Consider the following 72,089-nt stretch of genomic DNA (forward strand, 5'->3'; position numbering starts at 1 on the left):
CACCAATATTTTCAGATTAATCTCCCTTTGAACTTAGAATTTTCCATAAAAAATATTATTTTTTACTGTTACTTATTTATTTCTAAAGGGATCAACTTTATACTTCAAATATATTTACGTTATCATCATCCACATCTTATGTGACAAGGTTCATAACTCTAGCACCAATATTGCAAAAATTATCTCCCCATAAACTTAGATTTTTTTACTAGAAAAATGTTATTTTTTATTTTAACTTTTTTATTTTTAAAGGTATCTACCTCAAACTTCAAATACTTATTCCTTATCATCAATTACATTTTATGTGACAATGTTCATACCTCTTGAAGCAATATTTACAGATTTATCTCTCTTTGAACTTAGGATTTTCTTTAAGAAATATAATAACTTCTTTTCTTTTTAAGGTATCTACTTAAAACTTCAAATATATATTTCTTGTCATTACACAAATGTTGTGTGGCAAGGTCCATAACTCTAGCATGACTATTTCTAGAATTATTCCCCTTGATCTTGGAATATATGTTAACAAATGTTATTTTTGTACTATAACTTAATACATAATTATACATAACTGATTTTTCTTTCATCGTTTTGTCCTCCTTACTGCGTCCAGTATTTTATTAGTCGAGCTTCGCTGTCTCCTGTGACAGCTCTTGTTGGTATTTAATATAGTGTTAAAGGATAAAAATTCCTATTGGTATAGATGTTACATAAATGAAACAAGCTAGCTTTGTGTTTTCATTCAGGAATTTCTATTTAATTGGCAACTAAAGATTAATAAGTTGTTAAAATCATGCTGCTTACATTAATTAAAAGCCATCCATTTTTAATGATTTCTTATTTGAAAAACATATGTTTTTCCAATTGGAATAAACAAAGGCAGTTTTAAAATAAATTTCGGAAATTAGTTATATCCACGCATAATAGTACCTTCACATGAGTTACACAGATTCACTCTTAAAAGCATAGTTGATTTACGTGCATTTCTTTTTTTTATTTAATTTACTTTTATATTTTAGTATTTTTACATCAGTCCATAAATATGCTTCTAGCTGAATGGTTTATATATTCTGGCTCCAATTTCATAAGACTGATAAAGATCCATTAAAAAACTTTCAATTTTCATTTATTTGTGTTCCTTGTAAATATGTTATTGAAGTTCCTTTAGCCTCAGGTCGCATTGCTTGTTATCGAACCGTCTGCTAACAGGATTCATTCTTTAGAAAAGACCCATGAGATATGAATATATGATAGCACTCTGAACCATTGTTTGGCAAGATACATGTTTTCTGGAACAAGTATGTTATTAAGACCTAAGTTTGTAATATAAATCAAATGATATACGCTTGCCAGATATAGGCTTTTTCCAGATATTTACCTTGGTTAAGCCAATAATTTTTGTGCAAATATTTGTACATGAAATCCATTGTTGACTTAATTACGGTCATCTTGTCCCCTATTTTCATGATGACAGTAGATCAATGTGAAAATAAAGGTATTTGATATGCTTTTGAATTGAAAGGAGTTGGTTATCGTACTTTAAAATGTCAAATAATTTCTTGATATGCTCTTGTAATTGTAAGACTTAAAAAATGAAGCAGTACAATGTCAGGTTGTACATTATTACATTTATTACCGTCCTTTTAAAATCAACCATTTAATTTATTCTTTTCAAAGGGTTTATTTATGGAAACAATCTCATTGATGGTCCAAAATAATGATGCGCATAATCAGATGTCTACTTAAATACTTAGGTCTATTTTCCGTAAATGAGACTATAAGTATGCACTGTGCCCTTTGGCATTTGTTCTCTTTTTGTTTAAAATCTGTTTGGGTATATATTACAATGAGCAGTAAAGAATAAAAAAGTATCATTTTGTTCAATGGACTGGTGTCATTGTTTTTAGCTCACCTGAGCTTGCTCAGGGTGAGCTTTTAGGATCGGTGAATGTCCGTCGTCCGTCGTCCGTCGTCCGTCCGGCCGTCCACAATTGCTTGTGAACACTCTAGCGGTCGCATTTTTGCCTCAATCATTATCAAATTTGGTCAGGATGCTTATCTAGTTGAAAGCTCGGATGAGTTCGAACATGGGTCATCTCGGATGAAAAACTAGGTCACAAGAGCTAAAAATAGAAAAACCTTGTGAACACTCTAGAGGTCACATTTTTGACCCAATCATCATCAAACTTGGTCAGGATGTTTGTCTAGGTGATAGCTTGGATGAGTTCGAACATGGGTCATCTCGGATGAAAAAGTAGGTCACAGGAGCTATAAATAGAAAAACCTTGTGAACACTCTAGTGGTCACATTTTTGAACCAATCATCATCAAACTTGGTCAGAATGCTTGTCTAGTCAATTGCTTGGATGAGTTCGAACATGGGTCATCTCTGATGAAAAACTAGGTCACAGGAGCTAAAAATAGAAAAAACCTTGTGAACACTCTAGTGGTCACATTTTTGACCCAATCATAATCAAACTTTGTCAGGATGCTTGTTTAGATAATAGCTCGGATGAGTTCGAATATGGGTCATCTCGGATGAAAAACTAGGTCACCGGAGCTATAAAATAGAAAAACCTTGTGAACACTCTAGTGGTCACATTTTTGCATCAATCATCATCAAACTTGGTCAGGATGCTTATCTAGTTGATAGCTTGGATGAGTTCGAACATGGTCATCTCGGATGAAAAAGTAGGTCACCAGAGCTAAAAATAGAAAAACCTTGTTAACACTTTAGCGGTCACATTTTTGCATCAATCATCATCAAACTTGATCAAGATGCTTGTCTAGGTGATAGCTCGGAAATGAGTTCGAACATGGGTCATCTCGGATGAAAAACTAGGTCACAGGAGCTAAAAAATAGAAAAACTTGTTAACACTGCTAGTGGTCACAATTTTGACTCAATTGTCATCAAAAACTTGGTCAGGAAAACTTGTCTAGGTCATTGCTGGGAATAAATCGAATACATGGGACATCTCGGATGAAAAACTAGGTCACAGACTAAAAAATAGAAAAATCTTGTTAACACTCTAGTGGCTACTGTTGTGATCCAAATATTCTGTTAATTGGTCTGAAAAGTTGTTTTGATGATTTCTAAGTCAAGATCGAACATGGGTCATCTTGGATGAAAAACTTAGGTCAACCGCCCAAATATGGAAAAACCTTGTTAACATTCTAGTGGTCACATTTTCGACTCAATTTATCATCAAAAACTTGGTCAGGATGCTTGTCTAGGTAATTGCTTGGATGAGTTCGAAATCGCATGTGAAACTAGGTCACCGAGAGCTAAAAATAGAAAAATCTTGTTAACATCTAGTTGCTACTGTTTTTGATCCAAGTATCCTGGAAATTGGTCTGAAAGTTTGTTTTGATGATTTCTAGGTCAAGTTTGAATATGTGTCACCTGGGTAAAAAACTAGGTCGCACTGCTCAAAATATGGATAATCCTTGTTAACACTGTAGTGGTCACATTTTTGACTCACCTGTCATGAGACTTGGTCAGAATGCTTGTCTAGGTAATTGTTTGGATGAGTTTGATAATTCAGGTGAGCGATCTAGGGCCATCATGGCCCTCTTGTCTTATATTACCTACACTTCTGCATATCCCAATTAGCATTTAATAAGTAAATGGACATTATATGTATGTTGATAAACGAGGTAAATATTTAGATGTAAATTACATTTCACTGTTTACTTAAAGTAATTTGATTAATATAAGATATGAACATCCAAAATAAATTTTATAAAACGCCACTTTAAATACGGATTGCAAAGTTGTTTGTTTTGATTACTTGTTTGGATTACTTAATCGAATCTCACTGTTTGATATTTGTTTTTATTGGTTAGCTGAACACTTTAATTCGTGATCTTTGTACTGCAGATGGTCTCAACTCTGCGTATCTTTCTCTTTAATATTTCTGTTTGTTCTCATCAAGTCAGACCGACTTTAATGACCTTATATTACTGAAGACTAAAATTGTTATATTTAAATGTTGTAGCTAATTCCATAGAGTTGTATCCTTTGCAAAAAGATTAACCACAAACTGTTTATATTAAATGTTTGATCACTGTGTAATTTATCCAAATACTTTTAAGTGTAAATTGTTCTACTTGACCAATTTTGACTATCTGATAACTGAAATTATCTTACCTATCTTCTCTAGTAGAGCTGGAAAATAGCATCATGACCTTAATTGTGCCAGTGTGACTTAAACTAAACAGATAAATAAAAACACACACAAAAAACAACAACAACAAAAAAATAAAAAATGAATGTTTTATCATTTTTATCAAAAGTTTCTACTGTACTTTACTTTACTAAGGCATATAGTACTCTTCATGGCCTATTTATGAACAGTTTAAGATCAGATTTAGAAGAAATCTGCTTGGGAAAATTGTTATTATTCGTTGAATTTTGTCCCATAATGTAAAACCTTCGTAGAGTATCTGTTTATGGACGAAAATAACTTTTAATTTCCATCTTTGTTATTTTATTCAGTCATGTGATAAATAAAACTTGACATTTCTTTGGCGTAAAATTTAGTACTGTGCTTAATCCTGTCGTAAAAATAGATAAGAAGTAAAAGTTCAATGAACTAATGACTTTACGATTTATGTAGTTCGATCAACTCCATTTTATAATCATATGCATGTATATATTATTGCACATGTATAATTTAATAAATAAATAGTTTCTTTAAGAATATCCATTTAATTTTACCAGAAACTTCCATTTAACAAAAATGGTGGGGTAGTCTTTTTATATTTTAGGCATATTAATTTTTTATCCAAAACATTTTCCAATTTTTAATGTTGGTAAATTACCATTATGACAGTCAATCCTTTAAAATATATAATTTATTCAGCTCAACTTGACAATGAAGAAATGTGCATTAAGTTATCTAAATGTCTTTTCTTTTGTACATTGCCATTGCTGTGAATGAACGTCTTATGAAATAAACGAAAGGGACCATTACCGATTTCAAATATCCGGTCGATACCAAATACCAAATAATAAGAAATTAAAAAAGAGCCAACCTAATGAATAAAAATCATGACAAAGTATATTTATATTTTGTAGAGAAAATTATTTTTACGAATGTTAAATCAGACAGTGCACAAAAATATTGACTTCCCATTTGCTGTGTATTTTATAGAGGATTGGTGTATAATTGCACATCCTCCATATCTGATTTCAGATATTAATAATGAAATGTATCATTTGGTCATTCTTACAATATGAAAATGTTCTGAGTGTTCTGGGTGAGTTTTTGTGAACAATTATATGCGCGATGTAATATTTTATTATAGAACATTTTTTTATCTTCTATATATAGTTATGTAAAATGTCAAATAATTCCATAATATCTATTTTAGCTAACTTAGGACAATGTCCTCAAGGTGAGTTCTGTAATGGCCCATTGTCTGTCGTACATCGTCAATGCGTGCGTACGTGCGTCCGAGCGTCAACAATTTCTTTAAACAACTTCTCCTTCTTAACTCATTGTCAAAATTTGTTGCAACTTTGAAGGGATGTTCCTTGCATGAAGCTCTACCAAAGTTTTTCAAAGAAGCAAATTCCATAAAGAACTATGGTTGCAACGGCAACAGAAATAAAAAAATTTACAAACAATCTTAAAAAATCTGCTTGTAAACATCAAAAGGAGGTAGAGCTAAGGTATTTGGCATAAAATATCTTCAAGTAGATGTATGTCATGTTTATAAATAAAACCTTTAGGATCAAAATTGCCCCGCCTCAGGGGGGTCATCGATTTTCCTTATATGTATATATAGTAAAAACTTAAAACAAAATCTTCTTGTGACAATCCAAAAGCACAATAGATAAGATATTTGGCATGAGACATCTTCTAGTGGATGTTTTCCAAGTTTGTTCAAATAAATGCCCTAGGGTCAAAATTGGCCCGGCCCCAAGGACCATTGATTTTCGTTATATGTATACAGTTAAAAAATCAAAAATAATCTTCTTGTGAAAATCCAAAAGAGATAGAGTTTAGATATTTGGCATGAAACATCTTATCAACTGGATTTCTATCAAGTTTGTTATTAAAAGCCCTAGGGTCAAAATTGGCATCGCCCCATGGGGTCATTGATTTTCCTTAAATGCACATGTATATAGTAGAAACTTAAAAAAATCTTCTTGTGAAATTCCAAAAGAGCTAGAGTTTAAATATTTGGCATACAACATCTTCTTGTAGATATCTACCAAGTTTATTAAAATAAAAGCCCTACGGCCAATTGTTTTTTCTTATATGTATTAAGTAAAAACTTAAAAAATGTGGTCGTGAAAATCAAAAAGAGGTAAAGCTTAAAAAATTGGAATGGACCATCTTCTAATGTCTGTGAACCATGTTGTTGAAATAAAACCCTAGGATCAAAGTTGGCCCCGCCCAAGGGCATCGAGTTCGACAGTTCAATCCCCCAGGTCAAATGTTTGTTTTCCTTCTCTTTTCCTGTCAACTTTTAATTAGCTCACCTCTCACTTAGTGACTGACTGAACTGTTAAATAAATGGCTGTCAGAACTTTAATTAAAAAACAACAACGTCAAAACAACATCATAACTACTGGCTCAATTTATAAATTGACTTTACACAAAACTTTCCTTGGTGACAGTGTACACAAATTGTTCATATTAACCTGTCCCTTGCAAATGGTACTTCTGGGGTGAAAAGCGGCTCCACTTTGACATTTTGGCTTATTTACCAGGTGAGCGATCCAGGGCCCTCTTGTTATTATGTGTGATTCATTAAACTTTCATATACGTATATAATTTTATGGTATAACAAACAATTCATTTTCGACGAATTCTCATTTAGTATTTATTATACTAAAATTGCTTATTATCTACGTAGACCTACGTAGACATACGTCCTATTTTATTAATCAATGACGTAAATGATATACATGTAGATAGCTGACATTAAAAAGAAATATTTTTGTTATGATTGTATGTCTTATGGTGCACAAACAGGATATTTTTGTTGCCGGCATTTGTGTTCCAATACTATTTGATAAAATAAACGTTCTGTCAGTTATTGACTAATGCAAACATTTATCAGTACTGAAGCTGTCAACGTTTAGTTCTCTTTAAGAAGACTTTGTAGAGATATCCAATGAATAAAGAAAATCTTCTAAAATGCTCATGACGGAAAATTAGTTTCAACGATTTTGGCATTATCATTTTCAAAATCATGGTCATTCAATGTTGTTGACTACAATACGTTTCTTTCTCAAAATTGAATGCATTATTTTTTAGTAAAGGCCCTAAAATGCTATCATTGTTATTTCTCTAAAACTTATTATATTTCTGTATCTTGTAACAGTTTTCAAAAGATACTCAATTGCCATTTACATGAACTATCTTCTGCTGATTTTGTTATTTAGGCTGTTGGTATATTTATAGTAGTGAGTTAGTATTTTGTATGGAAGTCAAAATACTTCTTTGTTCATATTTAGCTACTTTTACAACACATAACTGCACCTTCAGCCTTACGTTTTAGTTGTTAAACATCTTACATTCTCTAAATCCTTTATGAAAGCTTATTATACAATGTTGAATTTTTAAAAAATTTAAAAACCCAAATAGGGATTTCAAAAATTCACTTTAAAACTGCCCGCAAATTTTTGAAAACCCTTTATTGGAATTAAAATTTTGGTTAATTTCTAAAATTCTTTAAATTTTTAAAATAAGTCGTTACACTATTTGTTTAGCTTTAAAAATTTTTAATTTCAAGAACTTTTTTTATTAATGTTTTTCAAAAAAATTTTTATTTAACCGTTTTTTGGTTGTTTTGTGGGGGGGTTTTGATTTGTGTGTGTTTTTTTCTCTTTTATTTTATTCCTTTAGGAATATTTAATAGATTTTTAATCTTTAAAGTGTGCTATTCCTTCATTTTTTTACAGAAATAAGACATGTGTGCAAGATGTATAATAATATAGGGAATGACTATCTAAAAATATCAGTTTAAAAGGAAAGTGGATTTATTTTCAAACAAGGCAGATCTTCTCAGTAGAATATGTAATCTATTTCAGTCGTTATTATTCAAGAAATTTCTAATTATTGAATTATAATTACCGCCAAATGTGTCCTACAAATGTCCTACAATGTCAAAGAAACCCGTCTACCGTCTTTCATTATGGCCTTTTATTTCTTTGGATGTCTCAGCGAAAACAATTTATCGGGCTCTTATTTTGAAATCAAAAAATGAGTTTAAATTGGACTTATATTTACAAATTGATTTTTACTTAAAACAAATTAAAAACACAAAACCAAAAGAGATTGCACAAAAGCATGTTAAAGACTTTGTATTAACGGAAGACCTCAGTGGCTTGCCTTTTAGGAAATGTCGATCGTACTTTTATATATAAAATGACATTAACTTAAAGTTCGACTTGATAACATGTTACAATAATCAAAATAGTTTTTGTTAAAAATTAAGTTATTAGTATTATATTGATAGAAAATACATGTAAATAGATGGTAATTAAATGCATGTGATTTCTAAAATAATTTGATTAATGGCATGTCACTTTTCGGATATTGATATTTCTTTCAAAGATTTAGTTCCAGACATATATTACATTTATATGTGTATTATGTACGTTATCTTACTTGTAATCTATATCTGCTCTTGGCAGACAAGAGTGCATAAAGTGTTCTATAGATATTTCCATTTAATCAACAATATTATCCGTTTTGTAAGTTCAATGTCGAGTTCAAAAAGATTTTGTAAAATGTCAGAAAATTGCCTGGTTAAGCCCATTTGTAATGTTGAGAAATCGACATTAATTCGATAACAGCAGGTGATTTATAAAACTTGCTATAATCACTGTTTACTCTTATGTAAAAACTCATCAGAAATTACGCAGATTTCAAATACATCACACGAACAACGCATGAACACTCAACTACTTTCTGTTGGTGACAAACAGTTTTTTTTTCTCAGATTTTCTGACATATCACTATGCCTAACAAATGCTTGTTATCACCTCCTGTTATTTTAGCGAGGTCAAAATGTAAATTTTTACCTTATATGAGTATCTTGCGCAGAATACAATAGTTGTTAAAAATAAATATTCACTTTGGTTTCTGTTTGTTTTTAAAGATCAAATTCTAATTTTTTTTGGCTTATATGTTGAATGTGAGAATGTATTTGATTATATATATATATATATATATATATATTATATATATAATTTACACCAACTCAAAATCCCGACTGCATCGAATTCTCCACATTAAAAAGAAACTGACTAAAGAGTTGTTTTTAATGTTTAGATATATTATGTCTCGGGGTCGCCGGTTTGGAAGAGATTTCTCGGTGTTAGCATTGAGTTTTATAGTCTTTTTTTCTCTCCTCGCTGATTTAGAAATCATATTTGATTGTATTGTGTTACTTGGGAGAGAAATTGGTAATTACTAGTTAGATATCCAGGGATAGCCGGTATAAGTATCATTCGACCGCCCCATATATGTCCAAAAATGTGTCTAATCTTCGAGACAAAATCTTGGGCTTACGGCTTGATTTTGTGTTCTTTATTTTCAAATAATTGTAACCCAAAATGGCAATTTAAGTTTGGGTATATTCTCTTCCTGATTTAAATATATGATATTAATCATTAGGGTTCAGATTGACTTTGTTTGTTTACGTTTGGGTTAACACAAACACTGTTATATAACAATAATATGATATATAAACGTTAAATGTTTGGAGTCATATAGAGGTTTTTACCCCTAAATGTTTCAACTTCAAATTGTAAATGTAAATATTTTGGGCGAGTTCTCAATATCCACATAATTTAATTGAAACCACTGCATACATTGCGATATCTGACCACTTTAAAAGTTATTTATATCTATTTAAGTAAACGTGGTAACTATTGTAAAAAATACAAAATTAGCAATTAGTTTCTTGATATGTTTAAGAGAATTTTTTCAAATGATAAAAAAAGGACTTTGAAAAAAGAGTGAAGAGTCCATGCTTGTGTAATAATTTTTTTTCCTTCTTGAAATACAAATTTACATTCACTCTAATCTATAAGCGGGGTAAATGGTGTTTTTTGCGATTAAAATATTTAATCGTTTTGACTTTACAAAAACAGAAAGCCAATATATAGAAAAGAAAAAAGACAACTTTATCGAGAAAATCTGTAATTCTAAAAATTTTAAATTTTTGCGGGCCAACAAAGCAAATGTTACTAGTGTAGCTATTCTTATTATTTGCGGATGGCTCGAATGCAATACGTGCCATAACAGCAAAATGATGTGAAGTGAAAGATCCATAGCGTATTTCAATCACTACTATAACATATAGAGATGAAATTATATTTTGTATCATTAGCTTTATTTGAAACATTTGAAAATAATGTCTGTTTTTATGTAGCAGAAAAAAAAATCATTCATGAGATAATTAAATCAGGACAGATTGTATTAAATATTGAAAAATTGCCCTCTTTCTTTTGCAGGATAGTGACAATTTTTAACTTGGTTGAATGTAGAGAGCTGCCCTTGCGGTGAAAACATCTGTATCGTCCCTTCCTAATTGGTAAATATTGTTATCATATTCTTAAACATTTTTGCAGATTTAAAAGTCTTATTAATTCTTTAAAAACAAAACAAAATATTGAAATTATGTTTATATTAGGTCAAGAATCTGTAAAAAATACGTATTTTTAACGTGAGAATTTAGAGAAAACGTTTTTGTTTACTATTCTTTAGAATTAAAATTGTTTTTTATAAGGGGGAATTTAGTTTCGTCTTATAGAAAATTAACATGTTTTTTGTCTGCCGCTAGATAAAAGATCTATTCTGCGGAAATTAGCTGTCAGTTTATGTATAGAACAGAAGAGGTACAATGCGTTGTCAAATTTCATTATTAGTTACATTAGGAAAAAATCACGTTAGTGATTCACAGAAGTAATAATATCATAGTGTCAAATGGCACATTTGTAGAAACAGAAATGTCTCAAATTATTATACACAATTAAATATTGCATTCGATTTAAGACATTTAATCACGCCAGCAATTTTTTCGCAAGTTAAATTCTTGGAAGCCAAACGGAAAATTTGACAAAATTTCTTATAAAGCTTAAGAGTTTAAAAACCACCTTGCTCTTGTGTCGGTTTCCATCTTACCGGCTTTGTAACTAAAAACCATAAGGCAACAAATTGCTCTGCCCAAGGGACCGGAGTACCAATCTCAAGTTTTATGAATCATATTTCAGTGGTAAAAAGACCATAAGGCGACCATTTAGACCTCAAGGTCACCATATCAATTGCTACCCCGGAAATTCAAACCAAACTTCCCCTGATCATTAACCATGCGCACTGCTTATTGAGCTAAGATGTTAGGTGAAAGCGTATAATCAATTTTCGTTCTTTGTTCATTTAACAATTACAAATTTTCGGTTTTTAATTACTGCCATTCTTTTGGGTTTATAATTTTTTACATTAAATGGCTTTAAGGCCACTAGGGTAAATTCAATTTAAGTTTTAAAACGAAAAACTGTCTAAGTCATCTTTCCATTTATATTTGTATTTGATATAATTGGGACAGATTATTAACTTACAATTAAATAGTTTAATCTGATTGTTAACTTATAATCTTATTTCAATTTGCTTCCAAAGCAAATTATTTATCATAATCATTGTTTTTATTATATTTCTATTTGTAATTACTAGATTGTGTATTAATGTATAACATGTGTGTAAATCTATTTGAAAAATAAATATTGTTTAAACCAAACTATTTATCACAAATACAGTAAATGCAAAGACGGAAATAGTGATAATGTCTTTGGTGAAACTGAATGTATTCACGCCAATTGATATAAAATTTGAATGATAGATTTGAAGAGCAATTCTAAATTTCAATGATAGTTTTGAATAAAAATTCTAGTATACTTTGAAATAATTATAAACCAACATTCATTTTACATTTTTGTTGTATAGATCTTTAGATGTAAAATATTTGAAGCATTCCAATGTTCCTGACATCCTAAAATGTCGGACAAGGAAGCCATTGTTACACGCGAAATGTATTTACACGGAATTCCACCCCAGTAAATATAATTTCAACCATCGCTTTTATATTATGGTTTCCTTTCATTTAGTATACAAACCTTAATTACTTCATGTTTGCCTAATGAATTGTAATTACTAGATACGGTACGGATAAATTATGAAACTGCCCGAAAAGACACTAGATTCAAACCATACCACCATTATCAGATTTTTGTTGAATTTTTCCAGATTTCTGAAACATTGAAGTTGGCTTGAAGTTGAGTTTTATTACATTACAGCCATGCAAGTCATTTATTTACATCTTTGCATCTTTGCAGCAAATATAAATATATAATAATGTGTTGATTGTTATATACGACACGGCCTTCTGCAATCCTAATGATATCTTTACGGTACCTTTCGATGAGGTATACATTGAAAATATATATATCAGTGTAATTTATTTTGATTCTTCTGTTTCGCATTTAGATTTGATGAAGAAAGTATATGTATTTTCCGATCATCCCTCATACTTATTGCAATGAAAATACGTCTTTACCACGTTTATGTAAGCATATGAAAATATACTAACACATACTAAATGTGATAACATTACAAATTATGTACATTATTTTATTTTATAAGCATTTATTTTGAATTTTATTTTCATTATATCACTTGCAAGTCAGTAATGTTCGCAGAATAGGTGGATGAATTATTCATTGTATTGAACTGTTACAATGTGTTTACATTTTCATAAAACACTTATTGCATCGGAAATGATTAACATTAAGCAAATTAATGCAAGTCACACTGACAAAAATATTAATTTATTCATTATAAAGAACTTCTTGCAGCTTTCCTTCCATCTATTTCTAATATTTACATAATTATTTCATCAATTCAAAATGCCATTCTCACCTGACACATCAAATGTGTAAATATTAGTCCTTGAAATCAAGGTCTAATTATTATATCAGTTGAGCGGGTTATTATATATTATACATGTACTAGTGTAACTTACATCTAATGAAAATGTTTTGATAATAGTATAACTATTTTCGCTTAATACGTCAGAAAAGGCTTAATCTTATTGAAAGTTGACCGAACAACAGCTCTCTCATTTTTAGATGTCATTCTTATTTTCTATTTGAAAAAAAAAGTCAAGTATTCAGTATATATTTCACCAAATTAATTGAAATACAAATATATATTTTAAGTGAATTTATTATTATGGATAATCTGTAATACCATAATTAATTATTTTGAAATTATAAAGTATCAAACATTACAAAATTGCGAAATATAATGACGTTGTTGGTAAATGTAGGATACATGATCCAATATGATATATCTTAATATAGCAGATATTTTATTGTTATTTCCAGGAAAAAGATATTTTTTTCTTCTTAAAAATTTCCATAATAAATCACATAAAACTGTATCAGCATTGTTTTTCCCAAAGATTATGTATAAGAATATTCAAAGATGCATTTGTTTTTGTTTTTATCAACATTTGAAAAATTAATCTAAATTATCTGCCAATTGTAGACCAATCCACTTTAAAAGAAGAGTGATATATATTACATAAATACAATTTTTATTGAGATATTACATCATTTAAAAAAATAACATTGTAAAACATTGTCATATTTTACCTGGAGTATTAACAACGTTATAAAAATTTATTCTTTTATTAAGATAACATTGATGAAAGTCATTTTTCAATATAAGATTTAAATAAATAAACACACACGGGGCTGGGGTGGGGGTAAAAAGATAATAATATGTCGAAACTAAATCAAAATTTAACATTTTTTCAATGTTATAATGCTCATGATGTTATATCTAGTGTAGCAAGATAAAAACAGAAATTGTTATAACACAAAATTGTTGTTCTTTCAAAACATATAATAAACTATAGTTTGTCGTATAATAATTGAAAACATTTCATTCACAATATTGAACATTCTTATGTTCATATCATATGGTCAACGAAGATTGTATACAAAGAAACCTCTATCAGTCAAGTCAAATATTTCTTCTGATTCGATACATTTACAGCTTGACACTTACCACTTGGATATTGAAAGGAAATCACGAATGTAACAATGTTATAGGAAAAGACAGGAAAGACTTCATATTCAATTTGGATTAAAAAGTTTTTTTTAAATACAATTGAATATTAAAATTTTGCTTTTGATCAATGACAGTGCAAAATGTAGGATTTATTCTTAAGAACAAACATTAAAATAAAACATAAGGTACTACTTTAACGGGTTTTTTTATATTTGCAATAATGACACGGCGTTATGATTTGTTGTGTCAAAATGTAATAAAACACGTTATTCGGAGAAAAAAACGAAAGATTTCGAAATATATGATACATTTTCTGAATTAAACGTGTTCAGGTATGTTATGTAATTTAAATGATAGATAAGTACTATATTTTAGTTAAATAATGACAGAAAACAAAACAAAACTTACACATACCGACACTGTTCATTGGTACTTATAAGCCATCAGAACTATTTTAAAGTTGAATGATTTAAATATTTCAATTAATTTCAATAAAGATAATAGGTTTTTGAAGTCTTTTCATACTTCATGTAAAATCTTTCCATAGTGTTAACATAATATTCTTTGTTTTGATTATCTATGTCTTCGTCTAAATCACAGGGTTAAATGATTAAAGAAGTATGAAGTATTTTGAGCAAATTATATTTTTCAAGCTTGAAAAAACAAACCCCAATGATCTATGTAAGTAAACGACGTCTTTAAAAGAAGCAAAATCAACAAGATTCATCCACACCTATTCAAGTCTGATCGAATAGTTTTCTTATACATGACAATTAATGAAAATAAAATGTTGTTGTGCCGGAAAAAAGAGAATTTATTTTACAAGAATGTCATTTGTGCATAATTACGCTAATTACGATATGTTGGGACGTGTTGGTCCACGTTTACTGCCTAACACATGTGTGAATTCATCATTTTATTTTACATTATTATGTTAGGATAACCTATATAAAATATGTCCAAATGTAGCAAATACAGGAATAACTTGATCAAATTAATGTGATTATGAGTTCAAACTAAGCTTACTATTTTATTGAACCTCTGATCATTAATAATTCAAAGGCTTTGAACATATTTTAGATGTCTTTTGTATCCAAACGCCAAATGTATTGTAAAACAAACGATGATGTTAAGCAATACATGGACAACACAGTGTCTAACTTGCTTCTTATTAAGTGCCATATTTTCTGTTATTAACCACTCATGAATGATATTTAAAAGAAAGACATTGTTTTCCTTTCAAACTCGAATTAGATGATACGTTACTAGTTCATCAACCGCCACACGAAAAATAATAAATTTGAATGTTCAGTTTTGCTTTTACGATAACATCGATGGTTTGACAATTACAGAAATTTTAAGGTAATTTCCTGTAATTGATAAGCCAAATATTAGAATATTACAATTTAATTGTTCACACATTTTTGATACTTTTTTTACTTTAAATGTTTATGTGAAAAGTAACTTTATGTGATGTTCATGTGTTTAATGTAGTACGTAGGATTTGTGAAAAATCATAAGGGACAAATTGAGGATGTCAAATATTAACAGTGGATAAAACAATACCATTTTTGGAATTATTTCAATAATGATCATCTTTGTGATTTTTAATTGACATTTACAACGTCATAAATACAGTCCCCGGTATAATATTAACATTAATCCAAGCGCTAGACGAAATCTGACATTCCCTGAAACTCATTCAATATATTTTTCTCCATGCCTTGTTCCATTTTAGTTTATATGAAATAATGGTTGATGACATATGATATTCAATTATTTGATTTTTGTTTTACGTGGAGCTGAGACTACAAGCCAGTTATGGATTGCTGTCAATTAATGTACTTTGGTTAGAATCTAGTTAAATGAACGACTTTTTGTTCTCTAATGTTTTAAACTCACATAAACTACCAATAGTGGCAGACATATGTCATGGAATTGATTACGCCATTATTCCTTTCATTGATAGAGAAATAATAAGTGAGTGTTAGCCTAGAGATTTAGTACCTGAGCTCCAAGGATATCATGTTTTATACATTGAATATCTATATTTGAAAGCTATCAACTATATAGTGAAATTCATTAAATAAAAAAAAGGTAAAAGACAATCATCGGATCAATTACTTGTAAGTTACCAACGATACTAAAAGAATATAATTATGAGAATAAAGGGCAGACCGACCTTTAATTGGGAATTGCGACAGGATAGTTGTATTGATTGCAGTATAACAAATCGGTCTTTTAATTGAAACAGCTTCACGTACCTTTTTAGCTATTCAAAGATTTTGAATGGCAGGACAAGTTATCTCTATATTCTGATACATAGATATTTATGTGTACCAAATTTATGGAAATGACTATGGGCAAATTAAATAGATTAAAAAGATAATGTCTGTGTTTATGGATTTTACTTTTGGATATGTTTTTTTTCAGGCTAACACCTTCTGTGTACAAAGATTGTGAAGGTTTCGCTGTTCTTTGGTAAAGACGTTCTTAACCACACTCTTCCGTTTTCTCTTGGTAAGTAAAGTATCAAAAAAGTTATGCATGAGTTACACCTATCTCATTATTTTGCAATCGTATATTAAATGTAAATGTATTACTTGTGATTTTTTAAAAGAAATAGATACGCAATTGGCGTCATAAAATAAGCATCATATGTATATTTGATCAACATTGATACTTTTTTTTTCTAAAAACTTCTCTTGGTACAGACGTCAAGTGAATGAATGAAACAAGCTATATATTTTCTGTGCAAGTTCATGTGTTCTACTTGATTCGCAAATAAAGTTTTAGTTAATAGTTGCTAAAATCAGAATGATACTATAAGAAATTAAAAGCCATCCATTTTAAATGACCTTTTTATTTGAAAAAGAAATTTAATTTGCAAACTGGATTAAAAAGGGAATTTTTTAATGAATTTCTGACCTTTTTTCCCTGCATGCAACCTTGCTTTGTGTTAACAGATTCACGCTTCAAGAAGCATTGCCGATTCACGTGGATTCCAAACGAATATAATTGTGAATTAAAAAATCAATCACTTTCAGACTATTTCTTTGAAGAGTTATTGTTTTGTTTTATTGTCTTTTGGAAAAAAGATATAAATATATAGTAGCACTCTGAAACATTGTTTGGTAAGAGACGTTTATCAGGATAAAGTATGTTTGTTTATTCAACGTATTTCAGACTAACTGTAATATTAATCAAATGATATACGCTTATCAGATATAGGCTTTTTCCAGATATTTACCCTTTGAAATTGGTTTAGCCAATAACTCTTGTGTAAATATTTGTACATGGTATCCATTGTTGACTTAATTACGGTCACCTTGCCCCATATTTTCATGATAACATGTGATAGTAGATCAATGTGAAAATACATGTATTTGATATGCTTTTGAATTTAAAGGAGTGGGTTATCGTACTTAAAAATATCAAACTGACATAGTATAAGTGTAATATTGGTCTAATTTGATATCAACTGAATAATGACAAATATCTGTAGGTCATAAGTTACTTGAAATTCAGGTAAATGCATCGAAATACCGTTTTTCATTAGTTACTGGGTTTAAAATAAATCCTTTGAATGCACATCCTATTTCCAAAATAGCTACAGAATGACTCTACTATATCATTATGTGTTGCAGTGATGTGAATTGTGGTTTTAAGAAATCCATTAGTTTAATGAAGAATCCGATTTCCATTTTGTTACTCAATCGCGTACATTATTGATTGCCGGTGGACATTTAGTAATAATACTTACTTAGTTCATGTAAGACTGCTTTCTCTCTCTCAAATACCCCCCAAATTCGCTAGTCTTTTATTTTATTTTATTTTACTGAACATGTAGTAATCAGTTGAAAAAGCTGTCCGTTTACTATTTTCTTTACGCCACTTGTACTGTTTGAGAATGACATTTGTACATTTACCCATCATAGTTTATATATTTGTAATTACTTTTTTGTTGTTCTTTCATATAATAACAATATTTAGGTCAACTCTTTTACATATTGTTGGAGATCCTAATGGCGCATTTGTTCATTATTTTAGAATATGTGTGGAGGCGGTAATTGTTTCGAATGTTTCAAAACTGTTTAAACAAAATATAGAATGCAATAATTTTACAGTAATATCCTATTCAAGTTATTTGGTTTTTCCTAGAATTTATCTAAAGATTATTCCTTTCATTTCGGAAAATGCAAATCATTCTTTGATTGATAAGTCAAATGATGAGATATCAAACCATGTCTTTGATTCAATAATGTATCGACTTTTTTTCTAGTTAGTAAGTTGTGATTTGACATGCTACTGCATGATTTCAAAACACAATTTCAATTAGTAAGATTCATCTGCATTTGTATTAATTTGTACATTGATATGACCTGGGACAGAATGATACACAATTAGTCCCAGTTATAACATCAAACCGGAGAACTTTACATTTATTATCAATTTGTTTGTGTACAATGTTTTATGGCATAATGTCAAAAAGAGACAAACTATGTAGGTGAAAAGGCATTACACTAAATTGATTGCACATGTCCTTATTTGTTTTTGTATCTGTTATTTAAAAATGTTAAACTATTTGTATAAAATAATTGTACAATGAGTACCTTTTAACCTGTCAACTCAACTCTGACGTAATACCAGAAACAAAGGTATACTTAGCTGTAATAAACTTTTGCAATATATGTTAAAACATTTAAGTGAATGAGAATTCATAATTGTATACACAATAAGTGCTTTTAAAGACATCTTAAGCTGGTGTAATATAAGGGTTACAATTTCTGAAAAGGTATTTACAGCTAGCTATTATGCACTATAATCATGAACACTGACGCTATTAAAAGTTTGTTATAAAGCGTTTAATGAAATGAGAATTAACTCTCTCTTATAAACAAAGTATAATTTCACTTTGTTAAGTTCGTGTAGAAAGATTCCAAGAGTGTTTAAAGTACCAGCACGTTGGTTACTCATCATATAAGCTATGTAAATACAAAAGTCAATATTTGGTTTTAGTTCATAACAATCTGAGTAAAGATACATCAAAACGTTATCACTGCTGTCATATATAATAACTATATATTTCCAGTATTTACAAAATATAAGTAATAGGATGATCCATTACTTTTGATAATTAGAATGGTTCGATATAGAATTTGTAGATCAGATACGGAAATTACAGAACTTAAATATAAATGTCGTATAAGGATTAGTTCCGCTCGAAGTCATGCTCGAAGCGTTATTCACTTTGTTCTGATTTCAAAAAGCATTTCTTCATGCAAAAGGCGCTCAAAATAAGTTTTTTAAACGTGACAGGACTGTAAATATTTGTCGAGATTCATGTACAGTTTGCTATATGGCTCATGCCTGTATCCGTTTTTCAAAATTATGATTTTAATTATGGAAAAAAAACTCCCCCATCTTCGAAAAAAGAAGAAGTCGAGTTTTAATTCATAAACTAGCTTGAGTTTGGACAAGGATATCGCAAAAATACAAATTTCATTTTAATTCAAGGTATGTTTATTTATTCTTTTCATTTTATATATTTCCCAACTCGATCTATGTAAGAGAGTCTTTGTATGAAATTCACGCTTTGTTTCTAAGCTTACAGACACAGAAAAGTTTCTATAATATGTAGAATTTAGCGCAAAAAATAGATTTTAAAATATTTTGTCTTCTTTGCTTAAAGTATACCAGCAGAGTCATTCCGTGCATATTCATATACTTTGAACACTTTTGAAACCTTTAAGTAGAATTTAACAACTAGGGAACTTTCTGTAACTTGTGCGTTCTGTCATTTAGGCATCTTTCTTATGGAAATGTTCTGTCAATTAGTATAGAAAAGAAGAGGATGTGTTTCAGGGATGGTAGACATTAAGTCATTTATTCTAGTTAACTTAGATCTTTCTATCTATTTATAATGAGGAGTAGTTTAAGTTTTTGTGTGAAATCATCAAAATACAGACATAGCGATGTCTTGGAATACACTTTTGTCGACTTTCATTTTTTCATTTATAAGAATAATGGGCGAGCAATTACATTGTCGGAGGAGAGATTATGTCTGGTCTGAAAATAGTAGCAAATGGTTGTAACAGATTAAGGGATAAACGAAATCTTTGATATGTATTTAAATAAAAAGTTGACAGAAGAAATATTATACTGTTTAAGAAAATATCACAGCACAATTGTGCTGAATCTCACTTTGCTATATATCCAAAAGAAAAAGCCAACTAAAAAAGAAAACTAAAATCGAAATTAAAACAATATAACTTTTCTATACTTTATGTGGCATTTTGTAAACAACATTTCGGCATAGTAATATATTTATAATATTTAGTGTACATGTTCATACATAATTTTATACATGTAGACATACATAATCTAAAATATTTGATTATGTTCCTAAAGAAAACATGTATATTGTTCAGCCTATTAAAGTATTTGTATGAAATGATATTCTTGTAGAATATTTCTATGAGGAAAATACTTTGAAGCATTGCCTATAAATGGAAGGGATGCATCAAACAATAAAGCCATACACATTAGCCAAATATCTATATCAATACTTCAGTTCTACATAAATCAAATATACTTCCATGCTTGATTTAAAGTACATTTCATTTATGCAGTTATGCACATTACATATTCTAAGGTCAAAATTCACAGGGACTAACAATTAAAAAGTAGATGTTATTATGTTCAATGAATTAAATTATTTTTGACATCCTTAATACATGTTGTTTTTGGTTGGAAATGTCTACTGAAAAGTAAATTCATGTTATTTTTATCAAGTTTCGTGTTTTTGTAAGAATTGATAACTGCAAACTTCACAACCTTACATTATAGTTACAACCTTATTAAGTTTAAATATCATAAAAGGAATTTTATACATTTGCATTTTTGACAAAGGCAAATCGTTGCGCTATTTAAGGTAAGTGACTATTTTAAAGCAACATCATAGTTTTAAGTAACGGCTAATGTTTGGGAATACATTTACCTTTCCATGTTGATCATTGTGTGTATGCGTTAAGGAACAAATTAAGGAAGTAAACGGAAAAAACGAAGAACAATTGATACAATAAATGTTGACTGAAGTTCTTCAATAATTGTATGGTGCCTATTATGACAAAAATAATCCACGTTGCAAAATTATAATTTAGCCAAGTGATAGACAGATCTTAGCAAAAGCTGTAGACACATTCCGTAATTGTCTTCTTGCATTTGTCCATTAGAATTAATGTAAAATAATAGTTGATGAGATGTGATATACATATGGATCTTATTTTTCGTTTACATAGTGCTGAAACAACAAGCCGTGTATTGATTACATTCAATTAATGTATTTCAGTAAGAAACGATTTGAATGAACATTTGGTCATTTTAACTGCATATTGCTATGGAATAAAAAATGTGTTTCTTCATATTATTCATTTAATGATTTTTGATATGATGAGTGCGTTAGTATGAGATTTTCTGTCTAAGCTCAAAGTATATTATGAATCATACATTGATATGAAAGATACATTTATATAAGAATCAAATAAAACAAAATCAAGAAACGTTTCTTTGAAAAGTACATGTAAGCACTAATGTTACTAGTATTTAAGGAAGAAAATCAGACAGACTGACCTTTTATTAAGATTTGAGACCGGACAATTGTATTGATTGTAGGATAACAAAGTGGTCTTTAGTACGTAATTTTATATATATACAAAGACTAGAATGTTCCGACGAGTCATTCCCATATTCTGGTACAAAAATACGTATATATGTGTTCAAAATGTATGAATATGCTCGTTAGCAAATACAGAAGATTACTAACAATCAAATATTTTTACGGGTCTAACGTTTGGATATAATTTTCTTATTTCAGGTTATGACAGTCTGTGTACAAAGATTGTAAAAAGATTTGGTGTTATGTGATTTATAATTCTTTACATCTATCTTCCGTTTTCTCTTGGTAGGTATTGTGAGATAATATGCTTTGTGACATCTTTATCCTTCTTACGACAATTTAATACCACAAGAAGGGGCATATTTTTTAAACACTTTTTATACTTATATATTTCCACTTAAAGCAATAATTTTAACATCTAAAAATCATTTAAAGACTTGAACAAAGGCAGTTCCGCATTACACACTATTTCAGTTTTGCATCGTGTTCTATGTATTCTCTACATTAACAATTAAAATGACAATTTAATTGTTGATAACTGCGAAATAGGTATATCCGATATGCAAGCATTGCAGTAAACAAACTCATTTTAACTCAGTTTGCGTATGCATGATGCGAATTCAAATATCTACCCTCTGCAAAATCTACTAAAACAATACTCTTCTCTAAAATATGAATGTATTAAATGTGGTTTTTTAAGATTAATAGAATCAATATGCATATTTGGCGCCATATGTAAAAACGACGTCGATTATTTTCATATTATATATATTTTCATTTAAAAGATACAAACTGCTTGGTGTATATGTAAATTAATAACACATGCTAGTTTTTCTGTGTTAATTCTTATTGATTGGAAAATAGAGATTAATATGTTGTACTGCAATAAGAAGTTAAAAGCCATACATTTTGAATGACATTTTATTTGAACAAAAATATTTATATTGCAATTTGGATTAATCAAGGGAAGTTTTAAATAAAATAAATTTCGGAATCTAATTTTGAGGAGCATTGCCGGTTTACGTGGATTCCAAATGAATCAAATTGTTTGTTAAAAAGATTACTCGACATTTTCTTTGAAGAGTGATTAATTTTTTAATTGTCGTTTGGAAATATTTTGATATGTAAGCTCATGCCATTCTAAAGAATATTTTACTATCAACTGTCGCAGTACCTTTTTTTTTCAATGTATGAAAAGGTGAATTTAGAATTAATTTTATTTCCTTTAATATTTAAAATCAATATTGTTTGATATGCTTATAGTTGACTGATATTCATAGACTGAAAAAAAACTAAAAACAAAAACCATAATAATTATAATGATTTAAATTTCATCAGACAGATCAAATGATTATCAGGCTAAAGTTTGTTGGTTTAATTTTAGTCTGTAATATAAATCAAATGATATTGGCTTACCTTTGGAATTAGTTAAGCCAATAACCCTTGTGCAAATATTTGTGCTTGGTATCCTTTGACTTAACTACGGTCATCTTGCCCGATAAGTTCATGAATTTCATTCAAATATTATTAATAGATAATTATGAGAACGCAGGTATTTGATGTGCCTTTGAAGAATTTGGTTTACATACTCTATAATGTTTATGTACATTGTCTATGCATTTATTAATTTTATTTTCATATTTTCGCAAATGCTCGAATCATCGTCTGTTTATCGCAATTATGTTGTCATGCCTACGATTGTTTTCGTTCATTATTTTGTTCCTTTACCAATTTCTTTTATTTTCTCGTGTGTTTCATAAATCCAGCTAGCAAGTGTGTTTTGACGAAAAGGATCAAATATGAGTTTCAAATGATGAATTTTATGTGCAATCGTTAGTTTGTGTTTGTTTTCAATATCACAGTAATCAAAGCGTCTTAACGTGATAAGTTACATAGACTTAGATAAACGCATCTACATATCTTCGCTTACAAACCCTATTACATGTAGAGAAACTTGTGTTCTTTGCATTAATGTTCGACGGCTAGAGTCATTCCGTGCATATTCATTTAGAATAATTTCAAAAGATTTAGTAGAATTTAAAATCTAAAAACCCTTCTGTAAATTGTGCGTCATTTAAACATCTTTCTTGTTGAACGTTTTCTGTCAAGAAGAGGATGTGTTTCAGAGATGGTAGTCATTAAGTCAATAATGCAAGTTAAATAAGATCTTTCTATCACATTAATAAAGACGAATATTTATAGTCTGTGTTGCAGACATAGCGATTTCTTGGAATGTACTTTGTCGACTATCTTATTTTAGAATTAGTCGAATAAAAAAATAAGGTCATAAGAAATCATTTTCTAGTGCATTGTATCGCTAGAGCACTTTCTTGTAAAATAAAAGTATCATAGCACATGTCTTCTAAAGGTTAAGTAAAGTACTAAAACATTTATAACTGATTGAAAAGAAAAATGTAATGCATAATTGTATTTTGTTTCGAGGACTTGTCAAAGCTTTTGCTTTTCTATATACAGTTTGCTTTCATTTCTACAATGCTTTGAATGTTTTTTTCTTTTCCTCAATATTGTCATAATTGTTGTATAATTATTAAATGTTATACAATTCATTAAAAACAGTATTACATACATAATTGCTGATTTCTATTGAAATATGTCAGGCATACAAAGTCTCATAGTTTTTATTTTGTACCTTAATTAAGAATAAACATGATATTATTGTTGTTCAGATTACTCAATATTTGTATTGAAATAAACATTTGGTCATATATCTGCAGACGGAAAATGTTTGTAGCTTGACTTATAAATGGAAGAGATATCTCAAAAATAAAGCCATACACATTGGCTTAATGTCTTTTTTCATATTTCAGCTCTACATAAAGCACCTTTCAGTGGTTTCTTTCAAATTATATACTTCCTTGTTTAAAATGCACTGTCTTTTTGTATGAAGTGAATGCACCCTGTTTACACATGCTAAGGTCAAATATTTCAAAATTCAACTAAATCTATCTAAAGTCCATCCCTAAGAAATGCTATGAAATGACTTATTTCTCAATGAATAATCTGATTTTATGATAATAATCCGGTAATGTAAGCAATTTTATTAGATAGGTTGATAGCTATAGCTTTATGTTTTGAGCAAAATTTAAATATCAGTTAATGAAATCAGTTGACATAGATAGATACTCAAAGACACTTTCATCTATATGAAGAATCAGGTGAATTTGGTATATCATATTTAAATATTTTAAATGATTATGAATTTTCATACATTTATGATAATTGTGACAATATAGACAATGTTTTGTTTTTATTTGAATATAAATGCCGTCGTTTTGATTTTTCCAAACAAGAATGGTTCCGTAGTCTTGAAAAGTCATGTTTTACATATACAAATGTATATAGAAATGTTCAACCTTGTTTTGAATATGAATGGTATTTAAATATAATACCTAGGTGTTTAAAATTTTATATTTTTAGATTAGATTAGATTGTCTTCCTCTAAGAATTCAAACGTGAAGATTCAGATCTAGTAGAAATATGATTCTTCGTATTGTTTGTTTTGCAATGATTTAGATATTGAAGACGAATACCATTTAATTTGTATATGTAATGCTATGATGTATAAGTTATGAAATAATCTCTGCTATGTTCTGTTCTGATGTGTAAGAAAACAACACTTAAAAACTTCCTTATAGAAATCCATCAGTTTACAAATTTACTCAACTGTTAAACTCAAAAATAAAGATCTTATACATTTATTACAAATTGTTAAAGAAGCTGTTTCCATTAGGTATGCACTTTCAACTGCACTGTCTTAAATTGAAATCAATGTTCATGCTCCAAATGTTTTGTTTCGATTCCAAAGATATCCATAATTTATCCTATTTATTTACCAAACTATACAGTAAATGCACAGTTTACCATAACTACATGTTTGTTTGCTTGTATATTTGTTTGTATGTTTGTTTGTTGTCATGAAACTACTGTATACGTAAAATATGATGTCCTTATTTTGTTTGCTAAATACCAATCAGCTTTTACATATATGTGAATGTAATGTATTGTAGATGGTGAACTTTGTACAAGTCTTTATAAAATTTCTGTTCTATTCTGTACTGTATGAAAAAAAGAGTTATTAATGGAATATTTGATATGAAAATATGTTGTCTATATTCTGTCTATATTCAGAAAACTTAAGTTTAACTATTCATAATTGCGTTTTAACACATTCAGTAAGTATTTTATTGATCAGTCAAAAAACTTACAAAAAAAATCAAAGAAGTTAAGTGAACAAATGAATAACGTTACCAATACATAATTAACAAAAATTAAAAAAGGTAAGTGAAAAAAATGCTGCAAAATACTTTAATAAAAACACGAAGTTATGTTTCCTATTTATACCTTGAATGTTTTTCTAAATGTGATTGGTCGCATTGTGAAATTGAATTACAATATTTCGTATACAATATTTTGACCTTATAGAGATTGTCACAATTTAACAAGATATTATAGTACGTCGTTTATATGTAAACATTTTATGCTTGTTCAGCCGTTTAACAATCATGTATCAAGTTAAGCTCATCCCAATATATTTACATATTGACCGTTTCAACTTCAAAATTTAAAAACAAAATAATTATAGATAGAAAGCGCAGGCATTTATTTTTAAATAGAAACTATTTGACTGTCATAACAAGTGAAGGATTATGAAAATAGAGTCCTGATTCATTTTGGTAAGTTTTATACAGATCGATTTTTTTGTGTGTGTATTTTTCAACATTTGTTCACTGATAGTTAAAGAATATTAAAAAATGATTTTTAAGAAGAACATGCCTCGAGATTATAAAACTTTTTTTTTCTGAGTTATGTTTCAAATATTGTTATTTTCGTTGGTCAGTGGAAGTTTTTCTGTAGATTCTGACCAATCAAATACCTAATATATGAGTTTGAGTATGTCTTTATAACTTTTGACCCTGATTTCATACAAACTGTATACTTTTTCTTTCATTTGTTTTGTATTTTCATGAACTATTCTTTTTTCATTTTTGACACTACATTATTCACAAAAACGTTTGATTGTCTTAAAATTTCTGTTATTTATATTAAATAAAAGCAATGACATTATAGAAAAATGAAAATATGTGATTGTTGCAACTTTGAAGAATATTCTATATGATAAACTTATTGATTGAGAGACTGTATTTGTTTGGTACAAGATACATGTTTGTTTCGGTGTGACTTCATTTTCTTGCGAAGCAATGCGTGATTTCTGACATGTTATAATGAACGAGTTCTCCCTGAATAAAACGACCTTTTTTGTTGTTGTGTTATATTAAACTGCATTAAAATGAGAATTAACGAAAAGTCTATTTTCGTTTATTGTTTACAAAAGAATAAACTGGTAATGTAGTTTTCCATGAGTGCATTTTGTAAAATATTACTTTGTTCATTTTTACCATCCACCAATGTTGTGATTTGAGTAATGTCAATATAATGTTGTTAACACAATGAGGGTGGTTAAAATACTGCACGTGGAGATAAAATTATAAATAAGAAAGATAATTGCATTTTTCATTTCTTGCTCATTAAGCAACATCTGCCAATCTATCTAAAATTCTATCAGACTTGTCTTTACATATGGTTTGGAATTATAACAGAGCAAGAGTCACTCAGCACAAATGCTATGAATTACAAACTTTAAGGACATTCATTTTTACCTAATATATTACCATTATAAGTTTACAATTTTCTTCTTTGGAATTATAACAGAGCAAGAATCACTCAACACAAATGCTATGAATTACAAACTTTAAGGACATTCAATTTTAACTTATATTTTACCGTTATTAGTTTACAGTTTTCTTCGCAACGCATTTCTATAACAAAAGCAAAACATAATATTTATCTTGAAATACCGTAGATATAAACTTCACTAGATATTGTGATTTAGCAACACTATTAGCTGCTGAAAACTAGATCATGCGTAAAGCTTTTGAAAGATTTTTATCATCCATATAAGAAAAGAACGGAGATAATGATAACAGATATGATAGTGAAATATTTAAAGATATTTACTATTTTGTTTATCTTTATGCTAAAATATTCATTCAACTGATTTGGAACTTTTAGTGTTTGAAATATCAATATTATAAACATTTTTTGTTTTTTCTTCTTGGAAGTACATAATATATTATATTTGTATGTTCTGTTAAAATAGTTCACAGACAGAAAGTTCATTGAGAGAGAGTTTAAATTGCCACAATGTATAATTGAATAGAAATACAATAAAATATTCAATATATTTTAATAAGGCATGTATGTGTATTATAAATATATATTATTTATTCCATTTTTACTAAATGTTATATAACCCCCTCCGTAGTCGAGTGGTTAGAGTCGATGACTTCTAATCCAGTTACCTCTCTGGCGTGGGTTCGATCCCAGGGAGATGCTTTGGTAGTTTAGCGCGGAGGAAGGTTGTCAAGTACTGGTGTAACTCTCCAGGAACGATGGTTAGGAAACTACCCGCCTATATGACTGAAATACTGTTGGAAAAAGGCGTAAAATGACACAAACAAACAAACAACTAGAAATGTGTCCATAGGACACGGATGCCCCCACACGCCACTGTTCTGTCAATCTTATGACTCTAGGTCAAATATTTTTTGGACTACATGTGCCACAAGTTGAAAACTAAAAATCAACAAAGGGCCATAATTCTGTAAAATTTGGTCCCAGCAAAAAATACTTCCTTTACTACCATCTACACATTAAGGTTGTTAATCCCTGGAAGTTTAAGCAAAATCTGCCATCCGGTTTAAGACGAGTTGCATTCACAAAATTTCAACATAGTATATAATGAAAAAATCAAAAAAGGGCCATAATTCTGTCAAATTTGGTTGCAGCAAAAATTCCTTTCTTTATAACCATCTACACATAAAGGTTGTTCATTCCTGGAAGTTTAAGCAAAATCTGCTATCCGGTTTAAGAGGAGTTGCATTCACAAAATTTCTACATAGTATATAGTGAAAAAATCAACAAAGGGCCATAAATCTGTAAAATCTGTAAAATATGGTCGCAGCGAAAATTCCTTCCTTTACTACCATTTAAACCTGAAGGTTGTTCATCCCTGTAAGTTTAAGCAAAATCTGCCATCCGGTTTAAGAGGAGTTACGTTCACAAAATTTCTACATAGTATTTAGTGAAAAAATCAACAAAGGGCCATAATTCTGTTAAATTTGGTCGCAGCAAAAAATCCTTCCTTTACTACCATCTACACATAAAGGTTGTTCATCCCTGTAAGTTTAAGCAAATTCTGCCATCCAGTTTAAGAGGAGTTGCGTTCACAAAATTTCTACATAATATCTGGTGAAAAAATGAACAAAGGGCCATAATTCTGTTAAATTTGGTCGCAGCAAAAATTCCTTCCTTTACTACCATCTACACATTAAGGTTGTTCATCCCTGTAAGTTTAAGCAAAATCTGCCATCCTGTTTAAGAGGAGTTACGTTCACAAAATTTCTACATAGTATTTAGTGAAAAAATCAACAAAGGGCCATAATTCTCTTAAATTTGGTCGCAGCAAAAAATCCTTCCTTTACTACCATCTACACATGAAGGTTGTTCATCCCTGTAAGTTTAAGCAAATTCTGCCATCCAGTTTAAGAAGAGTTGCGTTCACAAAATTTCTACATAGTATCTGGTGAAAAAATGAACTAAGGGCCATAATTCTGTTAAATTTGGTCGCAGCAAAAATTCCTTCCTTTACTACCATCTACACATTAAGGTTGTTCATCCCTGTAAGTTTAAGCAAAATCTGCCATCCGGTTTAAGAGGAGTTGCGTTCACAAGATTTCGGGACGTACGGACGGACTGACGGACGGACTGACGTATTGACGGACTGACGGACGGACGGACAAGTGAACGCTATATGCTCCCACATTGTGGGGGCATAAAAACTAAATGTTATAACTGTCTGATGAGAGTTTATCGAAATTATTCTAAAAATGATTAAATCATAAATGTTCCTAAATAGAAATAACCTTAAAATAATAATGTTGTTTTTGTAAGATATGTTTCTCTGTAAGTCTGTAACTTTGTATGCATATGGTAAGTCACAGAGTGGTTTTACTTAACTCATATTATCAAATCACGGCCATTCAGATGAATGACCAAAACAAAACAAGCTGATTAGTATGTTTGTGTTAACATTTTACGCTCGTTTAGTTGTTTAACAACCATCATGTAACAAGTTCAGCTTGACATAATACTATCAAATACTGACCTTTACAACTTGAAAATTTCAAACCAAAATAATTAAGGTAGATTGTGTGGGAATATTTCAAGGTGAAAATATTTGACGATCATAGCATTTTAAGGATGTTAAAGTGAAAGTCACAATTATTCAATTTTGATTTCAATTTGGTAGGCTACCAACATTTTGAAATAAATGAATTATTTTCAACGGATTGTTGAGGATTAGTTATAGCTTGAGTTGAAACAGCAGGTTATATGTAAGTGTATTTGTTCGTTTTGTTTAAACATTTGTCCGAGAGATGAGCGCATATTTCCAGTTTGTTTAAAAATGTAATATTTCTTAATTTTATGACGTCGTTCATGTAATTATTAATAAGCGAAAAAAAATGTATGCTCGATGTATGTTACCGTTGAAAAAAAATACACAGGTATTTTCTTTGAATATACTTTTTAAATATTATTTCTTTGTTTTTTATTGTTATCATTATCCATATTGTTAAATTAAAGCATCAATATCAATATAGTAAATTCTCCAGGATTGCAGAAATTAGGGGGGGGGGGCATGTTGAGAAAAAAAAAACATGCATGAAATAATATGAGCTGCGTCATGACAAAACCAACACAATGGGTTTGCGACCAGCATGGATCCAGACCATCCGCGCAGTCTGATCAGGATCCATGCTGTCCATACCAGTTTCTTTACTTGTTACACGGTTTGTAAGCAAACACCATGGATCCTGATCAGACTGCGCGGATTTGCGCAGGCTGGTCTGGATCCATGCTAGTCGCAAACGCGCTATGTTGGTTTTGTCGTGACGCGGCTCATAAATTATATAGTTGGAAAACGTAAGAAAGAAAGCTTCATGTTAAGTATTTTGCTTGCATTTTTCTACTTTGTTTATTTTGGTTTTAAGATTATTCCTTTTATTTCGTGTCATGCTTCCTTCAAATGACCATATTTATCTGATTCGTGTCAGGTCATTTGAATTAATATGCCTCATCTTAAATTAGTATCTTAAGACAACACATTGTCAGATACATTGTTTTTTACTCTTCATTTTGCACACACAAAAGTTATCATCATGAAGATATATGAGTTTTCATTTCAGTTATTGGAAAATTGTCTGATGTTACATTGATGCTTAAATACTCATCTGTTGCAACAGATTTTCTAACGACTGTCTAATTAACGTCACTCGTCTAGAGAGGGAAAACATGAACTTTTGGAATGAAACCATTTTCTTACTAGTGTGAATACCATAACATGATAACATCTTTGGTGTTGTTGATTTTTTGTAGGAACTGATGCAATGGATTGCGAGGAATTTTATAACTATACGAAATATTCAAAGGAACTTGGGAATGTAAGTACGTGTATCTTGATGTATGCACTTAAATTGGAAAGGAAGATTTGACTTTTTATACTTAACAAATATTATGATTTCAATTTTGTACGTTTGACATAAGATGATCACGTATTAAAAGGAGTATTATAGAATTATATAATTTAATCATATTATTGAATTATATTAACACCTTCATTGCATTATTATTTAAGGCAAAACTTGAAACAGTTTAAACAACATTTCATCAATTAATTAATTAATTAATTAATTTTCATGTTTTATTTTCTTTCTGGAGCCCCATGTCCATAAAGAACATGTGTGCATTGTAAGAAAAATAATAATGAAGCGTTTTGAATATTGATATACTATTTACACGTTTGATATCTAGGACGTTGCATACCTTGAAAGTAAACAGCAAAGGTTTCTTCTGGCATTAAAAGAGAAAGAATGCAGGTGCCGGATGCAGTCAGATCCTGTTACGCTGACAGGTAAGAAAATGTATTACTAATATTTTGATAATAGGACTGAACGCTAATATACATGTGCATATATAAGCCTTAGAAAGTCATTTAGCTTACGGAACGTCGGTGGTTCTACTCAGGTTCCCGTTCGTGCCTGAAATTATGTACGGAAAGGCACCTAAGGTCTTCCTCCAAGAGTAGAGCCGGAACGTCGCCATATGACCTATTATGTAAAGGTGTGACGTAAAACCTATTAAACAAATCATAGAAAGTCCTTTGCTTGCAACTATTTGTGTTTGTTGTTGTTGTTTTTAACTACAACGTAGATTATATATTAAAAGACGCATTTAGCTCAGTCAAAACGACATAAATTCATCTACATAATTTCTTGTGGTTTCTGTTATTGTCAAAGTGAATAATCATATATCAAAGCAGAACTGAATCTTTTAAAATGATACTGCTAGATAAAGCAAAATAACAACTTTATTTTTAATTAGTTATTCATTATTATTACAATTATTGTTCTTATTATTCTTCTTCTCCTTTTTGTTCTTCTTATTCTTCTTCTTCTGCTTCTTCTTCTTTTTTTTCTTCTTCTTCTTCTTCTTCTTCTTCTTCTTCTTCTTCTTCTTATTATTATAATTATTATTATTATCATTATTATTATTACTATTATTATAGGAACATATTGTAATCGTACGTGGGACAATGTTATGTGTTGGGGAGATACACCCGCGGGAACAACCGTCAGTCAGCCGTGTCCGGCCTACATTAACTACTTTCAAAAATACAGTAAGTACAGCTACAGTCTCACTTACATCCCAGCAGAGCCCGGGTAGACGTCCGGGGTGATCAGGGATCGACCGGGGTACGACCGGAACCAACCGGGGTACATCCGTAAATCTGCTAGCAACGTCCGGGATGATCCGGGAAAATCCGGCATTCGACCCCGGATGGAATAAAATATTTAATATCACCGGGGTGGTCCGGGATGATCCGGGAAGGTAAAGCTTTGCCGGCTTCATCCTTAGCTCTGCCGGGAACGACCGGGGTTATACCGGGGAAGCACCGTAGCTCTGCCGGTACAAACCGGGGATGATCCGGGGTATGATATAGCCGGTAGAGCTATGGTAGAGCCCCGGTAACTACATGCAGATCCTCGGAGGATAAAGGTAGAGCTACGGCTGATCCCGGCAGAGCCCTGGAAAAGCCTGGATCATTTCAAAAGAAAAACGACAATTTGCGATGATTGCACTTGTTTGTATTAAAACCCTTCCGATTTCCCTTCTATCCAGTATGGCATAAGGATTTTTCAGAAAATCGTCATGAATAACTAACTATTCTGGAACAATAGATATCATATTAGATAAAAATTATGTATCAATGTTATCATTTTCGGGCGTTTTCAATCCACCGGGGTTCTACCGGGGCTCTGCCTGGATCGTCCTGTGCTCTGCCGGGGCTTTGCCTGGATCGACCGGGGCTCTTCCGGCATCATCCAGGAACGACCGGGGAAGCACCGGCATGAACCGTAGCTTCACCTGGGTTCTGCCTGGATGATCACGCATCCTGGGTGGTTAGTTGGGAACTACCGTAGTGCTGCCGGGGTAAGTGTGACCGCAACAATAATTTCACCCCGGATCGTCCCGGATCATCCCGGTAACTAACCGGGATGGTCCTGGGCTCTCCCGGGGGGAAGTGAGGCCGCAGCTTAAGAGTCATCCGTATTCATTCTTGAAGTATTCTTTGATTTTTAGCATGTTCTTAAATGTTTTTAATTGTACTTTTTAAATAAAAGTATCTGCAGATACTCTAGAAATAATCACAATAGAAAACGTATAGGTCGTGGAACAAGACAAACTGTCTGAGGATCAGTTCGATTATACCAGGCCCGGAGTGTGACCATATGACATCATTTTCATTTGTTATAACATCAAACACTGTTCGTTTAGAGAAGCAGATTAAGGAATGTTTCAAAATTGTTTCACATGCTATGTATGCCGGAATAAGTATATTTAAACCAACTTTATTGCGAGTAATAGATTAAAATATGCAATGTAGAGAATTCGTACATCGTCCTAGTTAATAACTGTAGAAGTAAATATATTCAGCTCCCTTCTAAAGAAGTCTGTTATAGATAAAGTATCTGCTCGTCGATATGGTCCATTCCGGTGGCGAGGGATAAATAACCAAATACATACACACATACATGATCTTAATATACAAATGTACAGTAAAAAACAAAGACATTAAAATTTAAGGCTTTTAAAGTTCATTGTGATAATTTACCCTGATTATTGCAAAATAAAATATTGAATAATACTTTTATTTCAGACTACGCTACAAGAATATGTTTAGAGAACGGAACATGGTTTTCATTGCCACGGTCTGACGGAAGTGTTAACAATAAAGGTTGGACTAATTTCACGGAATGCCCAAATAACATAACGGAAAGTAAAGAGGAAATTACCAACGATGTTCCGCATATTTTCTCGGTGAATATTAGTATATCTTTAATCTTCATCGCGCTAATTATCTTAGATGGAGTCGTGCATCCTTCAAATTGAATGTTTTATCCTTCAAATTAAATGTGTAAAAATTTCATCATTAATGAGAAAGTTTTTAAGATATATGCTCCCTGAATGGTGCACAATGTAGACCATGATTAGACGTAACGGAGGTGCCTTTACTGGTCACATGGGAGTATACAGCTGCCACCAGCAGTCCAAGGGTTTGTGCATCTCATTGACTTTTTATCGAAATATAAAAGGCACATTATTCACCAGAAATCCTTATGCTTTTATTCTTTAGAAATACCTTACATGTGTTAAATAATGATTTAGTAATGGATTAAGAGCTTGTAAGATATTCAACAACTGAAAAAGTAGCGCTAAACATGCAGAGATGTATTGTAGAGGTAGCAAAATGTAAACAAAGTACATTGTAGTATTTAGACCTCCAAAAATCTTAACTATACCATTTGTCAAATGAGCAAAACAAAAGCAAACGATAGTTTATGTATATGACAAACATATTGTTGGAAACTGTGACAAGATAGAAACATTAACGTTTTTGAGAAATGGAAATTATATCATTTCGAAGGCATAATGGCCCTTTAAAATTGCTGTTTCTAGTACTCGCTAGCTTTGGCACTTACAATCCACAAAATAATAGCACTTATAATTAATGTGTCAAAGTAAACAGAAAAACTGTCTCGTCATAATTAACAATTGCAAGTAGCAGATTCAATCAGTGTTTACGGTATGCAGAGTATAATATAATTTTATGATAAAATACATCTATGCATTTCTGAAATGGCATTTTTTTTTTAATTTGACTTTTGACAGTACATGTATGTTCTTCTTCTAAAGGCACTAAGTGTTAGTTTTTCCACTTATTGTATATGTATTCATTGTTTTAAAACTGGATTAGAGTAGTACAAACTTTTCGCAACTACTTTATTTGACAGTTTCTCTTTCTGGTCGTATTTTTTACCGTATTTATTCCCAGATATACAATCACAATATATGTAATGATAACTCTTATTGTGATAGACCAATACTGGTTTAAATACTTTCACGAAATATGTAACGAAATGAGAAAACAGAATACAACAGAATAGAACTTTATTAAGTGAATAAGCAACTGTCTGATTTAAGTAGATGGTAAACGTTTCAGGCCAGTTCAGTTTACGGCATATGTATGATTGACAATTTCTATCGACTTTATATGTGGGCTGCTCTAAACGATCTGAGCATGCTAGCGGTGACATAATCTATCCATACGACCAGTGTAAGACAAGGATCGGTCTTCTTATCATGGGTGTAATGTTCGCTTTTCAGTTAGATTAATACAGAGTTTGAAAATTTCTCTAAAATGATGAAGGGTTTTGTCGAAATGTCTATTTGAGATAATAAGCATGTTATGAGTCAGATAAAGAGAATGGTGTCCTTGTATGGAAGACAAAACTTAGGAGACAATTGTTTAAACTCGTGACATAATAAAAGACATGTTGACCCACATACAGATAGTTCAAGAAACTGTCTTGATTTAATAACACTTTTGGTGCCAGAAATTTTAAGTTTGACAAAAAATAGTGGATAATGAATTATTCATTATTCTCTAACAATATTTAAAAAGTGCTATAAAAATATAATTAAATGTTTGATTTAATTTTTTGTCATTTGAATAATGTAATTCCTCAAACAATTTTGTGCAGTCTTTTCGTCTCACTATGACATTATTAACGTGATTTTTACAGAAATAATCAGGATATCAGACATAAATTGAGCTCTGATAATTGAGGTCTTAAATTCAGGAGATGATAATTTTTTGTAATTTTCAAGGCCCATTATGCCTCAGAAATGCTTTTAATTTTATTTCATAAAAGCTTTTATTTTTTATGGCGCGTAATATTTTAACCAAAAAGTAAATCATTAGCCAATAACCGCGCAGTCTGATCAGGATCCATGCTGTTCGCTTACCAACTCAATTACAAGTAGAGAAACTGATAGCGAACTGCATAGATCCTGACCAGACAGCGCGGATGCGCAGGCTGGTCTGGATCCATGTTGGTCGCAGACCCACTATGTTAGTTTTGTCGTGACGCGGCTCATATTATGCTAGTTTTATTATTCTTTTTCAGAAACATGTGTCAGATATGAGGGTTATGTACAATGTAGGATATGCCGTGTCTCTGGTGTCACTTTTAGTAGCCTTTACCATCATGGTTTATTTCAAGTAAGTCTTTATGTTTCTCTTGTCTCTTTTGCTCTTAAAACCGTCATTAAGTGCAAAATAAAGTACAGACAGTGTACCATTCTTGCTCTTTCAGTTTGCCGTACTCTATATGTAAAAAATAAAAAAAATTGTAAAAGAGTAGGTGTTTTAATTACATGTATATAGTTTGTAGAAGTATATTGTTCTCTTGCATTAAGGGGAGTAAAGTATTAACCAGAAGTTTATTTTTAAACAAATATGTCGCTTTGTAAAACGCATAGATTTATGTTATTATTATGTTTTCTTTATTTAGTTTAGTTCAGCTTCCTACTCATATGTTTCTGCTCTATATGTAGTCAATCATTTACATTTTTTTCTCGTTTCAGAAAGTTGCGTTGCTCTAGAAACAGTATACATTTGAATTTATTCGCATCATTCATGCTTCGTGCATCAATCAGTCTGATCAGAGAAAATTGTATGGTGGGAGGTCTAGGCTTTCCTAAAGATGTTACATACAATGAGACTGGTGGAATAATTGTATTCAAAGAAGGCCCGGTAATATTCTGCTTTAATTATTGCAAGAGACACTGCATCATTTTTGTTCCGTGCTGGCAATTTCCATGCTAATGTTTCCATGTTATAATGAAAATTCTACTAGTTTACTATAACACTATATGTCAGTAGAAATACATTAAAAAAAATAGATAAAATAAATACTGGGGTCTGCCGTAATTGTATAACTTGCATATATTAAGTTTAATTTTATAGAGCGAAGGATCCGATGGCCGTCCTCGTTTCGTAATATACCGATACATGTACCCGTTTAAAAAAGTTGCTGTCACAGGGTGATAAAATATACAGCCTAACCTCTGGAGTCGAACCAAGGACCCTGAGAACGCCGTTGTTCTGCGGCCCAACCGACTAAGCTTGTAATGCCTCTTCTCCCCAATGCATGATATATACCTTCATTCATCGATAATAATATATTTTTGCGGCTTATACGTTAGACTTATATCACTTTTATTACATAAATAATTTAAAAAGAAACACTTAAGCAACGGTAAATGATTCGTTTAATCTTGTTTATTCGGGATATCTTTATCAAATTAAATGTTTATATTCCAGCATTGGGAGTGCAGATTGTTCTTTAGCATATTCCAGTACGCCGTCGCATCCAGCTATATTTGGATATTCGTCGAGGCAGTATACTTACATATGTACATCTTCATCTCATTGTTCAGTGATAAAATCAAAGCCCGATGGTTTATCTTGTTTGGATGGTGTAAGTAATCTATATCTTTCTTTAAGACGATTTTCGACTGATCATCTGATTGGTCTAGTCGGTGCTAGGGAGCGTGAGAGCTATATGGCTTCAGATATGTTATACCATTTTCATGTTTTTCGTTGTCTTTTATTGACTCCGATATATGCGTATGATTTGAATGTATTCTTAACTGAGTCCCTTTTTGCAACATATGAATATTATTGTGATATGATTTTACTTTTGAATCTGGAGGCTTCAGGACAATGAGTCTTGTAATACGTCACATCTGCCAAGTTAACATTTCAAACTGTTCAAGTTAAGACATTGATTACGTTGGTGATGACATTTACTCGTTTTACAAGACCTTTAAGTGATAATGACAATTGTTGTAGCATCGGTTATTGTGTACGTTCATCGTTTTTTTTTTTTTGTTTTTTTTTTGGTATTTTAAGTTTACTGTTAAAGTACAATCGTTCTCTACTGAAAGAATTCAAAGATCCCGATCCGTATTAAATATCCTGTATTCATCGACTTGTTTGTGTCATATAATTGTGTCAAAATATTGACGTGTGACTTTAGTGTGTTTTCGTGTTCAATAAACTTCATATAACCCCACAATAATATGTTCAATATTTTCACAATTTCAGTTTAAGCGACTGTTTTAAATTATGCAAGTGTCTGAAATGATGCAGAAAGGGGCACCCGAGGTTTTCCTCCACCAGTTAAGCGGGAAAGTGGCCATATGACCTGTACTAGACGAGAATCCTTTCTGTCCTCCGTTAATGTATACCTCCGTGCCTATAGTTTGTATGCAAGATTGACTTTTGTTATGAATACATGCAATGATGTAAATGTATATTCATGTCAGTAAAAGTGAAAAATTATGGACTATTCCATGTATGGGCTTATCAGAGTGGTTGTATCTTCCGAATTGACTGTGTAATGATGTATTTACATGACACGGAGAACAATTGTAGACCTACAATCAACGAAAGAGATAAATGCTCCAAGTACCACACTGATCTAATTTTCCTTTTACTATATCATTATATGAGCCGTGCCATGACAAAACCAACATAGTGCGTTTGCGACCAGCATGGATCCAGACCAGCCTGCGCATCCGCGCAGTCTGATCAGGATCCATGCTGTTCGCTATCAGTTTTGCTACTTGTTATATGGTTGGTAAGCGAGCAGCATGGATCCTGATCAGACTGCGCGGACGCGCAGGCTGGTCTGGATCCATGCTGGTCGCAAACGCACAATGTTGGTTTTGTCGTGACGCGCCTCATAAACTTTCTGTACAATGCATAAAGAAACTCTGAACAAAACAGAATGAATTATGTTTTTCATCCAGAACAGGCGTATGAATAAAACGTTAACGAAAATGCATTTATACTCTTTCGTGACTTCACCACACGGTATCAAAATGTATGTTTGAGATCAGACATATTTCAGAAAAGATATAATTACATGGTACCTTTGAAAACCTTCGGCTGCAGACGATATGTCATTACTTTGAAAGATTTGACTGTCATTTCCAGAAAGTAATTCTCATATCAATTTCAACGTCGCACAGTGATAATCAGTGTCAGGAAAAATGTTTAATTACTATTTGGTTTCAATATTCTATTTTAAAATGATATTGTCTAAGAGGCAGACGACAATTTTCAACATGGCAATTTTCTAAATCTTAAATGACAGATACAGGCGGTCAATAATATCTGTCTAAATCGTAATGCTCATTAAGATACACTCGTGATGGTAAACCCAGACTACATACAAAGTTTATTTACCAACGACTGTTCCGGATACACACTCCAAGTATTGTCAAGTGAACACGCCTCCAACATGTACATAGATATATAAAAATGACAATAATACAACTTCTGATACTCGCAACTACAAATATATAATCACACGTTACGTATGCTCGATAATTATCTATTTCCTTAAAGTTAATTATTGTATGAAATAATAACTAATAAGAAATTCCAAATGCTAACAGGTCATTAACACAACTTACACCTTGATTTATGAAGTTTATTTATTTCCTTTTAATATCAGTTCTATTGACTTTCAGCCCCCTCGTACAAATCGGATAGCCTCGTGTTAAGATGCTCTCTCTATATAGATAAAGTTTAACATCTATTGATTTCACTATTAAGTTTTTCTGTATTCTTTCTTATTTTGATAGTTTTTTCTGTATTATTTATTATCTTGCATATACGATCAATGGATTTCAATTCGAACTATTCTTTTCTGTATGCGTTCTTACTTTTCAGGTTTTCCAGGGATTATAATCGTATGTCTGTGTATAGCAAGATACCATCTGGATAACTCTTTGTAAGTGCCGTCCATGTATCTTTTTACCTTTAGCATGTTGGTGGTACCTATGTGACCAATACAGACCAAGATCAATGGTTTTGTCCACATAGAAATATGGACCGGCCCTTTTAAGATGATAAAACTTTTATGGGCTAAAATGTAGGTTGATATGGAGAAAAACGTGGTACTTTGTCTTTCCTACAAAATACAAAGTCACTATAACTTTACTGATGTCAAAAATGCAAAATATAGTTCAGATATATTGCTAATGCGTAACGTTTCGTAAACTGAAACGGAACACAAAAATAAAAAGTTACAGAGGACATAAAAGGGATTTCTGTAGCTTAACCGGCATTTTAAATGTTGGGTTTTAAAAAATGACTTAAAGAAGTTTTATGCGTTACATTTTAAGCTGGACTTTACGAAGTGTACGGACACCTTTGCAGTTTCATTATGTATGAAAATGTGTAAAACACATATACTTATTATTACATCGACAAGGTTCATAACTCTGTATGACACCTATATTATAAGATTTGTCTCTTTTTCTGTTTCTCTTTTTATGAATTAAAATAATTAACGGGTGATAGAAATAGCTTGATGTTTTATTTTTCAGTTGTTGGAACACTTATAACAAAAAGGAACTGGTTTGGATTTTCAAAGGCCCAATAGTAGTGACAATATTGGTAAGATCGCTATATCACTAGGTTTAACCTTGATTCGAAAATTAACTATTGACTATTAACTATTTTCGTCAATTAAAACAATGTGAAAAAAACATAATTTACTATCTGAAACATTGTTAATGAATCACAGTGTTTGACTTACATCGTTCTGTCACACTTTGTCTGTGATACAAATTGAGTGACATTTTGATAAATATAAATAACCATTAAATAGGCGCAAATCCAGGTCTTTCCCCCAAAATACTAGGTTAGAATGTGCCTTGTGCACAATGCTAGACTTTATTATAACAAATGACCATCCATTTACCCAAGAAAGCTGGGACGAGGCTTGATTGTTCTATTTCTAACAGGCAAACACATCGTAGCACATTGTGGTGAAGTGATTTAGAAATCATTGATAGGTCATCATCAAACTTGATAAATTCAACATTTATTTATTTAAATATTGTTGTTTTGTCCATTTATATCACAATTTCGGCCAATGATATAAATATCTATTATAGTGACATTCACGGACGAAATCAATGAAAGGTCAAGGTTGAATTTTCAATTTTTCGGTGGTGTAACGATTGTTGTTCTGTCAATTTATATCAAAACTCTTGCAAATTATATAAAGATTTTATAACTTGACCTTCACGGGCAAAATAGACAAAATATCAAGGGCACAAAGTGATCAGTCGTATAAGAAACAAACATACTAAAATCGTTATATTAAAATGGTTTATTATCGAGATCGCAGTTTGAGCTATAGTGATGATTTAAGTTACCATGCCATTAGGAAACATTTGAAGTTGTGTTATATTATTTTTAAGAACTGCAATATTTGTGGTTCTTAAAGTTAACATGTCTTTGGACACCACGAAGTGGAAGGGTTGTTTATATTTAGATTATTTACAAATAATTTTGTCCAGGCATTTTGTTGTTTTTGATTTTTTGTTTATGTTGATGTTTGTTTACTGTTCGAAAATAGAAATCGACCAATTCAAAGGATTCAGTATTGTTGGTTCTAGTATTGTTTGTTGTTAATGTTATTGTTGTTGTTTTTGTTGTTCTGAAGCACTATATTACCAAAGTATACATGTATATCGTTAAAAAGGGAAAAGACATATCGTGGTTTTGCACAGCTGATTCTTTTGAAGTTGTGAGCTTAGAGAATGTTTTGGTATATAAAAAAAACATTTTATTCATGCACTTTTTATATATTTCAGCTTAATTTCATATTTTTCATCAATATCGTGAGAGTGTTGTACACGAAACTGCAAGCGCCTCATTGTCTTGATTCGAAACGCACTAAATACAGGTATTAAAATCCTTTTTCATTTACTTAACACGTTAAATAAGTGGAGTTGTCTAGCATGGTATTTGGACTGTAATTCCAAATTTTCAGATTCTGAAAAGTGTTTTAGATATCAAATTGGTAACAGCCAACATGTAACGCTACGCCATACTATACTAATCAAAGCAAACAGCTTTGAATAGTTTTATAATTTATACTGACCAGACAAAGGATTTGTGCGCGTTAGAAATAAATGACACGAATAAAATCTTATGTTTGATAAAACAAGCATTAATGATGCGTTTTACATACAGCACTTTCATTAAAACGATCACTATATACATATTTATTTAAGATATATTTATATGGCAGCGAACGTATGCATATTGTGTTGTTATTAGGGACACGGAAGAGAAAATTACGCGTCAGAAAGGTGCATTAATTATCTCCTTCCATAAATTAAATATCTAAGCGTTACATTTGATTGTACTAAAAGACACGGAAAGAAGCAAAATATACCGAACTTTCACGAGTAGACCTGTATAAATGATTTATAACCGTAACATTTGTGCATTAAGAGTTTTTCTTTTTTATTATTATTTTTCAGACGACTGGCCAGAAGTACATTCTTCCTGGTTCCGACTTTTGGCGTATATTTCTTGATATTTACAATACCACTTAATACCCTCAACGATACGATGAATTTTGTCATGCTCTTCATTGAAATGTTCTTTAATTCATTTCAGGTAAATGTATATATATATTATTTAAGGATTATGGCTTATTGTGAGCATGTCTGCCAGCTGCCATATTGGTATTTTCAAAAATAATGACGTCAAGCTGGAAAACACCCTCTCACGTGACAAAAATATAGCTGTTAGAAACAGAGGCTGAGTGTTGTCAGTAGGCAGTATTTGGTTTAGAATAACATTAACACAATGAAGTTAATATACATACATATGATACAAAAATGCAATATAAACGTGGTTGGTATAACTACAGTATACAATTGTAAAAATAAATCAATTGAAAAATGGATCTAAGTAACAATAATTATAAAATGAACTTTGAATTTATAAAAGCTGTCATGTTTTAAATGCGGAAAGTATGAATATTTTGAATCCTTGATAAGTGTTTTAGGATTTTTATTGTCATTAATATTACAAATTGTTGGTTATCCACAAAAAAATTGCGTCTTAGGTTTTAATGTTTTAACCATTCAAGTAGAAAAAAAACTCATCATCTACACGGCGCATTTTTGACATTTTCTCTAAGTACATTTAAGTTATAAATCGTTTCTCATTATTTAACGCATGAATTGTCTGCGTTTGGTTAGTAAGATGAATCTAAAAAGATAAGCTAGTCACATAAACTTATTCATTTTGAGTACTTTTATCTATGCCTATATTTGCTTTAAATTTCAGGGTCTTTTCATAGCCGTGGTACTCTGTTTCATAAACTTAGAGGTATAACGTTAACGGTATATCTAAATAGTTGTATTCATATTGTAGTTTATCATTCCTACTTTTAGCATGAATATTACAAAAGCAATTGACTTTCTTTGATCCCGTAAATCACTAGTTCTGGCTTCCATAACTTTATATGTCGCTTTTATTTTGACGTTGTGCGACAGTAAAGTTATGGGTCAACCCTATTTGCAAAGGCTACCAGAATTTTGGCAGTTCGTGTGCCCCGTACATAAAAACCTATTAAAATCACCCTAACAAATCAAATTTGGGTCAAATAAAAATACCATTTGATAAACAAGTCAATTTTGAATTAATTAGTGTTTTGTTTTTAAATGAAACTTCAATGACATTGTGTACCCAACTATTTGTTAGGTAAATATGTAGAGAATGTTTACCAATATGGAGTCTGCTTTCAAATGAAATCTTGCGGGACTTCAAGTTTTGGGAATTCTAGCATCTATTTTTAGTAACGGACCATACACTATTTTTAGTAAGTGTACGATTTTAAATAAAAACAAACAAATAATACAAACAAATAATTTATGAATCATCACTCAACACAATATAAATCCAACATGTTTTGGTACAATGTCTGTTATTGAATAAATACACCGTTATTCATAATTGCAAAGCAATGTTTTCAATTAAAAATAGCATTTGGGTCACGGGTCATGCAAAGGTATCCAAACCTAAATTCTCGCTAGTCACGTGATAATAAGGGCAGCAATGGCGGCGGATTTTATGAAATGCGAACCACTGAAAAACTTTTAGGCATTATTTCATCAATCTAACGTTCTGTGTTCAAAAATATAGACTGAAGTGTCCCAAATATATCTTACTACCTGTATTTAAATAGGTTTTGTCCAGATCACGCACATTTATTGAATTACAGCATGACATAAATATGTCACGGTTCTGGTTGACTTTCAATACGGGATTGGCTTCAGCGAACAGGTCTAGCAGTACTATAAAACCTGTTAGCTGAAGTCTCTTTAGCTAGTAAATCACGAATTGTGTATTGCTTTGATTCCATGTCGTAACCACAGAAGTGTCCGATTCTACAGAGTATTGGTTGAGACTTTTAATATTAGGTGTTTTCACAAAAGATAAAATATGCTTAGTTAAGATTGAATATCCGTGGTTCTTTATGATAACAATTTAAACTTATATATCTTAAAACTTATTTGACATTTACAATACGAAACATGACGTTGAAAAGCTAAGTAAACAATCATAAAAGCACTGACCATTGTTTTCTGATTCTGTATATTGCCAAATCGTTTTGTGTGACTTAAATTATACACGGAAATTAAAAATATACATACAAATTATTACAAGCATGTTGCTAATTGTATTATAAATTATTAATATTACTGTGTCAAACCTGTATAATTTATAACGTTTTTGCAGTACATGTATTTTGTTTTCGTTTTAAGCTTTAGTATAATAATATTAAGCATTAAATCATCATACTTTTTAGGTTCGAGAAGAAATAAAACGTTCTTGGCACCAAGGAACAATATTTCCCTGCAATAGATTTTTTTCGGGTCTGACTAAAACTGGTACTAAAAGTAAGTTATTATTATTATTAATGAGAATGAAATGAATAACTTAATTTACTATCAGAGAAAGAACATCTGAGACAATACTCCTTAAAATTCATTTGAATGTTTACTCCGCACAGCTTCTATTTAATTTACATGTATTATCTTTTTTTAACAAAAATGAAATATATCTGACAGATATAGTAGGCTAGAATAAATTATCTTCCAAATTAGTCATCAATTCCATGAATTAATCGTCACCATAGTATAGTAACGGGTTTACTTCTCATATAAATCAATGGGAGTTAACACGTTAATGTGCTTTCGTTCTAGAGTTAAGTGGATTCTTGAAGGTGAAAAACCTTCACAGTACTTTTGCAGCTTAGAGAAAAAAAATTACACTTCTAAAACTATTTATAAAATTCAAAAGGATGACGGAACAATTGTTAAAGAACAAACAGCAATTCTCGAAGAATTAGAAAAATATTATCAAAACCTATTTATGGCAAAAATACACAATGAAAATGACGATTCCTTCGAAAATTTTATTTCAAACATAGAAGCACCTGTTTTAAGTCCAACAGATTCAAATGCTTTAGAAGGTCAAATAAACTATCATGAAGCAACTTTAGTTTTACATAACATGAAAAATAATAAAAGTCCAGGATCTTCTGGTTTCAGCGCAGATTTTTACAAAGTTTTTTGGAAAAAGATAGGAGTTTTTGTCGTTAGAGCTATTAATAACGCATATGAATCAGGCAAACTTTCCATAACTCAAACACAGGGAATAATTACATGTATTCCTAAAGACAATAAACCAAAAGAATTTTTAAAAAATTGGAGACCCATAACTCTTTTAAATACAGTTTATAAAATTGCTTCTGGAGTCATTGCAAATAGAATTAAAAAAACTTTAAACAAATTAATTAGCAAAGATCAAACCGGATTTATTAAGGGTAGATATATTGGAGAAAATTCAAGACTTATATACGACATTATGCATTATACTGAACGGAAAGATATCCCTGGTCTTCTTCTTTTAATTGATTTTGAAAAAGCTTTTGATTCTTTGTCCTGGTCATTTGTTCAAAAAACATTGTCTTATTTTAATTTTGGAATTTCTATTAAACGATGGTTTAATATTTTTTATAAAGACGTACAGTCTGCTGTAAGTCAATGTGGATTTCTGTCAAATTTTGTAACAATAGGTAGAGGCTGCAGACAAGGAGACCCGCTTTCTTGTTACATCTTTATTTTATGTGCTGAAATTCTCTCTCTTAAGATAAGAAACTGTAAAGAAATAAAAGGTATAAAGACAAATAATTTAGAACATAAATTATCTCAATTTGCGGATGATACAACTTTAATATTGGACGGGTCAAGCAATTCCTTAAATCAGGCACTTGATGTGTTATCGAAATTTGCTCATATATCTGGACTAAATGTAAACTTTGATAAAACAAAAGTAATTTGGATAGGAAAAAATAAATACTCATCAAATAGTATAAAAACACGATGGAAATTATCATGGAACCAACATAATTTCAAAATGCTGGGCATAATTTTTGATGTAAATTTGAAACAAATGATACATATAAACTATGAAGATAAATTAATTAAGATTCAAAATTTAATAAATCATTGGAAAAGGAGAAGTCTCACTCCAATAGAAAAAATCGCAGTTATCAAAACGCTTTTAATTTCAATTTAAGTTTAAACCATCTTTTTATAGCCCTACCATCACCACCTCAGAACATGATAAATAAACTTAACAATATGTTTTATGATTTTATATGGCAAGGAAATGTTAAAATAAAAAATACTGTTATGGTTAAGGACTATTCAGAGGGAGGTTTAAAAATGTTAAACTTAAATGCTTTTATAATGGCTTTAAAGATAAGCTGGTTCAAAAGAATGATTAGCGATGCCTGTTGGAAAAACATTATCATAAATGAATTTGATATGCAAAAATTATTTCACTGTGGAAAACATTACATAGATAAAATTTCAAAAAGCATTTCAAACGTTTTTTGGAAGGACACTTTTAATGCTTTTTCTACATATATAGATAAGTATCCTATAAATAACGAATCTTTCGCAGAACTACCATTGTTTTATAACGATAAATTACTAATTGGCAATAAAAGTATAGTTCTTTATTCATGGTTTAAAGCCGGTGTATATTATATCGGAGATATGTTTGATTCATACGGTGCTTTTCTCTCATTAGAAGATTTTAATAATATATTCAGGCTTAATGCAAACTTTTTAATCGTTCATGGAATTAAAAAATGATAAATGAAATGAGGACAAAATTAAATTTAAGTATGAATGACGTAAAAAAAAATTGTGGACCAAAATTGCCTCTTTATCTGAAAAACATAATTATTAACAATGAAGGATCAAAACAGACTTACAACTTATTGAATACTAATAACACACAACCAACAAGTAAAGCAACCTGGATGAAAAAGCTTGATCTTCATTTGAGGAAAGTAAATGGAAAGAAATTTACGAAATGCCATTTAAAATAACAAAATATTCTAGGATACAGTGGTTTCAAATTAGGATTATTCATAGAATAATTGGCACTAACTATTATTTACATAAAATTAAATATAACGATAATCCTCTTTGTACCTTTTGTAAAAATGAAAACGAAACTATCGAACATTTGTTTTGGCAATGTAGTTTTGTAAAGGACATCATTGATATCTATTTCAAAACAAAAAAGAATATTTTTTCGTCATTAACTGCAGACGAAATGATTTTTGGCTTAACAGATGAAAGTCCTTTATCAAAAACTAAAAATCTAATTTTAATTTACTATAAGATGTATATTTATCAATGTAGAATGCAAAAGAGTATTCCCACAGTTTTTAGAGCTAAAAAATATATAACATATTGTTACAACATTGAAAAAGAGACTGCAATGATAAATAACAATGTTGAAACCTTTAATTCTGCGTGGAATTCTTATCTAATTTTCATTTATTCAGATTAACACAATATTTTTGTTTTCTTCTTCTTATAATTATTATTACTTTTATTATAATTATTATTACTATTATTATTATTATTCTCTACATATATGCAGACTTAAACTTTTAGGCTGTATTGACCAATACAAAAACTACACATCAAACTATTATATTTTTACCCCGATAAAAAGGGCTTTAGAGATAAGTAAATGACTGAAAAGATGAATAGATATGATCAATAACAATATCAAAAGCGCAGACTGCAGTGAGAGAGTGCAGATGAATGAGTGTAGTATGTAAAATGAATTATTTTTCTTTTATGATATGTTCTGTTTTTTACTTTGAATTCATTTATAGTTATATGTTTATATACCTTATATACCCATGCTGTAAATACAATGTTTATATTTGATCAATTAAAAAAAAAAAATGTACTTTGATGACAAAATATGAAATAATAATTTAACAGACAAGTAAACATGTATTATCTGTCCTTAATTTCCGTCTATAAACAACTTGAATATCCCAAAGAACAATACTTTGGCTAAAACTAATTAAGATATATTTTTCTTTCAGTTGATAGTACAAGAAGATATAGAGGTGAAACTGTTGATAGTTTTGTCGAATTAGAAGAACTTAACAAACGGCAAGATTTAGGACGAAACGGAGATGCAAATAAACTGAACACTCCATTCTTGGAAGATACTTGAACGAAATTTGTAACTGTTCTAAATAGATAGATAAAGTCAAATAACAGGACAGACAGGCCATGAAAATTGGACATACATGTATGTTAGGGTGGTTTTAAAGAATAAGAAAAAACTCTAAAGCGGATGTAAACACTGTCTAACTTCAAAGATTTTTGAAAATAATTTTTGGAATGAATATATATTTATACATTTTACGGCACGATTGTAATTTTTTCAAGCTCTTTTGTTTATCTACATTTTACCCACAAGTCATCCAGAGCCTGTGATGGTATAATGGTTACTTTCCAGCTTTAATGTAGAGAAAGACTCGGGTGTTATTTTTGCGTTGTTACAAACCAAAAAGTACATGTTAATAGAATTGCAAGTTAGTTGGACAGCTGGGTAGCTCACTGAAAAGAAGTCCCGCAATAGTTAGGGGAAATGATTCATAATATTCAGCCTTTATCACTCGGCCACGAAACGGAGACCCAAAGTTCGTGCATTGTTTTCTTGAAAATGAGACCGGGGATTTAAGATCAACCAGAGATAGCCATTTACTGGAGTGACAATTGTAACTATGAAATTGAAATAAAAAGTTTCCTTCTTGATAGATTGTAATTTCTTTCATTTTCTCTGCTTTAAGAGACCTTAAGACAAAATAAATTGATAAATAAAAAGTTCATAATACATAAAGATAAGGTATTTATTTGAATGGTCCGTACCTAGGAGGCGGATTTCGAATGTTAGAGGCGGCATAAGAACTTAACTTGGGCAGCATTCGAACTTCAGAGAATGCATTCGAACCTTAGAGATAGCATTTGAACATTTTAGGCAGCATTTGAACCAAAGAGACATTTAAATCGTACATACATCATTATTCAAAATTTAATTGCAGCATTCGAGCCTAACAAGTGGCATTCCGATCATTGAGACAGTTTTCAAATTTTAGGGATTGAGATGCAACATTTGAATCTAAGAGGTAATGTTGAAACCATAAAAGAAAGCGTATGAACCTCTAGAGAATCATTGAACCTTAAACAGCATTCTAACATTAAAGTTATCATGCGAAGAAAGCCTGAGAGTCATAATTACCACCTTACAGTTAAGGTGCAGCAATCATACATTAGAATTAGCATTCGAACCCTTTAGACAACTTTTAGACCTAACGGGTGGGTAGCATTCGAATCTTAGAGACAACATTCAAATCTTAGAGGCAGAATTCTATTCTTACTGGTAGAATGCAGCATTCGAATCTGAGTGGCAGCTTTCAAACCTAGAAGGTAGCATTCGAATTTGGAAACAGCATTCTAACTTGAGAGGCAGCATCCGAAGAAAGATTCTGACTTTAAAGGCAGCTTTCGAATCTAAAAGACATCATACGAACCTTGGATACTTTTGGTAAAATCAAAGTATCGAAATCGGTTTATTATGCAGTTCATCTTTTAAATAGTTTTAATGTAAAGTAATTGTTTTAATAATTCTAAACTAGATAACTGCAGCTATAACTATTGCAGCAAAACAGTAAGCTGACTTTCATGAGTATTGTAGTTATTATCAGCAGTAACAATCTAACAGACACAAGTCAAAAATAAACAATAAAATAAGTTCGAACTTTGATAATTTATTCGATAAAATGAATATGATTGGCAACTATATGTATTTCAAAAATATAATATGTCCTTTTTAAGATGTTAATACCTGTATGAAATGTTTAAACTCCCAAATATACCTGGTGTCTGTAAAAAAATATGTAAAGCATTTCTTGGGATACTCAGACCAAGTAAGCGTCCGGCTAATTCAATAGGAAGAGCGTTTAGGAGATTCAATTATTTATAAAATCCTTCCTACGGTCATTCGCACTGTACCTCTACTCTGGCATGTACAGAAAGCATCGGTTCCTTGCGAAAAAGAATGCAACTAACTTACTGGTAAACTGCTTGTCAGCCTGCCCAGGAAAAATGTGGTAGCTAAACTGTGTTCTGGTAAATACAATGCCTTGATCCGAAGTGAAAACTACAACACTACCACAGTCCAAGTGTTTGATGTATTTAATAAAAGAACTCGCATGCACTGCTAGTATTCAAAAGCAGTAACTTCTTAATCAAAAGTATCAAAACAATATGACAAAATAAATGTGTGATACACACAATGTATTTAAAACATACATATAAGCAGCTTTAAAGGCCCACAAAGCCTCACAAATATTATCATTTAAATTTTTTAGAAATCATTTGATATTTGGTGTCAAGTAACAGTGTCCAAAAAATTAGTTATTGACCATGTACCTGAGCCATATTCCGCTTATCTTGCGTCTTGTCAATAAGTCCAGTTATACTGATATTGTAAATTGTATGGGCGTCATTCAACCATACTGTCAAATTTAATTGGTAAACGAATGTATGCTTAATAATCATATAAAAACAGTATTTCATTTGACAATAGTGCAGCGATCAGTTTACAGCATGTCGCTTGTTCTACAAAGCAGGTTTGGTTCCACCAAGCAGGTCGTTGGTTCACAAAGCAGTTGACGAAAGGGTGATTCGAACTTCTTACAAAAGTACAGTTTGAAAGTCTCATTTTTACCTTGAATTTTATTGTCCATTGAAGTATAAAAAGAATTTTCATGGAGTTCTTCAAATGACCGGCAAAATTTAAAACTTTTATAAAACAAAAGCATATATACGTCTTATCCAATTTTAAGTGTTCCTTCTTTCTACTAGGGGAGACAATTCCGATACAGTAGGCATATCGACATCTGGTGTTAGTGCGTCCATCCAACTCGACACATCTTCATTTTTTTCCACTTCAAACACAAGACCTTTTGATTCGTTTGACCCGCCGGAATGCTTTTTGACGCTACTGCAGATAATTATTTCGTTTTGCTCAAACGAGTTGAAGATCTTACATTTCCGCATGCTGATGTACCCGAACATAAACTTGTAGTCCGAGTCAGTGTACAACTGGGCGTGGTGTTCATATTCATTTCGAAATATCTTCATGTACATGCTGTGCTTAGCACGCTTTCCATTTGACATCTGTATTAACATAATCCGGCCGGATTTTATATCAATTTCACAACTTCCGCTCTTGTGTATGCAACCTAATCTTGGTGAACTCAACATTTTTTCCATTTCTCTAAGTCTCGTTGTTTCTCAGTGTGCCGTTAGAAAAGATTCTGAGAAGGACACGTTAGCACATGTCTATATATCTTGCGCTAATGACGTATATTATCAGACAACCTTCACATTGACATTTATATGACCATATAATCATGTACGTCATGCATTGTTGATGTTACAAAACAAGCTCACTTGGCCTTTGACCAAGCAGGCGACCCAGAACTTTTTGAAACCAAATGCGGGATAGGGAGCGAATTAATCAAACAGGAATATAACTTTTTTCTTATTTCACTTGGTGTAAAATAAATGTACAAACCAATGTGGTGTTAATTCAATGTATAAACCCATTTACTGTAAAATGAATATATAACATAAATGTAAACTAAATACACGTGATATTAAATTAATGTACATACCCATGTAGTGTAAAATAAATAACATAATATAAATATATATTCACACGTGGTGTTAACCCTTTCACTGCCATAGGGACGGCTTAAGCCGTCCCTGATATTTTCGGCGTATTTGCCATATGAACGGCTTTAGCCGTTTCTATAATAATAATAGTAGTAATAATAAATTAATAATAATAAAAATAATAATAATAAATATAAAGAAAATTACACCATCGGCAATTATTATTATTATACTAACAGATTTTGAAACATACATAATTATTATAATACTAATATCAAATAATAATAATTATATTAAATAGTAATATAGTAATTTCTTAGAAAATCCTCTGGCAAATAGGTGAACAATAAAACAATAACACTGGGTTAAATAAATGTACAAACCCATGTAGTAAAAAATAAATAAATAACAGAAATGTTTAAACACACGTGGTGTTAAATAAATGTATAAAGCCATGTGGTGTAAACCCATTAATCTTGCTCACACAATGCATCTCAAATTCATTTTCCCCACCTTTTTGAAAACTTTTTAGCATTAACTTTTGCTTACCGTCCATTAATAACATAAAATACGTTAAATTAAAGCAGCTCCAAATCAAGGCTAATAAAACTAAAATCATACAAATAATACAGTCATACAAATTAAGCATGGTTACACATATTGAAGCAAAATAAAGGATACAAAGCTTGATAGTCATAGATAATGAAGGCATTCATCATTTTTTATCTTTGTTGTCGATGACAGTTGCCGAAATGGTAAACGTTATTCATATAGCCGTACAATTATTTCCATTATGGCAATTTTCTAAGATACCGTGGTTTACTATTAGATATTTTTGTTTGAAAAAAGGTTTGTTTTATACTTTAAAAACATTGCTTTCGTCATGTGATAAGCATATAATCTGATCAAAATCGTTTATTAAAACATTGTATTTACATAAGTTTTCTTTTCTTCAGAGAAAAAAAATCGTATTTATTTCTGAGGCTTTATTTACCTTTTAGCCAAATCTTAAAAAGACATGATTTAAACGGAACTTGCAATGAAACGTATAAAATCGCTTATATAATATAGTTAAAAAAGTATAACAAACGAAGATAGGAATTCAGGTAATCATTTCCTCAAATACAAAGAAGTTCCATTTAACACTGTTAAAGTGGTAGTAATTATCGAAAAGTTGATAGATCAATAGCTCGAGAAGAAATAAATCCTATTTTGGTTAACTTGGCGAAACGAAACTTATGGTCGGTAGAAGATCCGTATTGATTTTGAGATCATTAGGTCAAAAGGAAGTTTACAGCGATCAATATTTTGAGAGGAAATAAGTTTTAAGTTTGTTAAACTTAAAAAGGATATTTTTTCATGGCCAATTGATAGTTCTATCGATTTTGAAAGCATAAGGTCAAAAGTTAAAGTCACAATGACGATCCGTATGAAATCTTCATCCAAACAATAAATTAAAAAGGAATAAACCCTTGTTGCTTAAACTTAGCAAGGTCATCGCGAATGGGTAGCAATAGGTGCCTATTGATTTTGAGGTCATCGTGTCAAAGGTCAAGAGGTCAAACTCAAACTGTTATAGCAAACTAAACCAGCCTCAGATAAAGGAAATGTATACAAAAAAACATATAGAAAAAACTCAAAAACAGTTCGTTTTTAGATTGCAAAAAAAAATACACGGGCTTGCACCCTTATTTTTCTAAAATTTTGTAGAATGGTTCAGCAAGAGGTTTAGTTATAATTTTTTTTAAAAACATAATTATTTCGGGATTTTTTTTTTCAGGTGACAAAAACCAACCTTATCCCTCACTCCAACCCCTCAATAGTTTATAAAACAGATTAAACTTTAAAAAGCCTCCAGGCATTAAGGGACCCTCTCATAATTTTCCTAACAACATAAGTAAAGAATCTAGATACCCCTTGATAATTTTACATTACCCTCATATTTTCCATAAAAAAACCCCAAAGTAATTTCTGTAATGAACTTATCCCATATAACCTGTAACTTTTTTATGAAAAAGGGAATAATAACATTAGAAACCCTTTTTGTCATCTGCAAAAATCCCAAAGGTTTTTTGGTGTTAATTTTGGGTATTTAAAAAATTTTAATACATGTATGCCCCAAGATTTTTTAAAAGACTTTTGTTTTTTTATAAGGAGGAAAAACCCCAAAACATTATTACCATGCTTCACATGACAAACACTAAAAAGTCTATTTTAAATCAATGAAAACCTTTTTAGAAATCGGTTTAAATTTTAAGGGGGGGTTAATATGCAAAGGTTAAAATTTGCAATTTTTTCAAAATAAAATTAAAATTTTTCGAAAAAATATTTTTCATTTAAAAAAAACTTTAATTTATACAATAAAAAAATTTAAATTTTAAGAACATACGTAAAAAATTTTTTAAAAAAACATTTTATATAAGAATAAAAAAGTAAAAAAAGAAAATTTTTTGAATACTATAAAATTAGAGTTTTACAAATATACCAGATAAAAAAGATTTATTAAATTTTGCAACGTTTGACAGGCAATAGGTAAGAACATGATTTCACTGTCCTTAATTTGAAAAAATAACTCCAGTATCAGTTAAAAAAAATTAACAATGGGAACTTTCATTGACTAGACAAAAAGCAATAAAGACTCAAATAGAACTCATCGTACTGAGGAGCAGCTACCTTGGCCAGTAGGTTAGTAATCCACCCAAGCCCCGCCTTTAAGTATAAGCTTTTAAGGATTTTGTACACAAAATTATGTGTTGGTTAACGTTTTCAATTTGCCAGTCTGATGTCAGAAGAATTGATTATTAATGAATAGAGTATGGCGTCAATGTCTACGCGTATCACATGTCTTCCAATGATATAACGCCTTCAATCAGAAACAGCTAGTCCTCTTACATGAATTGTAGTTTTGGTTATGGCCTGTCAAAGTGTACAGTAAAACAACTGGGAATAAATTTTCTGTAAACAAAAAAAACCCCAAAAATTTTCCTTTAAAAATTTTATTTTACCTTAAGAAATTTCAAGGACTTGGGCAAACTTTGCACTTTTTACGATTTTACTGCAAAAAGCCCCAAATTTTTTCCCCAAAATTTAGGCTAGTGATTTTTTCCCTGCCCCAAAAAGGTGACAACTCGATGGACGAACATTTGAAATTGTTATTTATATCAAAACTTTAAGGTTTTAAGATCAAATTTGATACATTACCATTTTTTTTAATTTAATATCTTTTTTTTCATTTATATAAATTGATTAAATATAAAAAAAAAAACGTGCCCTTCACGGAAAAGGCAATTAAACCAAGGTAACTTTTTTTTTAATTTTCGGTGTTTTAGATTGCCTTTTTAAAAACACACTTAACATCTACCTAGTGATTTTTTACTTTGGTACCAAGTTTGAGTTGTTTTCAAAAAGGATCACGTTGGACTGAGCAGCATGTTTGATTTTTCTCATCACATTTTACTGATCAAGTGACCATTGGTACAAGAAACAAACACACCGGTATATCAAAATGGTTTATTATCGAGATTGCAGTTTGATCTTCATGTATAATAATGATTTAAGTAAACATGTCATTTGGAATCATTCAGAAATTGTATTACTGTAATATTCATGATTTAATTTATATGACAGTGAAACTAAACATGTCCTTGGGAAGCGGAAGGGTTGTTTATATTTAGATTATTTACAAATAATTGCCCAACCATTTTGTTGTTTATGAATTTCTGAACTGTTTATGTCGATGTTCGAAAATAGAATAGACCAACGCAAGGATTCAGTAAATTTACGTATCTATGTCACGATTAAATATTACGGTACATTACTGAAGTTATTACATTGTTTATATTGGGGGTTTTAAGTTTTTTTTTTGTTCATATAAAACCAAAAATTTTGTATAAAAGAAACCCAGAAAAAAATAAAAATAAAGAAGCATTTTTTTGTATTTCTTTCCCTTTTTTTCCTGGGAAATAATAACCCCGCAAAAAAACCAACAAAAAAAGTAAAGGGGGGAAAGAAACCGCACTATTACATTTTTAGTAATTTTAACCGAACTTTTTCAACAGAAATCCCCAAAAGAACAACTTAAATTCCATATTACGACTTTGCTTGAAAAGTAGCTGTTATTTTAAATATCATTGTGCACGAATAAAAACTTTTTTATTTTACATATTTTTTTAATTTTTTTGTTAAATTTTGATGGGAGCGAAATATAAAGTATAGGATTTGTTTTTAAAATTTTGGGGCTTTTAATACCGTGGTGCCGGGTTTCAAAATTTGAGGAAACAGTTTAAAAAAATATAGGTTTTTCAATTTTACTTTAAAATGTTTTTTACAAATATAATTATTTATGTTTTTCGTAAATTATTTCCCAGGTGTAATTTCTAAAAATTCAAAAATTTACTTGTCTTGTTTTGGCTCTTTAAATCTTAAAACGATTTTAATTTAAATTTATAAAAAAAAAGTATCATTTAAACAAAGGTAAACAAATAAAACACTGATGATTTTTTTCTGGTTCCTTTTTTCTAATTTCCGGTAAATTAACACGGGAAAAAAAAATAAAATAACTTTAAATTTTCAACAGGGGGTTTTTTTTGAAACTGTTTTGTCAAATTTTAATAATTTTTTGACGTAACAGTATTTTAATTGTCTTAAAATATAAAGTGTATTTAAACAAACCTTATTTTTGGGTTGAGAAATGGCACAAGGAAAAAATTCCCTGCAAATTTTTTTTCGGTTTTTGGTTTAAAACGGGTTTTAAACTGGTTCAAACGTTTTAAAAAATAATTTAAAAAAGGGAATGTCCGTTTTTGTAAAAATGGAAAAATTTTACGAAAAAACAAAATTTTGTAAAGCTAATAAAAATGTACCTAAACCAAAAATATTATTAATTTTTTAAAAAATTTTTAAATTTTTAATAATTATTATTTGAGAAAAAAAATTAAACTTTTAAAAAGTAAAGAAAACCTGAACAATACTTTTTATTGTTTCTCCGATCCTTTATTAAAACCTTAAACATTTTTAACAAAAATAAAACAAAATTCAGGCTGATTAAAAAAACTCCAAATAACCATCTATTTATTTTAAAAAACGTCACATAGTGCAGTTTCGGGGAATTTTTTATAATTTTAAAGATTTTACACTTACTATGGCAAATTAATATTTAAAAACAAAATACCCGGACATGTATTTTCTTTCCAAAATTCGGCGAAAACATAATACCCAAAAAAATACATACTTAAAAAAATTTTGATAATTTTTTCCCGTTAAATAAAGAAAAAAAGGGGAAAATGGGTTTAAAGTTTGTGAAAAAGAAAACGAACAAAACCAAAATTTGGAAGAAACGGATTTAAATAAAAATGAAAAACCCAACCCCTTGGAAAAAAAATTTAAGATTTCAAAACATCAAACCCTGAAAAATTTTTAAAAATCTGGATAAAATTATAAATGAATTAAATGAGAGATAAAAAAAAGAAATCAAAACGGGTTAACAGTTTTCCCTTTCTTTAAACTTTTTTTAAAAAAAATTTTTTATTTTTTACCCTTTTTTCGACACGGGTTTTATTTTAAACTCTTTTGTTTTTTACCTTAACCCCCACAAATTTTATTTCCCGAGCCCCCTTAAAGTTAATGAAAAGGCTTCTTTACCGGTAAAAAAAGACCCGGTTTTTACCAAAAAAAAAAAGGGGGACTAAGCAAAAATTGTTTGTTATTGGGCCGGGTAAAAAACTGGGAAAATATCCCGTGTGTTAAGAGAAAATGATTTGATCGAGCCTTTTTTCAAACGACCGAAAAGGGGAAACCCCAAAACGGTATGTTTTGTAAAAAGAGCCCGGGGCTTTAAAAATTTAAACTTTTGTCCAATTTTTTTTTTTTTGAGACTATTTTCTATTATTTGGGGTGCAATTGCAAAATTTAAATGGGAAATAAAAGAATTTTACTCGACAGAAAAACTTTCCTTTTATTTTTTCTGCTTTAAACGACCATGACGGAAAATAAATAAATTAATAAAAAAAAGTTCATCATAATACATAGCGATAAAGTTATAATAAAGGGTTGTAACATAGACCCAGATTAAATTTAGATGGGGATTTGAGAGTACAGACTGCTTTCGATCTTAAAAGGCAGTTTGAATGAAATTTACAATTTTAGAAAAAATTTTAGCATTAAACCTATAAAAGAAAATTTCAAATTTTTAAAAGGGCAGCATTCTAACAATTTGGTAAATTTTTAAATTTTCGCGAGAGCATTCGAACCTTTAAATATAGGCAGCATTGGAATTTAAAAGGGTTAAATTAGCATTCAAAACATAAAAAGCAGTTTTGAACTTAAGGTAGCTCGCACTTTCCCGACGAAATAGAAACATCTCAGACTTGATGAATTTTGGGTATCAAACATATAAAATGTGAGTTTCATTTCTGCATATTTTTTAAATAAATAAACGCGTTATTTCCACGTCAAAGCGCCCTCTATCGGGGGGCAGTGAAATTGCGTCTTATTTATCAAAAAACCCGGTCTTTTCTTAGCAATTTTTCATCCGATTTCCTTCATTTTAATATCATAATTTTTCATAAATGTATGTCTTTGTAATGTGCTTTCTTTAACTTTACTTAATATCTGCGTTTTACGTCATTTTCTCTATTTTCTGACGTCCATATTTGAAAAATTCGCGGATATCGCATTAAAGTTGTGTAAAAAAAAAAATTCAACACGGTAAATTTTTTTTAAAATTTTTTACGAGCGTGTAGTGAGATGGGAAAGGAAAATATTTATAAATAAAAATATAGGGTCAACGCGTAGAATTTGCTATTACTTTTTTTAAAATAAAATAAGGTGATGAATCGTTATATTTTGGTGACGTTAATAGTTTTGGAGTTCAAAGAAAAATCCCAAATAACAATTTTCACGTAAACAGGATATAAGTATATCAAAAACCACAAGGGACTTGATGAAATGCATAATTTTTTTTAAATTGTTGATTTTTTTCTCATTGAAAGCATGCGCTAGATGAGCACATTTACAATGTTTAATCCGACAATCCTTTTTAAATACTTTTCTAATTTTCAGGACACAGCCTTATACATTTTAATTCTAATTTTATAAGTGATTGGGGGTTAAAGTGAAAATAAATTATATGAAATTAACTAGTTTTTAGCGCAAAAAAAAAATTCACATATTGCTTTGTATGAATGAAAGTAAGAAGATTAGGTGCTTAGCTTATTACTCCGTAGAATATTTATTTTAGCGTTACATTCACGCCTTTAAACCTTATCATACAAATTCACATAAAGGCAGACGAGCCCCAGTGTCAAAACACTCGTCAAAATACAATTAAAAATAGATATGCATAACAAATGTGCCGAAATAAGTTGATAAAAAAATTCAGAAATAAAATTCAAATATTTAAAGGGACTCCACTGAGGTTTTTGACATGATGGGAATGAAAATATTTTTTCCCGATAAAAGTACCCTTTTATGTAGGTTTTCACACGATCTTTTTGTAAATTTTTTGAGCATTCGCGCACTTTGTTTTTCCCGAATAATTTTATCAAAAAGAAAAGCGTTTAAAAGCTTTTCACCCAAATCGGCTAACAAAGCAAAAGAAATACGATTTTCAATTTATTTCAAAGTATATTTTTTAACTATCGTCGCATATTTTCTGTTTAAAGTGCCCAGCTCTTTATGTAAGAAATTCAAAGTTATGTGTTTTGGGTTTTTAACCCCAGTGGAGTCCTTTAAGAATATTTTAAAAACCAAAATGTACAGAAACAAAAACCTTTTTTTCATTTTTATTTTTCTTTCCATTTTTAAGTTTTGCAATACAATAGATTATATAATTATAATGTAAATTAACGAATGTCATGATAAGTAGGAAAATGAGCACTTATGTGACAAACTATAAACTATTTTGAAAGGCAAAATTATACTGAATAAAAAAAATATAAGCATATTCGCAACTGCAGACTCGAATGTGAAACACCTAATTAGCCATTACTCAACTCGGATTCTATTACCGTTTTTAGTTGGGAACGTAGCTCCCAACTTAGGGGCAGCTTACAAACCCGAAATTTTCCGAACCATATCAGTGGTAACGGCCACTGCTGTTCGACGTTTCCATCGCCACTCTAAATGCTATATTGTATTCTACGATATCAACGGTAAGCTTGAATGTCATACGTGATACCCGACCCATGCCGACGCATAAACCGCCCGCGAGTTGAAAAAAAAGTGCTCTGAATTTCTTGAAAAAGTTCGAATTTATTGCGAACAGAAGTGGAGACAAGAAATTTATTTTTTGGAAAAAATAATGCGCAATTTGAGCTTGAATTACGGTATTAGAACACGCATAGCGGATATAATTGAAACGGTCATAATTCTATGAATGGGATTAGTAAATTAATTGGGTCATAGTAATTGACGACTATGCAATATTTAACTTACTTTTCATTCCGCCTTATCATCCCACATTTTTTTTATTACTATTCCAAGAATTCTTTGAAAAAGACATTATTCTATCGATAAATTTTGTAGTTCTATATTTGCAAAGTGGATATTTGAAATGAATTACGAGATGATAAATACGTCTCTGAAATTTTAGCCGTAAATGGTTTAATGAATGCGACAACTTCCGGTATATTTTTACGACCTACTTCACGAGCATATTATTCAGCCTGTGTTGGTATGTTATAAAGGGAATATGTTGATGATTTTGATGACTATTATAATTAGTTATTTATTGAATGCCAATTATGTTTTCCAGAAGGAACTAAAATTTCGTAAAATAACTTCGACATTAATTTGGAGATCTCCGAGGGTCTTTTCGCTCACCAAGACATTTCGATCCGATACTTAAGAGCAAAAACCGAGATTTTACAAATTTGATAATTTACACAGATGTCTGCACTTTCCAGAGCAAACCGAATACAGCCTTTACCATTTTTTTTGTCTTGCTCACGGCCGTTACTCTCTTACCGAATGGGGCACATTCTGGTGATTTCAGGAATTATTTTTATGATCCTTTATTTATTAATTTTATTTATATCTATTAATCTAAGCCATTTTCATTTTGGTCTCATCTTTTTACCAATTTGATATATTCTGGAAAAACGGAAGTGCGCAAATGATCTAAAGGTTTGTTACAAGATAGTGTTCTAACAACATTGCATCAAATGGAACATTATCTGCGAAAAAAATATTTCGTCCCATCATGACAAACATAACCTCAATGGCGGAACCACCTTTAATTGAATTACACTTTATTTTAAATGTATGGAGAAATTTCTAGATCCAATATTTAGAACGTTACAGGGCTGTTATAGTTTTTGTCGCGTCAAAGCCTGACCGGTCTATCGTGATTGCTCAAAAACGCATTAAGAATCATAAAAAATCCAAAATGGATCTATGTCCTGCCTTTTCACTTTATCAAGCTTATATGATTTTTCTTTTCATTTCATGCTTCAATCATACACAAAAACTGTCAACGATGTACTTATTTCATATTTATTAATTAAACGTCAATCTTTATTTTGTCTAATCAGCACATACTTGGTTAAGCAGGTGGCTTTAAGATTGATCCATATTTTTGAACGGAAAAATATATCGTAAACACTTGACGGTGCATGGGCAATATATTTCGTTTAAAAACTTATCCATGTTAGATCTGTTCTGACTCAGTTAAACGCTTGCATTTGAACATTAGACAACTCAGATTTCAGCGCACTTTACACGGCCGACCATTTGTTTAAATCGAGCTGTAAAGGAATTGGAAATAATTTGAGAGGATTTTAATCATGATTTTCGGATTGACACGTTTAATTTATTTTGATAAAGGTATATTTTGGTTTGTTTCATAATGGTCAAAAATATGTAATACACGCTGTCTTCATTGTTTCTTCCGCCCGATTTTCTGGGCGTGAACAGCTAGGGTTTTTGAGCAATTTTCATATGACGGTTGCTTTTGCCAGAAGCAAAATATTTCAAGCGACTCATATCTTGGACTAGGGTAAATTTCCATATTTTCAGTGGTTGAATTCTTTCTCCTCTTTTTCTGATTAATTAGCTATTAGTTTCCTTTACTAAAGCCACAGGATTGTTTTTTTGGAAGTGAAAATAAAGTATACCACTGCACCTTCGATAAATTTGTTAACCTTAAAAAATTTATCAGCAACTTAAAGGGATTGAACCCCAGACCTCTGATACCAGGCAGACACACACCTGTGCAAAATGTCAAACCCAGCACAGATGTTGGAATGATTATACGTCTCATAAATGGTTGAAGTATTTCAGTTTATTAATTATATGATTTTAATTTTTTGACCACTACTGATATTCACATATTTTCAACATTACTTTGGTAAAATAGATTTTTCATAATAGAAATGATTAGGAAAAACTTTTTTTTTTCTATTTTTAGTCGGTAATACTGTGGAGTAATAGAAGAATCATTATATTAATATTTTATTATTACTAAATTATTTTAAATTTTCAATTATGTCATTACATGCTGCGTACACAATCATATGTATAGTGTAAATATATAATAACATTGATAGAATCACATATATACATTGTATTACCAGAGGAGACGTTTAAATACATAAAATGTATTTACTATGTCTCTGTATATCACACACTTAAGAGAGTGTATTGGATGATTTTGAAAAATGAAATATCTCTAAATTGTATTTTCGGGAAATAAAAAGATTACTTTATTTAATATTCCTTGGAAAGGCTTGGTTTACATTGTAGCTAGAAAAAAGTACACGTACTTAATTAAAGAAACGACTAGAAGGGATTAATTACAAACAACAGCGTACTTATATAATATTTTAAGTATATTTCACAAACAAACTGTTTTTCCAAAAAAAATAATGAAAAACATGCATTTTAAAAAACCGTGTCACCACGGGTCAGATTAACAGACCATTATATTATCCAAATATGCTTTTTTTTTTTTTTCCCCCCAAGTTTAGAAAAAAATCATAAGTCAAAATTTCTGTTATCAAGGCTGACAATTTTTTCTTCATTCCATTTCAACATCCAATATCCGGTACCAGACAGATGATTCGTTTCAAAAACACATTTCCATTGTTCAATATTTATTATTATTTTTATGTATTTTTTTTTATGCTTTTGAAATGATATAACAATTTGTTGGATTAACAACTTTGTACTGATACTAAATATTTATTCCCAATCAAGATGCAAAATTTCTTAACCCCAGTTTACTTCATGAGCATTTTGTGAAAAATGGCTTGTTTTATCCATTGAAAAGTCTCCCGTTTAAAGTTCAAATTGCTTATAATTACTATTAAAAAAACTGCTTCAACACTAATAACTTGGCACAAATGTTGACTGGACCTTGCCCTTAAACAACATGCTCCAGGCTTAAAATTTTCTGTTTGCAGAGGGGGCATTCTTAAATTGCCCAAATTCACATATTTTTGCCTCATTTTTTTCAAATCAAAATTGATTTCAAAGTGATAGACCACTTCTCCCAACTGGATTGAGATTACAGTTCACAAATGCTTCTGTTCACGCGTTCGGATACACATTACCTTTGAAATCTGGTCATTACAAAGCCTCCATCCTAAAGTTCCAAAATTTTCTTGGCACATCATGGACTTAGAATGGTTTCAACAGGTCAGTAACGGCTGTACAAATTGTAACTGTCTGGCACTTTATGTTGTCAGAAAATCACAAAAGGAATTAGTATTACCTTATTTGGTATTTAATTAAGATGTATTTAATATATTTAAATAGTATTCATTGAAAGTCATTTGTATGAAGACACAAATCTGTGCTTCTGCATTATAATGTAAGAAAGACAATAAGATTATGCATTTTTTTTGCAAATATATTGACTTTCATATCAATTATTTATCATACGCTTTTTTTAATGGTCGGACATGTGTCACTGTACAAGCCGAATGAAGATCTAAGCATACACACTCACGTAGGGACCTTCCAGTTTCCAGACTGTACTGTATAAACTGTCATAGGCAACATTAACACTGGACTAGTTGGATATTTTGGGGCTAGTCTGTTTATCCCCTGGGTCAATAGTAAAGGCCAGTAATGATTTGTGTTATGAAGGAATGTTAAAACTTCGGATTTTTCCCGCTTACAATCATTTACTTACTAATTCAGTGCTATGTGGAAAATGCTTGCTTTCTGGGAAAGGAGCTGTGCAATTATTTTAATTTTTTAGCTTGTTAAGTGTTTATCTCGGACAGTTTGAAAGTAACAGATCATCGCAGTTTTAGACTGCTATAAAGGTTGCCTTAAGAAAGTATTGTCGGAAATCTTAAACAAGTTATTACGTTGATCTTGTAGAAAATTGACCAGAATCTCACTATTGTATTACGCATCGCCTTGAGACGTCGGAAAACGACATGCAATATTTTCGTGAAATTTTTTGGGAAACTTTTGCTTTCGTTTTGTAGCTTTGTTAGGATTTCGATGAAGTAAGTTTATTGATAGGATAACATTATTTGAGACAACCAAAGAATAATTTGACTGGTTTTTTACGAACAGTTTTGTATGTTTTCATTGATTCTTTCGTTGGGCTTATTTTATATATGTATTTTGGCGTATATAGGTAATTCTGTTAGGCCTGGTTTTAACATGATAATCTTTAGCATTGGGCATGGTGTGTACATGAATAAGGTTAAACCTGGAGAATTTGAAACTATGAGAATAAATTGTTGATTATTAGTCCCCCTTCATGTTTCAGAGGGGGGATTAAAGGGTGACCATTCTGTATTGTTCACATGAAAAGGCTGAATTTTTGCATAACTAATGGTACAATCTAGTTCATATACGTGGTATTGATATGAAACTATACAGAGATTTAGGCCATTGTTATTTATTATTTATTGTCCATGAAAGGAGATAGTTGCGGTTTAACCATCTTGTCGGTTATGGACTAGTAATTTCTGGATAATATCTTGTGTTCATTAATATACAAGACTTGTCATTTTTTGGGGAAAAGATGTCTCATGGCGGAGGAAATATATAGTTTTAAATGGTTGTTGAGAATTTTAGTTGAATCAAGGAAAAAAACGATAAGTACTTTATTAGGAAGTACATTTGTCCTCACAATCTTGTCCGAACAATAAATGAAATATAACTCAGATATGTATCTTGAAGGGATTTTTTGTAAATTCACAAAGTCGATAGTGGACTTTTAGGGGAAGTGTGCACATGTTCAAGAGAACATAAGTTCTTACCTTGCTTCATGTTTTTATTATTCCTTATAGTTAAAAATGCTTATCCAAACCTATCACTTGATTCTCACATTCACTTGGAACGACTCGAATTTTCCAATGTGCTCAAAGAACCATAACTCCATTCCTTAGTTTTTAGCTCACCTGTCACAAAGTGACAGGGTCAAGCTTTTGTGATCCCTTTTCGGTCCGGCCGTAAACTTTTACTTTAAATGACATCTCCTCATAAACCACTACGCTAATTTCGTCCAAACTTCACAAGAATGTTCCTTTGGCTGTCACCTTTAAAAATTGTGCAAAGAATTTAATTCCATGCTGAACTCTGGTTGCCATGGGAACCGAAAGAAAAAAACTTTAAATATCATCTTTAAAAAACCCCTAAGAGCTAGAGCTTAGATATTGGCTTGAAACATCCTTTAGTGAGATGTCTACCAAGTTTTTTTAAATAAAAGCCCTGGGTCAAAATTGGCCCACCCCAGGGGTCATATTTTCCCTATGTGCATATAGTAAAAACTTTATAAAATCTTCTTTTAAGACCCAAAGAGCTAGAGCTAAGATATTAAGCATGAAACATCATCTAATGAGTGTTTACCAAGTTTGTTCAAAATAAAAGGCCCGGGGTCAAAATTGGTCCTGCCCCAGGGGGTCATTAATTTTCTTTAAATGCATATAGTAAAAACTTTAAAAAAATCTTTTTTAAGGAAACTAAAAGAGCTAGAGCTAAGATATTTTAGCATTGAAATATCTTCTGTGAGTCAGGGTGTCCGTTTGACCCTTGAAATGACACTTTGACCCTTCAGGATTATAGCTGGAGGGTCAAATTTTGTTAAAATCATGGGGATTTGGCCTTGTAGTCGGTAAAAACTTAGTCAATGACCCTCAGGATTTCATGGCTAGTGAACACCCTGTGAGTGTTTACAAGATTGTTAAAATTAAAAGCCCTGGGGTCAAAAATTGGTCCTGCCCCAGGGGTCATTTAATTTTCTTTAAATGCAAATAGTAAAAACTTAAAATCTTCTTTTAAAAGAACCCAAGAGCTAGAGCTAAGATATTTAGCATATGAACATCTTCTAATGAGTGTCTACCAAGTTTATTCAAATAAAAGCCCCGGGGTCAAAATTGGCCCTGCCCCAGGGGATCATTGATTTTCCCTATATGCATATAGTAACCCAAAAAACTTCAAAATCTTTTTTAAAAAGAACCCAAATAGCTAGAGCTTATATTATAAGTTGAAACATCTTCTAGTGAGTGTCTACAAAGTTTGTTCAAATAAAGCCCTGGGGTCAAAACTGGCCCTGCTCCAGGGTTGTCATTGTTTTTAATAGTATGTGTTAGTAAAAACTTAAAATCTTCTTTTAAAAAAAACCCAATAAACTAGAGCTTTGATGTTTAGCATGAATCATATCTTCTTATGGATGTCTTCCAAGTTTGTTCAAAACAAAAGCCCTTGGGTTAAAACTGGCCCTGCAGGGTGGGGGGGGGGGGGGGGGTATATACAGGTGAGCAACCTCAGAGCCATCATGGCCCTCTTATTTAATTATCTACCTTTATTATACATGTACTTTAATTATTGCTTGTCCAGAGAGAAATACTGGAAAAGAGTTGATGAAAATTTGATTAAACTTTTACACAGCGAAAATAATCAAGTGAAAGAAAGTGTTTTTTTCAAAGAACCCTAATTTTTGTGTCGCCTTGAAAGGTGACATAATAGGGTTACTTTTGTCGGCGGCGTCTGTGTCGTTGTCGCGTTCCCTAAAGCTTGTCCGGAGCATAACTCAGTCACTATAAGTCTGATTGACTTCAAACTTGGTATGCATGCTTCTTTTAATAACCCGAAGTGCAGTGCACAAGGACCTTTACTCTGCAGTTCTTATTTTTTGAGTTATTGCCCTTTGTTAATTTTCATACTTTAATTTTGTCCGGGCCATTTCTCTTCAACTAAAAAAAGCTATGGACTTGATACTTCATAGGATGATAGATTCTCATTAAGAAGAAGTGCAGTGCACAAGAACCAGTACTTCTGTACTTCCTAATTTTTTTGAGTTATTGCCCTTTGTTAATTTTTCATATTTTATTTTTGTCCATGCCATTTCTCCTAAGAATGAATAAAGCCATGGACTTGAAACTTCATAGGATTGATAGGTCTCATTAAGAAGAAGTGCAGTGCACAAGAACTGTTACTCTGCATTTTCTTATTTTTTTAGTTATTGCCCTTTGTTTTATTTTCATACTTTAATTTTGTCCGGGCCATTTCTCCTTAAGTATAAAAGCTATGGACTTGAAACTTCATTATAAGGATGGATAGATCTCAATTAAGAAGAAGTGCAGTGCACAAGAACTGGTACTCTGCATTTTTTATTTTTTTTGAGTTATTGCCCTTTGTTGATTTTCTTTCTTTATTTTTGTCCTGGTCATTTCTCCTCAAGTATGAAAGCTATGGACTTTGAACCATCATAGTATGATAGATCTTATTGATAAGAAGTGCAGTGTTCAGAAACTGCTGCTCTGAACTTATATTTTTTTAGTTATTGCCCTTTGTTTTTTTCATACTTTCATTTTTGTCCTGGCCATTTCTCCTAAACTACATTGTTCACAAGGCGACACATCCGAACTCGCTGAGTTCTAGTTTCTAGCTTAATTTTACAATTATCATAATCTCTTAAAATTCAATGTACAACAACTTTTAAAGAAATGGTTGTCTGGAGTAAAATCTTTTCAATGATACCACACACTCAAACTAAATACAGTTGTAGAGACTAGTGAGCAGAAGTCTTGTGTCAAATAACCAAAATTCTACATTACTTAGTTTTTGAATTATCTTTCCGTATATATTTCATGATACTGTTCTGAGAGAGGATTAAAATATTTGAAGGAATTTTGATTGAAAACTTTATAAACGTTTATACAGTGAAAGAGATTAGCATGAGAATTGCAGTAAACAAAGGCCATTATAAGTTCTAATGACATGGTCACATTCATATAATGTGATGCAAAAAAATATTGACCATTTGAGTGTTTACTTGATACTGATACAGAAAATTTGATATATATCACAATTGATTATTTTCATAGCTTTGTCTCCCCTTTATTAATGTCATGCTGTGTTAAAATAGTCAAGCTTGCAGTTTTCCTCTGGTAGCTCTATTTTCACTTGTTGCTTTCTTGTCAAAAAAGGCCAATAACGGTTTGTGATGGACCTACACGTACATGTAACCTAAATTATTATATTTGAACATGTGTGTCATAGAATAATTGTATCAACTACTGTTCATTTACTGAATTGTGCACTTTATATTTATCAAACCGGCAACACCCTTCACTCATTGAATTATCTGCCCCGAAATAGAAAAAATTGTTATTGTGATCCCTTCATACGTCCCAACTGCAGTGCCTTCAGCACTTTGATTTCATTACTGTACAGTTTAACATAGCGGCCCTCAAAGTATTATTTATTTTCTAAAGAGTTCCCACTACATTTTACCTCTGTAGAGCAACCACTCTAGCAACAAAGGGCATTTCTCTGTAAAGGTTATACTGTTATATTTTAATTAAATACAAAATATAATTATTAAATAACTTGTGCAACTTTTGTTACCACTGAATACGAATAATGTATTATATTAACGTTATCTTGTTCATTTTTTAATACAATAGAGCTTGCTTTAAAACAAAAATAAAAAAACAAGAAAAAAAAAACAACCTCAAAACACACACCAACAACACGTGTTTATGATGTTAGCAATAAAATGGACTTCTCCCTTATTTACGGAGATCATAATCAGGTTTTTTTTACTTTGAATATTCTTCTGTTGCCACGTTGTAATCGGTAAAGTGGTCTTACGCTGAATTCGGAAGGCATGGATTCGAGACACGATTGCGTAGTGTACAAATAGATTATCCTTTAGAATTGTTTACTGTGTATGAAATGTTTCAAGGTCCACCTCGGACTGCTGTCATTCATTTCCAAAGAGAAGTTGATACTTTGTGAGAAAACACTGGTTTTCGTTAAATTCCCTCCGCTTTAATTGAAATACTGTTGAAGCGGCGTTAAACCCCAATATTAAAAAAATAAGAAGATATAAAAAAACATAAAATGCATAGTTCATTATTTTTCATAGGCTCTACATAGCACTGCATTATGTGCAGACAAAAAACGAGCTTCTCCCACAACCATAATCACACAAATTGAGGATCCTACATGTACGTCTTCAATACAAGGAAATCTGTATTTTCATATGCAAAATTATTCGCTTCTGAACATACAAAATAAATCAACGGAACTTTCGCCTCTAATCGAGAAATGAATCGCGGCTTCAGGTCGCCTCAAAGATGCGCTAGTAAACGCATACCGCGAGTCAGCTAGTTTAAAATAAATAAGAATATCTGTAATTATGTTGAAATACGTGAGAAATTTAAGCCATAGCATGAGAGCGTGATTTCCTGCTTTAAATCTGAGTCACACGCTTAGTGCAGGGTATTTAGCTGCAAGAGAAAATAGAAAAACTAATGGCTGTTAATAAATAAATTTTTAATACGTGTAGAAAATTTTTGAATTAAATGTCTGCTAGATTTTATAATATAATGACTACCAGTGAATCATGGCTACGTACAAATCGTTGCTACTTCCAGTTGATCATATATTTTTGAAACGTAAAATTGATTCATTTCCTTTACCACACGACATAGATGTTATTCTATGTCTCTGTTCCTACTTACTGATATATACAATTCAAAATTTGTTACATATGATAACATGGGAAGTTTATGTTGTTACCGAGATACACATAGCATGATGACATTGCGACTGCACCAGCCTTTTCATTCTTTTTTTCTGACATTCTTTGCAAAATTTATGTTTTTATAATTTCCACTTAGGTGGCCTTTAAATTATATCTTTTCAATATTTCTGAATTGTCTTTCAGTCCTCGTGGTATTTATATCCATTCGTTGCAGTTTTTCAGCGATTGCTACAAACTTTTGCAGACAGTTATACCCTGATTTGTTGTACATGTATATAATTGAAGATATTCATTCGAAATGCAGGCATCTGACAGGACTTTTAAAAGAACATTTTTACGGAACATGTCTACAAACTATTGTTGTTGATGGTTTTCACACATTTTTATTCCTGTCAGTATGTTATTTATCGAAAAAGTCGTGAAAATTTCCTTGAGAAAAATATTTGACGTCACCAAAATCATTACGTTTTACTCACCCTTTATTTTATATTCAAATAGTAATAGCAAAATATCTTACGCGTTGACCCTATATTTTTATTGCATAAATATTTTCTTTTATGACTTCACTACATGTTAAAAACAATTTAAGCAAAATTCACCGTGTTGATTTTTTATTATTTCACAATCTTTATTGCGATATCGCGCGATATTTGCATCAAATATGGACGTCAGAACGTGAGGGAAAATAACGTAGAATCGCAGAGTATTAAGCAAATGTTCAAGAAAGACATCGTTACAAAGTCATACATTTACTGAACATTATAAAATTAAAATGAAGGAAATCGGATGAAAATTGATAATAACAGACCGGTTTATTGATAAAAAAGACGCAATTTCAACGCCACCGATAGAGGGCGCTTTGACGTCATAGTAACGCTGTTTATTTATAAAATAATGCTGCAGAAGTAAAGCTTACATATCTACATGTCTGTATACCAGAAATCATCAAGATCTGAGATATTGTCAAATTTCGGTCGGAAAGTAGCGAGCTACCTTAAGAAACAGCAATTAAAGAAATATTCTGACTGGAGTTTTAATAGTTATATATTTGTATTTATCCATCTTTGGCTAACTGTCGGTAACTATTGCAGCAATATATAGGAATCACTTTTTTGTGCTTTCTTCATTATCGTGGTTATTATTTACGAAACTATCTTGACAGAAACAGAAAAAGATAATTAACAAAATGAATTAAAATTTTATTAATTTATTCAATACAATCAATATGATTGCCATAGCGTGTATTTTTATAAATACAATATGTCCCTTTAAACATTTAAAACTTTAATGAAATATTTAAATCCCAAAATATATCTGTAGCCTGTAAATATATAAAGCATTTCGTGGGATGCGTCCGGTTTGCTAAATAGCACTGTTGGAATGTGAATTGGACGTACCCCGTTCGATTCCCGAACGATGCAGGTCACTTTTGTTGAGATTGGTCATAAAATCCTTTCGACAGTCATTCGCAATGTACCTCTCCTCTGGCATGTACAGAAATTATCGATTCCTTGCAAAAATGATCCGGAATGAAAACTACAAACAATACAACCGATTCCAAGTGTTTTAGTGCATTTTTAAAAGAACTCGCATACAAATGTACACGATGTACAAGAGCAGTTTCTTCATGAAGTATCAAAACAATATGACAAAATGAATGTGTGATTCAAGGATAAATACATACAATGTTTTTAAAACATACTTGTTAGCATCTATAAAGGCCCACAAAGCCTCTTGAATATTGTTTGTTTTTCTTCCTAAATCTTGATGTCCTGTAACAATTTCCAAAAAGTTAGTTATCAACAATAAAGCGGAGCCATATCCCGCTTCTGTAGCGTTT

General features: G+C 30.9%; 1 protein-coding gene across 1 annotated transcript; it reads left to right on the top strand.

Moving 5' to 3' along the window:
* Positions 1–21,994: 21,994 nt before the first annotated feature.
* Positions 21,995–49,362, top strand: LOC132730189 (secretin receptor-like). The gene is made up of 15 exons (XM_060716045.1): positions 21,995–22,062; positions 31,294–31,358; positions 31,729–31,828; positions 32,483–32,593; positions 34,136–34,296; positions 36,447–36,541; positions 36,907–37,075; positions 37,646–37,802; positions 40,067–40,127; positions 40,726–40,795; positions 42,004–42,095; positions 42,679–42,817; positions 43,496–43,537; positions 45,021–45,111; positions 48,642–49,362. Exons 2-15 carry the CDS (start codon positions 31,305–31,307, stop codon positions 48,773–48,775), a joined length of 1,476 nt encoding a protein of 491 aa, XP_060572028.1. The 5' UTR covers positions 21,995–22,062; positions 31,294–31,304; the 3' UTR covers positions 48,776–49,362.
* Positions 49,363–72,089: the final 22,727 nt, after the last annotated feature.

The sequence above is a fragment of the Ruditapes philippinarum genome, unplaced genomic scaffold, assembly GCF_026571515.1.
Source record: "Ruditapes philippinarum isolate M1 unplaced genomic scaffold, ASM2657151v2 ctg736_1_1_1_1, whole genome shotgun sequence".
Taxonomy (NCBI): Eukaryota; Metazoa; Mollusca; class Bivalvia; order Venerida; family Veneridae; genus Ruditapes; species Ruditapes philippinarum.

Bases quoted from the DNA above. Each gene is read 5' to 3' on its own strand.
- LOC132730189 (XM_060716045.1), top strand. From the start codon at position 31,305: ATGGATTGCGAGGAATTTTATAACTATACGAAATATTCAAAGGAACTT. The intron at 31,359-31,728 runs GTAAGTACGTGT...TTTGATATCTAG, and splicing joins ATTCAAAGGAACTTGGGAAT to GACGTTGCATACCTTGAAAG. The intron at 32,594-34,135 runs GTAAGTACAGCT...CTTTTATTTCAG, and splicing joins TAACTACTTTCAAAAATACA to ACTACGCTACAAGAATATGT.